Here is a 72089-nt window from a genome sequence, read left to right as displayed (position 1 = left end):
ATAATAGAATTTCAATTCCCATCTAGATTAATATATAAAGAAAATGAAGACCACCCACAAGTTCTCTCTCTCTCTAATTCAGGAATACATGCAATTTACATTACTAACCTAATTTATGTGATCTACATATTACATAACCATGCATTTATTTAGATAAAAATTTATATTTTCTGTACTTATCATCATGTGAAATTTATGGTTCGGGCCCAGGAAAAGGCCGTTATCGTCGCTTAGCCTCTCATGACTCTGACGTGGATCACAGGCTCGAATCCACTTCTATTCCTGCTGAACACGTTCATAATCCCAGGGTCCTCTTCTTCATTGTGAGAACTCTAACGACGTTGAAATATTTTGCGTCACTCAAGAACACAATTTTTCAAAACTGTAACACAGTTCTCGCGGTCACGTTACTTAAATACTTCCAATACTATCACTTGGACAAGGTTTCTCACACCGCGTATTTGCAAAATGTATATTATCACTCGCAAATACAGGTAACGTCTGAACACCAGCGAACCGTGGGTCCGCCTTCAATCTTTCGCGTCAAGTGGATATTGTGTCATCATGGCTGCCCCTTTTATAACATTACCCCTACACACACAACAGACGGCGGTCAGTCCCCACCATATTTTTTAAATTAGTGGTTGTACATGTTGTATGACATCGGTAATGCGCTCAAATATGTGACTCAGACTCTTAAGTACTCTTGTTATGTGCGGAACACGCATCGATCGGCAGTTTATTTAAAATTTATTATCAAAATGATGCCTCTACGGGGATTCCCCGTGAGGAGTCTGCATACTTAGTTGGCGTGGGTACGCTACTAGTGGTTATATAATCAGCTGGTAGCGCATTTTTCCACATGTTAACATATTATAAACAACTCAAATTTTGGCAGAGGTCTATTATTAAAACATATGACATGCCGAGGTTTCCCTTACTAATTGTTATGCATATCTCGAAATCTTACCATACAAATCAAGCTTGGACGTTGGCATTGCCGTGTTTCGGCCATTTTTAGTGGGCGGAGTTATTAGTATTGGTTTTTTCTTGTAATTTTTCGTAGCTCTCTATCTGGGAATTCCTCCAGCTATGATGGACTCGTGTTTACCAAGTTAGAGGCATTGAGCAAACAGGTACAAACTAATGCAACTTTCTGTAATATGGACAAGGGAGCTTAAGAAATGTTTTCACCGCCTCACATAATTATTAAACAAATATGTACATGACGATACGGTCACAATACGAATAAGAGTAGAAAATCTCCAGGACGAGAAAATTATACAGAAGTACATGGATATGATTAGTGAGAAGTTTTGAACAGTGGACAGTAAGCAGGTTCAGTATATAGAAAGAGAATAGGTAGCACACAGGGATGCTGAAGTAGAAACAGCAAGGGAATGCCTAGGAACGACTGTGTGCAAAGGTGGGAAAAGGGGAACATATTGGTGGAATGATCAAGTGAGAGCAGCTTATAAACGTATAAAGAAGGCTTATCAGAAATGGTCCCAAAGAAGAGCCGATGCAGACAGGGAATTTTACATAGATGTATGAAACAGAGCGAAACATACAGTTGCTGAATCCAAAAAGAAGTCGTGGGAAGATTTTGGTAATAACCTGGAAAGGCTACGTCAAGCAGCAGGGAAACTTTTCTGGACAATAATAAAGAATCTTAGGAAGGGAAGGAGAAAGGAAATGAACAGTGTTTTAAGTAATTCAGGTGAACTCATAATAGGTCCCAGGGAATGACTGGACAGGTGGAGGGAATATTTTGAAAATCTTCTCAACATAAAAGGAAAATCTTCCTGGTGGTGGCACGAACAACCAAACTCATGGGCAGGAAGGAAATGATATTGGTGAAATTACGCTTGAGGAAGTGTAAAGGATGGTAAATAAACTCCATTGTCATAAAGCAGCAGGAATAAATGAAATTTGACCTGAAATGGTAAAATATAGTGGGAAGGCAGGGACGAAATGGCTTCATACAATAGTAAAATTAGAATGGAGTGTTGGTAAGGTACCTCCAGGCTGGACAAAAGCAGAAATTGCACCTATATGCAGAAGCAAGGGAACAGGAAGAAATGCAACAACTATGGAGGCATCACATTCATTTCTACACCAGGCAAAGTTTTCACTGGCATCTAGGAAGGGTGTTTGAGAGGTAGTTGGATGAAAACCAGTGTGGTTACAGACCACAGAGGGGCTGTCAGGAACCGACTTTCAGTATGCGCCAGTTAATGTAAAAAGTTACAAGATTAACAGACAGTTGTGTTTAAGGTTCGTCGATCTAGTGAAAGCATATGGCAGGGTACCGAGGGAAAAGATGTTCACCATGCTGGTGGGCTACAGAATAAAAGGTAGATTATTAAAATCAATCAAAGGCATTTATGATGACAATTGGTCTGCAGTGAGAATTGATGGTAGAATGAGTTCTTGGTGCAGGATACCTACAGGAGTTAGACAAAGGCTGTAATCTTTCACCCTTGCTCTTCGTAATTTACGGGGATCAACTGCTGAATGGTATAAATTGGCAGGGAGTGATTCAGGCAGGTGGAAATGCAGTAAGCAGTCTGGCCTCTGCTGACGATTTCGTCTTAATGGCACATTGTGCCGAAAGCCTGCCGTCTAATATCTTGGAACTTCAAAATAGGTGCAATGAGTATGGTATGACAATTAGCCTCTCCAAGAATAAATTGATATTAGTAGATAAGAAATTCAACAGAACTGAATGTCATGTTGGTGATACAAAGCTAGAACAGGTCGATAATTTCAAGTATTTATGTTTTGTATTCTCCGAGGATGGTAGGCCTAATATAACAAGTGAAATTGAATCAAGGTACAGTAAAGCTAATGCAGTGAGCTCGCAGTTGAGATCAACAGTGCATTCGGTGTTCGGCTGTTGTGCAGTGAACACGTCTCTCTCCGGTCACTGGTGCAGCGGCTTTTTCACGTCTGTAGATAAGTAGAGTGTTTTGTGTTTGTATCCTAGTAATTCTTCTCTTGTAGTTGTATAGGTGCTTGTATAGTATAATCACCTTTCGGAGTACTATGTCTGTAGATAGTGGCGGTGGCCCTTTAGGAAGACCTCCTGATATTGGCAATGATGCCATGAGTGTGGACTTACACATGGACGCTAGTAATACTGATACCCAACGAGACAGTTCTCAAGATACAATACGTGACATGGATCAGCGCCAGCATGTTCCTGTATCTACATATTCTAACACTCATCTTGGCCCCTACATTGTATATGTAGAATCGACCGAATCTCAAAATAAAATAGGACATATTCACCCTATGACTCTGGGTCGGATTTTCTATCAGAGGCAAATTGGTGAAGTCAAGGCCATCCATAGAAAGGGAAGAAATAGGATCCAAATTACTTTCATGTCTAGTAAGGCTGCAAGCGCCTTTCTTTCTCATCCCATTCTTAAGGAAAAGAAATTGAAAGCTTTTATTCCGTCCTTGAATATTCATCGAGTAGGGGTAGTACGGGGAGTAGACACTACTATTTCCGAATCCCACATTCTCACCTATTTAGAATCGCCATATCCTGTAGTGAAAGTAAAACGTCTAAATAGACGATCATCCAAAGAGGGAAAAACTGAATATATCCCTGCAGGTACTGTGAAGGTTGTATTTGAAAGTCAACAACTTCTGAAAAGTGTGTCCGTTTTTAAGGTCATTTTAGAGATTCAGGCCTTTATATTCTCTCCTTAATTATGCAAACGATGTCAGCGGTATGGACATACCTATACTAATTGTCGTTCAAGGGAGCCGAGATGTGGAAAATGTTCCCTTAATCACTCTACCGAATATTGCACTCACCAACTAGTTAAATGCGCTAATTGTGCAGAAAATCATCCTGCGGGGGCTGAACGTTGTGAAATCCATAAACAACAGAAAGAAATCAAACGTATTATGAGTGTTGAAAACAAATCATATTTAGAAGTAAAAAACTATTTTGCTCCATTAGAGTCCATATCCAACCCCCTTATGATGCCACAACATTTCCCTCCTTTACCCAGCAGACCTTCCCAATCAGAAGAAACTCTCCCTCGAAAGCGTAAATTTACTATGGTGGTTAGTAACCCTCCCCGCCTACCCGTTAAACCAGGTTATGACAGGGCATCATATCTGAATTTGATAAGTAATCCGAAGACGGTTCCAGAACATTCTGGCACTCCAGTAGTGCGTTTGATACCTGCTACTCCTAACGAGCCTGCTTCTACATCATGGAAGTCAAGTCACCAAGGGCAACCTTCGGATCCCCACGCACATATATCAGCATCTCCCTCTGTCATGGCTTTACATTGTAATTCGAATGTTAATTCTAATGAAAAATGTCGAAACGTCTCTAAAAAATTTGAAGATTTAATGGAACACATGGGACAAAGCGTCCAATGGAGGCATCTGTTAAAGTCATTACATGATGATGTTCTTCTTTTATTCAGACATTCCACTACTTCCAAGTAAAGCATGCGGTTATTGCAATGGAATTGTAGTAGCATACTAAATAAGAAACATGAATTAGTCAGTTTGTTAAATTCTCTTGATCCTGCGGTAATATTATTGAGCGAAACTTGGTTGAAATCTCATTTTCATTTTCGTATGAAAGGTTTTACGGTCCTACGGCATGATGCACCCATCTCTGGAGGTACATGCATTTTACTCAAACAAGACATCTACTTTCAGGAAGCCCCATTAAACTATATTATACTGGGAACTCAAGCCCTTGAAGTAAAAATTCAAGATTGGTACGTGGTTTCAATATACTGCCCGCCGTGGATAAAAGGTAACTATGCCCAATGGGACAACTTTTTATCACAATTCTCACAAAAAACACTCTCATAGGTAGTGATTTTAATGCCCACAATCCTCTTTGGGGGAGCATATCTAGCTGCCCCAAAGGGAGGAATATTGAAAAAATCACCGTAAAACAGGAACTGGTTATCCTCAACGACGGTTCTCCTACTCGTCTAACAGCTCCTAACATTAATAAAAGTGCAGTAGATCTCACTATTTGCACAGTTGATTTGGCACACAAAACAAATTGGAGTGTAATTTATGATACCCATCAAAGCGACCATTTCCCCATTCTAATAGATATAGGGCCACAAGTTCACAGGAATGTCTCTCACTTTACTGCATCCCGTAATCTCCGCTCGTTTGATTCTACACTATTCACGACCTTTCTCGCAGATAAAATACGCTCTACAATTCCAGATCCACATATTCTTGACTATGATCTACTATTATCCTTTATTAATTCTTATTTAGATACCTATCACCCCATTGAACACAAGCAGCATTTTAAAATGCAGAGCAATTCTATTCGTTGGTGGGGTTCCGAATGTGCTTCTTTAGTTCGTCGAAGACAAGCTTCCTTAAAAGCTGATAGAACATATGGCACCTATGATCATTATATCCAACAAAAAAATAGTCGCTTCTATACAGACTATTTTTAATGAAAAACGACGAACAGCGTGAAAGGTATTTGTCACATCTATCAATCGACAAACTCCTATCAAAGATATATGGGCAGCCATCAAACATTTAAGTAAGGCTCACACAAATTTTGTTTCTCAATCGCACCCTAACGGAATTGCCCAATTTTACCACCAACTAACACGAGATTACGTGGAACCTTCTTATGAATATAGTTTAATACCTGCCTCCGCAAAATTTTCTAGTCTATTACAGAATATCTCCCTCTATGAACTAGACATGGCAATCGAACATCGAAAAGATACTAGTCCGGGCAGAGATTCTATAACTTATAAAATGTTGAAATATCTACCGTCCCACGCTAAGCAAACGCTGCTAAATACATTTAACGCCATACTCGATAGCCATGCAATTCCTGTCGATTGAAACGATTTTCAAATTATACCACTATTAAAAACGGTAAACATCCTCAAGACGCAAACGGCTATAGAGGGATCGCTTTGGGTTCCTGCCTTCGTAAAACTTTTCAACGAATCCTCTTGCACCGTCTTCTATGGTGTTCAGAATATTATAATATACTTCCAGTGTATCAGTTTGGGTTTTTGAAAGACCGAAGTACGGCAGACGCTCTTAATATATTTTTTACAGACTTATTACTCGCTCGAAGTCGAGGTGACGTTTTGACGGCTATATTTCTCGATATAAAAGGAGCATATGATAATGTGGACATCGGAGTACTTCTTGCCAAATTATATAAGTGGCAATTTCCTCTTCCGTTTATTAATATCATACGGCAATTATTCACTAATCGTCACATTTTTATAAAGAACAATGGCCAGAGTCTCGATTCTAGGTACACTTCCAAAGTCCTCCCACAAGGTGACATTTTGAGCCCTATCTTATATCTGTTATATACACCTTTGACTTAGAGCGGGTGATTTCTCAACAGGCTAGAATCCTACAATATGCTGACGATATAGTTATTTATTCCATTAAAGAATCGGCAATTGAACTACCATTGAACGTACACTAACGATCCTCCATAGATGGCTTCTACATCATAATTTAGAAAGAGAATATCAAAAATCCTCTGCAATGATTTTTACGAGGAAACGAAATTATGATCATACGCCAATTACCTTTGGCTCCCATGAGATTAGTATCAAAACTTCGACCAAAGATTTAGGAACTAAAATTGATTTCAAATTTCTCTGGAAAGAACATATCGAATGTATTCTTTCCAAATTAGAAACTAAATATCATATCATTAAATCTCTCACTAAACGCACCTGGGGATCAGATCCATATGTCCTTCTTACGGTATATAAAAATATCATCCGGTCAGTATTCGAATATGGCTGTCACTTTTTTGATATAGCATCTACTAGCCACCTACGCAAACTTGATACCTTTCAGTTTAAAATACTCCGCTTAATCATGGGGGCTATGTCTTCCTCCCCAACGAACTCACTTTTAGCTGAAGCATCGGAACCGCCATTAAAGTTTCGAGGACGACTACTCGCCAGCAAATACCTTCTAAACAAATTAAATAAATATCGCCACCCAGTCCTCCCGAAACTACAGCTGTTACACGAATATTATCAAAACCGGAATGTTAATGAAGAACATCAACCGGCTCTATTATGGGCATTTAACCAATTCGGTCACTTTCGTACTAGCATGGTAAAAACTTTAAACCCCCCGAAATACTCTATACCTTTTCGAGCTAGTACATTTAAACCCGACATTCTTCACACTATCTTCGAAAATAGTCCTCCAATACTACGAGCAAATAGTCTTGTCACGAACAGTCTATTTCAATTTGCGTTAAGTAGGCATAACCACGAGCAATATATCACTTTCTACACTGATGGTTCAAAGAATCTATCCCCAACTGGTGTAGGTGCTGCATTTTACTCCCCCAACTGGCTGTGAACAAAAATTACTCTCTCCCACACCTAACTTCTTCTTTCACGGCCGAAATATTCGCAATACGCCAGGCTTTATTGTACATAAAATATTCCGGAATATTAAAAGCTCTAATTTTTACTGACTCCTTAAGTACTTTGATGGCTTTAGACAATCCCGAAAATACAAATAATTGGTACATTCAAAATTTACACAAATTAAGTTATGTCTTGTCCCTCCGTAATGTTAATGTATTATTCGCGTGGATTCCGGGCCATTCTGGAACACAAGGTAACATCACAGCAGATAACCTAGCTAGGGAGGCAGCCCAGGGTACCGGATTAGACTACTACATCGCAGTTCCACACACAGACTTATGGGAACACTGTGGTCACTTCATCCACGATCAGTGGAGTGCAGAATGGCGCCGAACTTCCCAGTTTAAAGGGAAGCACTTATTCACGCCTGTGCCTGACATTCCTAATAAACCGTGGTTCGCTTTTGGTAACTACACTCGGCGTCATATTACTACAATCATACGGCTCCGTCTAAATCATGTCTGTACGCCTGCACATCTCTATCGCCTTAATCTTATCGAAAGTAACTTATGTCCATGCGGACGAGCAGTCGGTACTGTAAATCACATCTTTCTTTCAGTGTCAGACATATGAATATCAACGTAGCGAATTCATAGCTAAGCTTCTTAACGCGGGTTACCAACTGCCGTTAAATGTTTCGTGTTTAGTGTTCCAACCGACTTTTCGCGTTGTAGACTTAATACTCAAAATTTTAGTTACCTGTATCATCCAGTTGTAACATTTTCCTTTCCTCTAGGTATGGACTTTCACATCCCAATCCCTATTTGTGGTCCGGTCTTGTTTGTTTGTAGTAAGACGTCGTGACAGACCACACAGACGTGAAGAATTAGAACCTTGTGTCCCAGTGTTTTTGTGTTATGCCCTGATAGTTTAGCCTAAATAAAATTGGTATTTTCCTAAGTTTCATCATTACCTGCTGTAATTAGCTTCATTACATAGCTAACCCTACTCTTTCGTAGTGTACTAGTTTCTTCTAACGTTGGCACCACACCCAGACATTAATTAACCCGCAAACCAGTGACTGGACGTAGCATCTTACGACGATGTCCAACAACTAACCAAGGAGAAGAAGAAGAGATCAACAGTGTTCTGTAGGAAGGAAGTCAGCTCGCCGACGTTAACTATCCTTACATCGGTGATTCAGTTTCTAATGATTCAAAGATGAGAGGTATATTTTAAAAATTATTGTAGTGTATTACAGTAACTTATTAGAAATTAGAGTGCTTATCCTATTATTTTGAGTAGTCTTGCGAATTTCAAACTTTAATTTCATTTCCTTTTCTGTTTGTGCTCAGTAATAACCTGTTGTAATTAGAATGTGTCCGAACGTAGTTTAACGTTATTGTAGTGTATTATAGTATGGTATCTTTTTTGAAAATAGTGTGTATATTCTATTACTGTGTAATATTTGTGTAGTGTATTATAGTATAGTATCTGTGGTATGTGTAGTAACTCTCTTACTGGAATTCTGTTGTAGTAATTATGGTAGACTTAACTGCGGTTTAGAATTGTGTAATTCTTGTGTATAATTCTATGTTTCCACTAATTAATAACAATTTTCAACCTGTTAGGTTGTTGTTGGAATAAAAGATAGTACAACTAAGTCATATTGTAGTGTAGTAGTAGCCTATATTAATTACATTATTGTTGTGTAATATTAAACAATATTTCCTTTCTTTCATATCTGTTCTGCACAGAATAAGTTATCTTATTTTTCTCTTTTCATTATTCTGTAATGAATGGCTAAGAAGTGCAAGTGTAGGAACTGTTGGTGTGGCCAGGCATTAGGGAGTATGAGGGTGGAGTTGGAGAGTTTGAGGGAGATAATTGATATTCTCTCAGAGGTCAGGAAGGAAAGTAGGCCTCCCTCAAGCAATGCACATGATACAGTAGGTGTAAAAGAGGGATTGGAAGGAAAGGGGAGAATTGTGGAAGACAGGTGGTCTAATGTTTTAAGGGGAAGGAGATTGCAGGCTAAGGGCTCCATACTGGATCAAAATTCAGGACAGGTGTTGGTGAGAAATCGGTACGAGTCACTGCAGGTAGAACAACCGAAAGAAGATGAGGAACAGGGAACTGTTGCTAAGAAGTTTGGAAGTAGTAGAAAGGGAAGAGGTAGGAAAGGGAAATGTGGAGTAGTGGATAGGAAAAGACAGGTGGGACAGGGTCATGGGATGGAGAAAAGGGGGGAGGAAGTAGCTTCTGCAGCTGTCAGGAAAGATAGGACTGACCAGGAGGGGAAGGGATCAAATGAGGTGGGTAGGGTTGAGGCTCTGGTCATGGGGGATTCTATAATTGAAGGTGGTAGTGTTTCACGTTGGTACTAGCAACGTAAGACAAGCAGGTATAAGTACCAACATAGTTGGGGTTGTGTGGGATCTGGTAAATGCAGCACAAGTGAATTTTAAGGAAGCGGAGATTGTTATCAGTGGAATGCTGTGTAGGAGGGATGCTGATTGGAAGGGGATTTGGGACTATGGAGTAAGTATGTAGGAAACTGGGAGTGAAATTTCTAGATCCTAATGGGCGGGTATGAGATAGGGATCTGCGCTCAGATGGCCTTCACTTAAACTGCAGTAGTACATATAAGTTAGGAAATTTGTTTAGAAAGGTTATAGGGAGGTACATTCAGGGAAACAGGGTGGCACTGGCAGTGGTAATAAGTGAACAGGGAACTGGAAATCAAGTAGGGATGACATAAAATTGTTAGTGCTCAACTGTAGAAGTATTGTAAAGAAAGGAATAGAATTAAATAATTATATATATATATATATATATATATATATATATATATATACTTACCAGATATTGTAATAGGAGTTGAATCATGGCTGAGAAATGTTATAATGGATGCAGACATTTTCTCATGGAACTGGAGGGTGTATTGTACGGATAGGATAGGAATGGTAGGAGGGGGAGTATTCATTCTGGTGAAAGAAGAATTTGTAAGCTACAAAAATGTTAAAGATGAGACACATGAAATTCTAGGTGTAAGGCTCATTTTCAAAGATAATAGGCAACCTGATGACTTTGGAGTGTACAGACCAGGAAAGGGTAGCGCAGATGCTGATTCAGAATTATTTGATAAGATAATCAGCTATGTGGGAAACGATAAGGAAAGGATCGTGATCATAGCGGGTGATCTCAATTTACCAAATGTCAATTGGGAAGGTAATGCGAATGACAGGAAGCATGATCAACAAATGGCAAATAAGTTAATATGGGAAGGGCACCTGATTCATTAAGTGATGGAACCAACGAGCAGGAAGAATAATCTGGATGTGGTGCTGGTAAAACCAGATGAACTCTATAGAGAAACCGAAGTAATAGATGGTATTAGTGATCACGAAGCTGTTTTTGTGGTAATTAAAAAATAAATGTGAAAGATAGGAAGAGATTAAAATCAGGACTGTTAGGCAGTACCATATGGCTGATAAAACAGGCATGATGGAGTTTTTAATAAGTGACTATGATCAGTGGAAAATGGTTAATAAAAATGTAAACAGACTCTGGGATGGGTTTAAAGCAATTGTTGAGGAATGTGAAAATAGGTTTGTACCTTTAAAGGTGGTAAGGAATGGTAAGGATCTGCTATATTATAACAGGGAAGTAAAGAGTCTAAGAAGGAGGTGCAGGTTGGAAAGAAATAGAGTTAGAAATGGCTGTGGAAGTAAGGAGAAATTGAAGGAACTTATTAGGAAATCAAATCTAGCAAAGAAGTCAGCTAAGGATAACATGATGGCAAGCTTAATTGGTGGCCATACTAATTTTAGTGAAAAATGGAAGAGTATGTAGAGGTACTTTAAGGCAGAAACAGGTTCCAAGAAGGATATTCCAGGAATCATTAATGAACAAGGGGAGTGTATATGCGAGGATCTTCAAAAGGCAGAAGTATTCAGTCAGCAGTATGTAAAGATTGTTGGTTACAAGGATAATGTCCAAATAGAGGAGGTGACTATTACTAAAGAAGTATGAAAATTTACCTATGACAGCAATGACATTTACAGTAAGATACAAAATTTGAAAACTAGAAAAGCAACTGGAATGGATAAGGTTTCAGGGGATATCCTAAAGACAATAGGTTGGGATATAGTACCATATCTGAAGTACTTGTTTGATTGTTGTTTGCATGAAGGAACTTTACCAAATGAATGGAGAGTTGCTACAGTAGCCCCTGTATATAAAGACAAGTTTGCAAAATTAATAACTTGTTTGATAGAAGGCAGTTTGGTTTTAGGAAAGGTTATTCCACTGAAGCTCAACTTGTAGGATTCCAGCAAGATATAGCAGATATCCTGGATTCAGGAGATCAATTGGAGAGTATTGCGATTGACCTGTCTAAGGCATTTGATAGGGTAGATCATGGGAGACTACTGGCAAAAATGAGTGCAATTGGACTTGACAAACGAGTGACTGAATCGGTGGCTCTGTTTCTAGAAAATAGAACTCAGAGAATTAGGGTAGCTGAAGCTTTATTTGTCCCTGTAAAAATTAAGAGGGGAATTCCTCAATGCAGTATTATTGGACCTTTCTGTTTTTTTATATATATCCATGTAAAGAAGTGGAATCAGAGATAAGGCTTTTCACAGATGAAGTTATTCTGTACAGAGTAATAAATAAGTTACAAGATTGTGAGCAACTGCAACGTGACCTCGATAACGTTGTGAGATGGACGGTAGGCGATGGTATGATGATAAACGGGGATAAAAGTCAGGTTGTGAGTTTCACAAATAGGAAAAGTCCTCTGAGTTTTAATTACTGTGTCGATGGGGTGAAAGTTCCCTTTGCGGATCATTGTAAATACCTAGGTATTGTTATAAGGAAAGATCTTCATTGGGGTAATCACATAAATATGATTGTAAATAAGGGGTACAGATCACTGCACATGGTTATGAGAGTATTTAGGGGCTGTAGTAAGGATGTAAAGGAGAGAGCTTATTTGTCTCTGGTGAGACCCCAACCAGAGTATGGTTCCAGTGTATGGGGCCCTTATCAGGATTACTTGATTGAGGAACTGGAAAAAATCCAAAGAAAAGCAGCTCGATTTATTCTGAGCAATTTTCGACAAAAGAGTAGCGTTACAAAAATGTTGCAAAGTTTGGGCTGGGAAGACTTGGGAGAAAGGAGATGAGCTGCTCGACTAAGTGGTATGTTCCGAGCTGTCAGTGGAGAGATGACGTGGGAGGACATCATTCGACGAATAAGTATGGATGGTGTCTTTAAAAGTAGGAAAGATCACAATATGAAGATAAAGTTGGAATTCAAGAGGACAAATTTGGGCAAATATTCGTTTATAAGAAGGAGAGTTAGGGCTTGGAATAACTTACCAAGGGAGATGTTCAATAAATTTCCAATTTCTTTGCAATCATTTAAGAAAAGGCTAGGAAAACAACAGTAGGGAATCTGCCACCTAGGCAACTGCCCTAAATGCAGATCAGTAGTGATTGATTGACCTTTATATTTCCTTATATATATCAATGATATGTATGAAGAAGTGGAATAAGAGATAGGGCTTTTGCAGGTGATGTTATTCTGTACAGAGTAATAAATAAGTTACAAGATTGTGAGCAACTGCAAAATGACCTCAATTATGTTGTGTGATGGAGAGTAGGCAATGGTATGATGATAAATAGGGTAAAAAGTCATTTGTGAGTTTAAAAAATAGGGAAATTCCTCTAAGTTTTAATTACTGTGTTGATGGGGTAAAAGTTCCCTTTGAGGATCATTGTCTAGGTCTTATTATAAAGAAATATATTCATTGGGGTAATCACATAAATATGATTGTAAATAAAGGGTACAGATCTCTGCACATGGTTATGAGGGTATTTAGGAGTTGTAGTAAGGATGTATAGGAGAGGGCACATAAGTCTCTGGTAAGACCCCAACTAAAGTATGGCTCCAGTGTATGGTCTCTTCATCAGGATTACTTGATTCAAGAACCGGAAAAAGTTAAAAGAAAAGCAGCTAAATTTGTTCTGCATTATTTCCAACAAAAGAGTAGTGTTACAAAAATGTTGCATGGTTTAGGCTGGGAAGACTTGGGAGAAAGAAGACGCGCTGCTCAACTATGTGGTATGTTCTGGGCTGTCAGTGGAGAGATGGCATGGAATGGCATCAGTAGATGAATAAGTTTGAGTGGTGTCTTTAAAAGTGTAGGAAAGATCACAATATGATGATAAAGTTGGAATTCAAGAGGACAAAATGGGGCAAATATTCGTTTATAGGAAGGGGATTTAGGAATTGGAGTAACTTGCCAAAGGAGATGTTCAACAAATTTTCAATTTCTTTGCGATCATTTAAGAAAATCGTAGGAAAACAACAGATGGGGAATCTGCCACTTGGGCGACTGCCCTAAATGCAGATCAGTAGTGATTGAACTAAACGAGGCCACGACACTAGTTGCAAATTGATGATTGTGGCGACGTTTAGTAAATTCACACACGCTTGCAGACTGAACGCTGAAAGGCATAACGGACGATAACGATAATGCATGTACAATTTTATGTCCGTTAGTAAACGTAGAATTGGATCGTAAAGTTCAGTCAGTTGATCGCTCCTTCCATGCCTGTCTACATACGTTACGACTTACGGACCTGCTGTCGTATTCTTCCTTCCCGTGAAGCAACTGGCGTCGAATTTGTGTTTTCCTTCCTGTTTATACCCGGAGAGTTTCGTTCTCTCTTATAGGGCCTATATCCTTTTTGAGCCAGGCATACCGGACAGCCTACGCAGTGTTTTCAATAAGTGTAGTACACTGGTAGTACATCCTTTCGTAAATTCAGCCTGTTCTACTGACTAATACAAATCAAATTTGATCTTCTTCAAGAGTTTGTTTTAAGTGATTAAACTACTTTTAATTATCCGATTTTGTTTCGAAGTGTCAAGTATGTTGTTATATAAGACGCGTATTAGCCAGTTGTACAGTTTATTCCCTTAATTGTGTTACGGATTTCCTTCATTGAGGAATTATGATTTCAGTCATTTTACACCGTGTCCACAACTTCCAAATATTGTCGGTATTGTTCAATTTCAATAATTTCCTTTTGTGAAGCTTATAGATCTCAATTGAGGACAGTAAGAGGTAAATACTAATCTTTCTCAGTTTCAGCATCTACATATTTTTAATATTTAATGTTTTTAATTTTCAGAAATTTTATTTTTTATTAAGCATAAAAGATATATATGCATATAGCTTTATTTTCTTCTTGAAAAATTCCTAGCCTTTGCGTTGCAAGTGCCGGCAACTTGTGGGTAGCAGTACTATAATAACAAGCGTCTCGGTATAACACTGCGATAATACGACCTGGCCAATCACAACGCATTCTCGCCTCGCCGTGTCTGTGGCCACTTACATCCCATAATTCCCTTGCTTTGGTGATGGCGACTATAGTAGTTTGTTTACGTTGATCAGCTGATGAGGGCATCAGTGATCGAATCCAGCCTATTTGTGCCACTATATATGTTTGTCTGATAACCTAAAACAGAAGATTGAATTTATCCAAGTAATAATTAAAACTCGAATACGAAAGGATACGATTGATTCTCTTTGCGTTTTACTGCTCACAGTATTTGTACAGTACAGTCCATGTTAATTATGGAATGATTTCAGGTTGTTACACAGAAATCCGAGTGTACTCTTATTTGTCCATGTTTAAAATTACGTAACCGTTAGTTTTGCATTAGGGGTTCGACATTTCAAGCTATGTTATCAGAAAAAACGAGAATTAGGGGTGTTCTGTATACATTATAATATAACTGATGAATTATGAAGGATTCTATGTAATCAATCATCATTGAACTACATTTAGGACTGTCTATACTTCGACGAATTCATGTCAGTGCTTTCATTATTCACATTTAGAAATGCATAACCTGTAGTTTTGTACGAGTTTTTAGACTTTTCAAGCTTGGTTAGCACAAATAATGAGGATTCGGGGTATTTTTTTACGTGTTATAATATAATTGAATAATGGATTCTGTTAAGCTTGTGATCATTGATCTGCATTTAGATCTGTAGCCCAGTTGGCAGATTCTCTATCGTTTTACCTAAGTCTTTTCTTCAATGATTTCAAACAACTTGGAAATCTGTCAGACATTTCACACGATAAACTGATCCAATCCCTAACCCTTCTTCTTATAAATAAATATTTGCCCTAATTTGTCCTCTTGAATTCCAACTTTATCCTCATGTTGTGGTCTATCCTTCCTTTAAAAGCTCCACTCCAAGCTTATTTGTCTACTAATGTCATTTACACTCCAGTTGTGGATCAACTTATGGGGACGGGGCTTACCATTTCAAAATTATGATAGAACATAATGAATGTGTTTTTGTGTGTGCAGCGCATGCATGCTTGAGTGTAATCATAAAGACATTGATACAAATAATAATTTTGTGTGTAAGGCAGACCCTCCGAGGAGGGTGGGTGGCATCTGCCATGTAACTGCGTGTTATTGTGGTGGAGGTTAGTGTTATGTGTAGTGTGGTGTGTGAGTTGCAACGATGTTGGGGACAAGACAAACACCCAGCCCCCGGGCCAATGGATTTAACCAATGAAGGTTAAAATACCCAACCCGGCCGGGAATCGAACCTAGGACCCTCTGAACCAAAGGCCAGTACACTCCGCCGTCAGCCAACAAGTCGGGCATTAACACAAATGAATTACCTATGTTAATATTCAGATAGCAGTACACTATAGAATCTTACATTAAAAACAGAAATAGGTACAATACGATCAAACTCAGCAGTTTCACAGTGAATGGTATATTCAGTTTGCAATCTAAAATCCAACTTTCAAGACTTCTTACAAGACACATTCAAGAGATCTGTCAGTTTTACAATTTTGTCTCTGTGAATGTTCTAAAAAGCCAACCCACTGAGTCGACTTTCTCTTGTTTTTTGTCACTTTCTGTTTATTTTTTAAAATTTCCATGGGAGGCAGGGGTGGTGTTTCCACCAGAAGAAATTATGCTGCTTTCTTTCGGATCTTCTCCAGTTCTTGTATAAAGTAATCCTGGTGGGAGTCTCACACACTGAAACCATCCTCTGATTTGGGGTCTTACCCTTTGATTTACCTCCTTACTACAACTCCTAAATACCCTCAAAACCATATGAAGATATGTGTAACCTTTATGTACTCCCCTCCCTCATTAATGAATGATGTACCATCACCTGATCAACAGAGTAATTAAATATGAGAGAATTTTTCCTCTTTGTGAAAATTACAACCACTTTTCATCCCATTTACCATCATACCATTGTCTCCTGTCCATCTCACAACATTGTCGATCTCTTTTTGTAGTCGTTTACAAACCTGCAACTTATTTAATATATGCAATATGACATCACCAGCAAAAAAGCCTTATGTATCATTCCAGATAACTAATTCAGGATCAGATAAGGGTTTCAGCTACTTTAATTCTATGAGTTCTTTTTAGAAATTTAGCCACCCATTCAAGCACTCTTTTGTCCACTAGGCATCATTTTCGTCAAGTCTCTAATTATCTACCATGACAAAATCCTTGAATCGATACCTCCTGTGGGTGGGGGCAGTAGAATACACCCGGTACCCCCTGCCTGCCATAAGAGGCAACTGAAAGGAGTCCAGGAACTCTCAACTTGCAAGCACAGGTTGGCAACCATGGGGACTTTGGCTGAGTCTTGGCATTGCTTCCCTTTACTTGCACACCAGGTTCTTCACTTTCATTTATCCTATCTTATCTCCCTTGGTCATTTGTTGTTCTTCTTGTTGCCATAAGACATATATGTGTTGGTGCGACGTAAAGCAACTAGCAAAAAAAAAAAAAAGGTTCTTCTCTGACCCTCTTTTTGAGGTCTAGCGAGACTTTCATTTTACCAGTCTTCATGGCCCTCACCTTCCTTTGGCCGCTACCTTCTTTTTTCAAAGTGTTGGATCACTTCACTCTGATTAGTGTTAATAGAGGATGGTTGCCTAGTTCCTCCTAAAACAATAATCACCACCACATCCACCTAGCATCGATACTGTCCATTTGTCTTGTATCTAAATTATCTGCTATATCATGTTGGAATCGTACAAGTTGAGCCTCACTGGAATAAATTTTCCTAAACGTGAACAGCCTTAAATCAAACCAGAGCTTATATGCAACACACATTTAAGCTGACTGACCTGTAATTATCTGCTTTATGTTAATCACCCTTTCCTACATTGAGGCTGGAGCTCCTTCTTACAAACAGTAAACAGATAAATATTTCAGATATTCCAACTGATTACCCTGAATTCTTAAAAAAAAAGCCAGCTGCTTGCGTAGCTTTTACCTTTTTTTAATATCTTTTTTGTAAATGTCTTTATTGCCAGTATCATAGGTAATTCCATTATTTTGTCTGTGTTAGTCACCTCCTCAACCTGGAAATTAATCTTACATCCAAGTATCTTTGCAGATTGCTAACTGAATTCTTATGCTTTCTGGAAGTCCTCACATATACACTCTCCTAGTTTATTAATGTTACCTGGAATGTCCATCCTGGAACTTGTGTCTACCTTAAAGTACCTATACATACCAGTCCATTACTCCCTAAAATTCATATGGCTCTCAATTATGCTTGCCATGTTATCCTTAGCTTACTTTCTTGCTAAATTAAATTTCCTAGTAAGTTCTTTCAGTCTCTCCTTACTTCCTCATCTATTCCTATTTATTTCCAACCTGGACCTCTGTTATAATACAATGGATCTTTAACATTCCTTACCACTTTATAAAAACACCATACCTGTTTTCAAACTCCCCAACAATTTCATTAAAACCCATCCCATAGTCTGTTTATATTTTCATTCACCATTTTTAACTAATCATAATTAATTTTTTTGAACTCCCCTATCAACCTTATGATATTGCCAAATAGTCTTACAGCATTCTTTTCTCTCATATTTATTTCAAATACAACAGCAAAGATCTTCATGATCACTTCAATTTTTCTATAGTTCTCATCTGGTGTTATTAGCACCATGTCTAGAATATTTTTCCATCCATATTGTTTGTCCAACCACTTTCTGATTCAGCTGTCCTTCCCAGATTAACTTATTCACCATTTGTCGGTCATGTTTTCTGTCATTCGCATCAGTCACCACTGCTCTGCATTTATGGCAGTTGCCCATGTGGCAGATAGCCTATCTGTTGTTTACTCATCTTCTCTTCAAGAATTACAAAGAATTTTAAAATTTGTTAAACATCTCCTATGGTAAATTATTCCAGTCACTAACTCCTCTTCTTATAAAAGAATATTTGTCACAGTTTTTCCTCTTTAATTCCAACTTTATCTTCATATTTTGATGTCAAACTTATTCGATTACCAATATCATTCCACAACATCTCTCCACTGACAGCTCAGAATGTACCACTCAGTCTCCTGACACCCAAGGTTTCCCAGCCCAAATTCCGCAACATTTTTGGTAACGCTTCTGTTCTGTCAGAAAACACCCAGAAGAAATTGAGCTGCTCTTCTTTGGATTTCTTGCAGTTCTCGAGTTGAGTAATCCTGGTGAAGGTCCCATACACTAGAAACTTACTCTTAATTGGGGGTATTACCAGAGACTTATATGCCCTCTCCTTTATATCCTTACTGCAACCCATAAATACCCTCACAACCATGTGCTGAAATCAGTACCCTTTATTTACAATCACATTTATGTGGTTAGCCCATTGAAGATCTTTCCTTATATTAACAAGCAGGTACTTACAATGATCCCCATGAGGAGCTTTTACCCTATCAATACAGTAATGAAAACTGAGTGGACTTTTCCTATTAGTGAAACTCACAACCTGACTTTTAACACCATTTATCATCATATCATTGCCTGCTGTCCATCTCACAACATTGTCAAAGTATTTTTGCAGTTGCTCACAATCTTGCAACTTATTTATTACTCTATACAGTACGACGTCATCCGCAAAAAAGCCTCACCTCGGATCACAGTTCTTTACTCATATTATTTCAGGTACAATATTACTGCCTTGAGGAATTCCCCACTTAATGATTGCTGGATCATTACCATCAGCATTGAAACACCAACTTCATTTTACAGTAATATGTAGGAATTATTTTCAATAAATATCAACTCATTATTTTTATGTACATTCATTTATTAAAATAGTAATACAATAGTACATGAGAAAACATGTCAAAACGAAACACTCCTCATCTTGCAGCCATTAAGAACTGATTGGTACTGTTTTATATAAAAGCTAAGCAGGGTATTCTGGAAGGCAAAGAAAAGTACACTGCTATTAAATAATTATGTAGAAGACACATTAAAAATGAAAAATAAATGCCAGTGACAAATTTGTACATTCCAAACATAAATGCATGGCAGCTTGTACTGAAATAATGAAACTGGAAGGAAGGTAGCAAAGGAGCCTGTAGCCATTGTGCCAAACATACTGAATGATCCATTTGAAAATAATGTAAAAGAACATGTCTAAACTGGAAAATAATCTTGACTTACTCAAGGAGAATGAAGATACATTGAAACTACCATGAAGAAGTGAAATAAAATATACGTGGCATGAAGTTGCACCTAGGGAAAATTTTCAAAACAGTTAAAGAACTCAGGAACTCCAGGACAGATGAGTACAATGGGCACTCCTCAAAACCAAATGAATATGTTTGCATATTGTAGAATGCAAAGAATAGTCACAGCATGTACATGGATACTCATGAATACATATGTTATATTCAGAGCAAATCAATGGGCAGCAGAATGACCTGTTACACATTCTTTCCTGATGCTATAAAAGTCATCTGTCCTCCTGCTTTTAACCTTACATGAAGTGGAACTTTCCACTGTCATATCAATATACATTTCTAGACTGTGTCTCTGCCTTATATGTTGCACAGCTTTGCTAAGTTTTTCTTTATTTACTTTTACCAACCTATCAAACACTTTGTGTTTTACCACCGACACGACAGTATTTATGTTTTTATCCATCCTACTGACTTGGTGACCTGTTGAAGGCTTCTAAAGGCATTTTGGTATAGGTGCATTCCTAATCAGTAACAATAGGCCCACTGATCACACCTACTAGCATATTCTTTTTTGAAGTACACACCAAACTATTTTCAGAAGCATCTAGGAAGTTGTTGAGCTCATTGTGGAATTCAACTACATCTTCACACTGCAACAATATCTTTAGGTGTTTGTACACAGTTGCTTTGAAGTCCTGGCTACCATGAATTTTAGAGGAAATGTTCTTTCAACAAGCCCTATCCACATGTCACATGCATAGAAGTTTATTTAAAGGGGCACATGGGCACTCATACGACAGTTTGTAGGGAAGGGAAGATGAATGGAGACTTGTATTCCACGGTAGAATAACACCCACAGTATCCCCTGACTGGAGGGGTGGTACTACCACTTCTACATAATACTGACTTTTAAATCATTTTCTTGAAATAAAAACACCTGACTAAATCCCATGACTTCCACCCATGCATTAGAGAATGAAGCCTAATTATCAGTTATCAATATCTGTAAAGAAAAATCAACTGCAGATATTGATTGTTTGACACCATTAAAAACACATTTCACACATTGCAGTCTGTTCGATTAGAGTAACAGAATGCAACAGAGAATCTCTCATTGTATTCACCTAACATCAATAATGTTGTGAGAAGTCATAAGCATTTGTCCCATGAGTACTGTCCATAAAAAATATTTTTTTCCCAAACTCCACAAGCATTTCTTTCTGCACATCAGTCATGATTATTAATACAAAATCATTCTCTGTCAATCCATATTGTGGGTTGGAAATCCCTTGTAATTTATCAAACCGGACATACTCATTACCTTGTCTTTTAACCTATGTATCAAAATGCACACACTTCTTTCTGACTCTGTTTATCACTAGCTAATCTGAAATCATGAACAATATTACTCAGGTCATGTCTTTGCAGAAGGTGTAGCCTGATAGTCTGCTTAGTATCTAAATTGTCTCTGATATTTTTCAGAACAGTGTCAAAGGAAACATTCTGAGCCAACCAGCCAGCAGTTTACTCCCTCTCTTCTTTTGACAGCAGGATATGCCCAACTTCTTTGCGATATCCAAAATTTACATTATTGTAAATAACACACACACACACTTGATTTATTTATTTATTTTACATTAACCCTGAATTTTCATACGCTGTATTCCCTTTCCTCTTCCTTTGACCAATCCACTGCGATGACAGAAATAAGTAAATACAGTTGTCGATGTCCTCTTATGTCTTGGTGGACGAGTTAGAATATATCTGGATCTTCCTTTGATTTCCAAACATTAAATTCTTGAAAAGAATGGAAAAACTGAATTACTAGTTATTTACATTAAGATAATAATAAACTCATTGCACAGCTCAACTTGTGTTATGATAAAACTCACAAACTACGACAACAAATTAGACATTTACTTTTTTTTAAAAACTTGTATGTAGAGTACTCGTGCGCGCCTGGTGGCAATAATTATTAAGGCAATGAAGTCTACACAGTCTGACACCGTGGTTAGCTGGTTCGAGTCCCGTTGATCGAAAACATTTTAGCCACCAGGGTAGGGAAAGCTTGGATTAAATTTCAAACCTCTCCACAGTGCTCATATGGAATGAGGGTATATGACGCTGTTGATTCGTCTGTTTTATGGGGACGTTAAGCCTTGAGCAGACCCCTTGGTGCTATTCGACAGGAGTAGGCTATGTGCCGGCACCTGGTTTCACCCTCTCCCTTCCTACTATCATATATCGCATCATTAATTTCATCTTATTAACTCCTCTGATGAGGCTGACGCCAGGAAGGGCATCCGGTTATAAAAACCTGCCATGACTGATTCATATCAAAGCATTCCCGACCCCGTAGATAAAATGGGACAAGGTTTGGACAAACAAAAATTTAAAAAAACATTGTTTGTAAAGTACTGTTTTGGTGATCTAATGTTTATTGTTGTTTGTCCAACCCTTGTCCCGTTTCTCTATGGGGTTGGGTATGAGGTGAGGTGAGATGAATCTTTCGTGACGGGTGTTTACGACTGGATTACTTCCTGACATCAACCTCATCAGAGGAGTTAATGAGATGAAATGAAAGATGTAATATACGATAATAGGAAAGGAGAGGGTGAAACCCAGTGCCGGCACGTAGCCTACTCCTGTCGAATAGCACCAGGGGGTCTGCTCAACACTTAACATCGCCATCTGATGGACGAATCACCATCAACAGCGTCATATGCCTTAACTCCATATGAGCACTACGGAGATGTTTGGAATTCAGTCCAGACTTTTGGCACGCAATCTAGTGGTTATAAATTGTATACCACCACCTCCCTTACACTGCCGGCCTACATTCTGATAGTGACTTTTTTTTCGACCAATGGGACTCGAACTGGCTAACCTCCATGTCAGATCGTTTAGACTTCAATGCCTTAACGATCATGGCCACCAGGCAGGCTGATCTAATGTTTATTGTTATTGTTTAAAAATGACTATCTCAACATAAAAATGTGATTTCCTTGCATACTTCTATAAATAAAGTTTGAACTTGAGAATTTTAAGTGAGCTTCAGATAATTTTGGTAAATACCTCCGACTATGGTCTGTCTGTTAAGTTGGATACTCAAAAAGCACCATTAAATTCAAGTACCACTGGACTGGGCTAGGATCGAACATACCAACTTGAGCTCTGAATTACTCAGAAAAATATTACTGGAAATTACTCCCGAGTATGAATATCCACAGCCTCTTTCCAGTCATTCAACCGGTCAGGAATGGATCACATGAAGCCCCATCTAGTGGTGAGGATAGGAACTGTGCCAGCTGTCAAAGCCTGTTGCACTCCTCTGGGGCAATGATTAATAACTGACAGATGAAATGATACTGGAGAGTGTTGCTGGAATAAAAGATGACAGGGGAAACCGGAGTACCTGGAGAAAAACCTCTCCTGCCTCCTTTATGTCCAGCACAAATCTCCCATGGAGTGACTGGGACTTGAAATATGGAACCCAGTGGTGAGAGGCTGGCGTGCTGCCGTCTAAGCCATGGAGGCTGGAAATCACTCTTCAAGTGCTTGATTCATTAATATATAAGCAGAGGCTACAGTACTTTACAATACTATTGACTCAATTAATCACTCACCAAGACTTGTGTAACTTGATCCAACAAGAGGTTTATTTCTTTGGAAAAGAGCTATTTGGAAGTAAGTAGTGGTTATAAATTACTTTTTGGAAAACTATACTTCTATTCTTCAAAATGCAATTCTTTACATCTGGAATAAACCATTCATTATTTAATTTCCTTTTGCAGAGTTTCAAGTAGGCTTACTGAATGACAAAATAATATTTCCTTAGCAGTTACCTCAAAAGATATTAACGTACATATTTTTTTCAGAGAAAGTTGATGAATTACATGAGGATATAACAAATATTAGTTCATAATTTTATGTAAATACCTGGAAGATTTTGGCAAAGAAATGAGCACTTTTCTTGCCACTTCAGAAAGACAAAGATCATATAATGGCATTGGTGGAGCTGTCAATGATTTCTTTGAATCTAAAAGTTGATAAAACAGATATTTAACTCCCACATGAACTATATTTGTGGACAAAATAGATTGTAGAAGATTTATCCTAAACATCCAGTTTGTCATGAACTGTGGAACGGAGCAAATAAGGACAGATTATAGACAAGACTAAAGAAAGTATGGTGCGTGAACCTTTTCTTGAGCCCTAGTTCCCATTCAGCACTATGGAGTTCAGGGCTCAAGAAAAGGTTCGCGTACTATAGGTATTCAATCTTTCTATGCAAACATTCCCATCTCTAAATTATTCCTGAAAGTTAAAATAATTATTTTATCTGAGAATGAAAATAATGATAAAATATTGCATAAAATGCAGGTTTACGCTAGATCAATCGGTGAATACAGCACTGGTGTGATAACACACTGACTCCCTATGCTAATTCTAAAAATGGAAATCAGAATTCACTCTGGCCACTTCAGCCTTGCAACAATTATATTTCACAGGGGAAAGTAATCATCCTATATTCAAAACAGACATATAATTTAAAATATAGGGTTACATCATGGACTAATATGTTGGGAATTTTGTGCACATTCTTTCCATGGATATAATGCTGTAAATGCTAGAACTTAACAGAATTTCTTAAAATAATACTTTAATGAATTTAGCAAGAACCATAGGCACTCTTCTTGAGATTTCAAAGAATGATAAAATGTAGTTAGTACCAGTATAACAATTTTAGATGACACATTAATGAAATCTGAAAGTTCACCCTAAGGGAATCTTCTTTTCATGCAAATAATTTATTTCAAATAAATACTGAAAATATTCTGGTGTTGAGTACATTTCGAGCATCATTAGGCCTAATGTTGCTATTAATAGCAAAGCAAAGTCATCTCCGTACAGGCCACGAAGGCCCTTGGAGGGATGGAATGTAAAGGCTTCCACCATCCGTAACCTCGGCACGTAATGGGGTAGAGTGGTTAGCTCTATGCCCGGCCGCCTTTGCTCCCCAGGCTGAGTGAACCTCGGGGCCATATTCACCTCTGGAAGTGGAAATATCGTTTCTTAAATTTTTCGACTTCCTGACGGGGATTCAAACCCACGTCCTTCCGGGTGAACCGAGCACTTCTTAACCGCCTCGGCCAGGCAGCCCCTTAGCTATTAATAGGAACAGAAAATTATACTGATTAAAAGAATATTGGTATTTAATGAACATGTGAGGAAAAAGTCATAACATTTTGTGAAGAGCTTGTAGTAGGTTGTGATATTTCATGGAATACCCTTAATAAACTTTAATGAATATTTAAAGAACATTTATGCATTCAACTATCTTCATATGGATTGTCTAACTAGGTACAGTGAACAAAAATATGAATATGAACATCTGTTGCATAACTATTATGATACAATGGTTGAACATTCTTCCTACTTTTCATGTTACCGAAAGACATTTCTGTGATACGACATCCTTCGAGAATTAATTCACTGTGGTCATGCAACACATGTTGACTCAACTCTTGGTGGTTCACAGTGATATACTGACAATTTACCACTGAAATGAAAAAGACAGGCTTTTAAGTAAGAACATATCAGTCTATTACCTCTAACCGTTTCAACTCGTAATATGGAAATCATCAGCACTTACCAGGACGGTCTATGTAAGTTTTGCATCTTCTGACAATGTATGATGCTTATATGTCCCCGCAACTCTCGTTCGTTGAATGTGTCTCAGCTACAAAATTTACAAGTAAATCCAGTTCCATTGGACCGCCCACGCTTTAGTAATTCAGATGACAACTTTTGTATTTATAATTTATGTCTCTTTACCAGATATCTCGTGGTAAAAGACATATTGTAGATTTCTCAAGTGTTCATGATTCCTAAATATAATTTTGCATCGTGTAGATAGCAGAAATTATCCAAATGAACGTATTGACCACAGGAACTTACTGACCATATGTTGACGCAGTTCAAACAAATATTAAAAATTATTCACACAAACATATTGACCACATGTAAACACAATTCAAACAACAATTTTTCCCTCCACTTACGCAGAAACAATTGCTAATCAATTGTCATATTTACTACGAATCATACCAGATGGCAGCACTTTCGTAAAAAGCTGAGGCCATCAGCCGCCATACTTTTCAAGAATGCATTCTGATTGGCCAGGTCGTATTATCACAGTGTTATACCGAGACGCTTCTGTAGTAATATATATCGTATATCTAAATTTAGTGGAATGAGGATGTTTTTCTTAACAGCTACACCGGTGAATAAATGCGGATTGTAGCTTCAGAAAAAAATTACAATATGTAGTTTTTAATTTTAATTGTTGTGTTGCTGTGTTATTTACCTCTGTGAACAATTTAATAGTGACTCAATGAATGTTGAGTTGTTCTTTACACTATAGGCTGCGACGTATGGTAGGGCCTTGTAGGGTTTGAAATTTTGAGAAGTTTCCGTTTAGGATATACGTAAAATAATCGTATGTATGGTACAATTCTTGTCATAGCTAACAGAGTTGTTATGGAGTTTCTTCTGTATCACATCATTACCCTACAGCAGGTATATCCTTTATTTACTCGTGAAGATTTAGGTAACGGTAGGATGCTTCTCTTTCATAAGATATATCTTGATTTACTGGTGTGTAAAAGATCTTCAGGGGCGAGTGGTGGTGAGTTTCCATGGGTTCGAATCCCAGGATCGGCAACCCTGAAAATCGTTTTCGTGGTTTCCCCACTTTATCACTAATTAACCTTAATTCATGCTACTGCATATGTAATCCTATCCCTTTCCCTTGGACTTGTTGGTGCATCATTAAACTACTAGCAGGAATGAAAGAACAATCTTCAGGAATAAATTCTGGCTGTGGAAACTGTAAACGGTAGTTACTTGAAAGTAAAACCAATAATATATTAATAGAATAATCTGTGATGGCCAGAACAAGTAAACACGGCACACTTCAGTGTTATCCCCTATGGTGAAATATACAAAATACAATTGATCATAGTTTCCTGAATAGATATATGTTTACATCTGTTCCCTGGTAATGCATAAGAATAGACTCAATTGGCCACAGGAACAAAGCTTGTATTACCTTTAGGAGAAATTGTAGTATTCATTGTTAGTGCAGTATGTTTACTTTTAAAGTAAAATATCACAAAGTGACTAACGAACACTGTTATTTGACAGAATGAATTCCGTGATGCACTACTCGAGGTATTCAACACAGACAAGTTCTGTACCACCTGGGGAACAATAAAAATACAAAACATTTAAACCATTTGTTTGTCACGGAACTCTGTTGCATCATTAGACATGACATGCACAGGAAAATAAAGAAAGGGTACTTAAGTAAAGGTTGCTGGCATTGTTTGATGAGATGAGGCGATAGCAATATTGTATAAATTTTGGTCTTCATTTCAACAGAGTCTTCTTCATCTTTCGTTTCCAGGCTTCTGGGTCAAAATGTGAATCAAGAACCTCCTCAGTTTTTTCTCTCTGCACCAAACCCTTTCCTTCCTCGAATATTTTTTCTACTTTTACTCTTCTCTTCTCTCACCAATTCCTGGGCATTCCCTGATGTCTTCTTCCACTTCCATTCTCATCTTATGTCCATACCATTTCAGCTTACTGGTCTCTATCTTGCCTTCCAATTTAGGGAATCCAGTTCTATCCCTGATTTCTATGTTTCTGATTTTATCCCTTCATGCCTTCCCTATTATTCCTTTAAGGAATTTCATCTCGGCTTCTTGGATTTGCTTTCATCATGTTTTGGTGTTGTCTATGTGCCTGCTGCATGTGTCAAAATTTGTGTGTAATACATTGGGTGCAAATTTTTTTTGCATTCAATTGGAAGATCCCCGTTACAGACTATACATCTCACACATTGGTGAAACCCATTGGCTTGTTCAATTCTCTTTCAAATTTCTTAATTTATTTTCCCACCTTTCTGCAATTATTCTCCCTGAATACTTTAAGCTTTCCACAACTTCTAATGGTCTAACATTTCCTTCAATATTCCCATTTCTTACTCTATCACCTCTTATCACCACTACTATCATACACTTTTCCACAGTTATTTTCATTCCATATTCCTTTATCTCCTGATTCCATAGAGTATCTTGTTCTTGTACTTCATTTTCATCTTCTCCCCATATTACTGTGTCATCTGCAAAGAGTGAGGCCTCTGCCTCCTTGGTTCCCATTCTTTGTTGTATACTCTTGTGGATTTCATCGATAAGTGTAATGAGGATTGGAGGGGATAAAACACATCCTTTTTGAAGTCCCATATCTACTTTGAACCTGTTTTGTTTGTCCTGTCTTAATATTCATACTACTTACTCACTTTTTGTTTATGGCCTTTATAAGAGCTCCATTTCCTCTCCCTGCCTATTTTTTATTAATATATCCGAAACCACTTTCAATGGTACACTGACATATGCCTTCTCAGTATAAATAAATGTCATCACTAAATTCTGCCTAAATTCCCATCTGTTCCCCATCATGTTCTTAAGGTTCAGCAGATTGAAAAATTTAAAAATTATGTTTACACTGATTTGGAGTACAACCCTGTATGTAAGTGAAACATAGATAATAACTGGTGCCGAGAAAGACAGAGTTCAAGCCTTTGAAATGCTGTGTTATCAGAAGTTGTTGAAGATCAGATGGATAGAATGTCTGAAATAAAGAGGTAGTGAATCAGCTTGATGAGAGAGGAGAAGGGTTTGAGAAAATTTCCTCATAACAAGGAAAATTTTGATAGAACAAATCTGAAGGCACTGTGAACTTGTTCAGTTAGTTTTGAAGTGCAGTACAGAGGATAAAAATAGTAGGAAGATTTCAAGACATGGACCCGGGTGATGAAAGTGATATGCAAATGGGCTAGTCACTGAATTTTCAAAGAGTTTTGTGCATTTTGATCACAATCAATGTACAATGGATTTTCAACAAGAAAGGTCATCTTGCTGTAGTTTCAGTTCCATATAAAACTGTATGTCATATAGTTATGAATATGATATAATGTGTCATGTAAAGCTAGGGGTCCTTTGACTTTGATACTGGCATATATGTTAAATTATATTTCCTATGGAAGTGATCACTGTTTTAGAAGTCATGTAAAACGAGAGGTCCTTAGCTTTCATCATAGTATTGAAGATCATGTAAAATTATAAGCTTGTTGCTTAGTCTCCTGACAAATAACGTAAGTAGCAATGAGAGCTATAAGGTAATATATCTTTCTGGCTTATGTTTCAGTGTAAGGTCATTGGAAGTAATCAACTGTCCCAGAAACTTCAAACTTCTTCAGTTGCAGTGTGAAATGGACATGGATGTGGAGATCAAAAAGGAACCATCCTGGCTTGAAGGAACAACAAATGAATCACTTGTAAGTCTCATTACAGATAACTTTGTAGAGGTCAGAATATAACCCTTAGTAGCTGAATAAGTTTGACAGGGGCGTAATTTACTATGTACTTCCTCAATGTTAACACCAGCAGTCACCATTTGCTGCATGAGCATCTAGGCATAGTTTCTTTTTCTGGGAATATGCCACAGCGCGCTCCACAAAGCTGCCAACTCTTAGGAACTACAAACCGCAGTATTGATGTATATCTATGGGTCAAACTAGTGGATAGTTGGCCTCTAGCACTTATTAGGGAGATGGCAGTACATTCTATGTTTGATAGTGGCATAAAGATGATTCAGTGTTGTGGCTTGATATTGAAGGAGCCTTAGTTAAGTCCAGCTAGTGACAAAGTTGTGATTAGCAGTGTCTCAAGATTGAGGCTTCAGGGCATTTCATGTGTTAAGTACCCATTGACTGACTGTCTGTTATTAATTGATTACCTCTTTTGATATTTGAAATGGATTTCTGGAGGGTGAGTTATGTATTTATTCTGCATGGTTTGGTAATGGAATTTTTGTGGGATTGACATAATTTCCTATCATATCAGCCAATGGCATTGCTAGTAGTTGCTGAAGTGATGGAAAATGTTGGGTGCTAGATTGAATTAGGTTTTGACCAGAAGGTCTCTGGCTCTCATGTAGAACATATTTTTCCTCCAAAAGGAATTCCAGGTCAGATTTGTATGATTTAAACTTCTTTACAATGACACTAATCTTGGGTGAGCATGTAGTAAAATTCTGACTTGGAAATTTGCGGTGAGTATAACTCGTCAAAAGAAAACACCCTGATGAAGGCGAAGATGCAGTGAAAAATTTTGGAGACGATGTAAGGTATTTTCGTCACCTTTCCTTGCTTTGTCTGTTGCTGCTCGAATCACAGTCTGTTGCAATCTTATGGTTGTGTGGCTTTTAGTTCAGTGGCTCTTCATCTGATAGCTCAGAGGGTAAGTAGTTGACATGCTAATTTCATGTCGGCGAGTGAGATTCGGGTTTGTTCTAGAGGTATTTGAAGAAGCTGAATTATCCCAGAATATGTCTGTTATTTTGCTGGTATGAAAGTGCATCCCTACACATCATTCTGGTACCTCAGGGTCTTTGAAAATCTTGACAGTTTGAAGAGAGATGCTCAATGAATAACTGTGACTTGACAGTAATAATCTATTGCAAGAACTGTGAACTGCTAATTTACTGTTCAGATATTGCCCAATAGTTGCTTAAAGCTAAAATTCTGCAATTAATGGACACTATTCTCAGAAAAAATGTGTGCTTCTTGAGTTCTGAGTTACTTGCAGTACAGAACACTAATGAACATATCCAAGATCTGACTTTACTGCTGTGAAAGATCTCCACCTTTGATATTCCTTGTTATGTTCTGTGTCAGACTTGATCCTGGCACATGAGTGCACTCCTGATCAAGAATTCTAGGTTTAATACTTCTTATAATGCTACGGCATCAAACTTGTACAGATATGTAAATTATGTTAAAGAAATGTGTGCCAATATAGGCAACTCTTAGCAAGTGTAACCAAAATGTGGCATCCGATTGAGATAGCTAAAATTAAAATTCAGGAAACTCAATCGTCAAAAATTACCAGTGTTTCGCTCAGAGTGCGGCATGGGCTCATCAGTTGGATACCGCACCTTTTCCAAGACACTGGCTGGCTAGCACGTTGGTAGCGACACCACTGCAAGCCATACATGTGATAAGCACAATGCAGTGCCCACGTACTAGGGGATAATTGCATCTCCACTTGCTATATTGCCCTCTTGGGCTAGCATGACCAAAACATAGCTTCCGATTGAGATAGATAAAATTAAAATTCAGGAAACTCAATCGTAAAAAGTTACCAGTGTTTCGCCAGAGTGCGGCATGGGCTCATCAGTTGGATACCGCACCTTTTCCAAGACACTGGCTGGCTACCACGTTGGTAGCAACACCACTGCAAGCCATACATGTGATAAGCACAATTCAGTGCCGACGTACTAGGGGAGAATTGCATCTCCACTTGCTATATTGCCCTCTTGGGCTAGCATGACCAAAATATGGCTTCCGATTGAGATATCTAAAATTAAAATTCAGGAAACTCAATGTTAAAAATTACCAGTGTTTCGCCAGAGTGCGGCATGGGCTCATCAGTTGGATACCGCACCTTTTCCAAGACACTGGCTGGCTACCACGTTGGTAGCAACACCACTGCAAGCCATACATGTGATAAGCACAATTCAGTGCCGACGTACTAGGGGAGAATTGCATCTCCACTTGCTATATTGCCCTCTTGGGCTAGCATGACCAAAACATAGCTTCCGATTGAGATAGATAAAATTAAAATTCAGGAAACTCAATCGTAAAAAGTTACCAGTGTTTCGCCAGAGTGCGGCATGGGCTCATCAGTTGGATACCGCACCTTTTCCAAGACACTGGCTGGCTACCACGTTGGTAGCAACACCACTGCAAGCCATACATGTGATAAGCACAATTCAGTGCCGACGTACTAGGGGAGAATTGCATCTCCACTTGCTATATTGCCCTCCAGGGCTAGCATGACCAAAATATGGCTTCCGATTGAGATAGCTAAAATTAAAATTCAGGAAACTCATTTGGTGATGCTAGCCCGAGAGGGCAATATAGCAAGTGGAGATGCAATTCTCCCCTAGTACGTCGGCACTGCATTGTGCTTATCACATGTATGGCTTGCAGTGGTGTCGCTACCGGCGTGCTAGCCGGCCAGTGTCTTGGAAAAGGTGCCGTATCCAACTGATGAGCCCATGCTGCACTCTGGGCAAAACACTGGTAATTTTTGACGATTGAGTTTCCTGAATTTTAATTCTTAGCAAGTGTGTTTAGGTTGGGGTTGGTTTAGTCTTACTTTTTAATGTGAGTATTAAAATTACTTTGGTTTAGGGTTTGCACCTCTTTTGTTTTCCCCCTCTGATTTTAATAGAGGATGGATGGCCCATTGTTCTTTTTTAAAACCAATATCTTCCAACACTACTGCACCGCCATTAGCATCCCATGTTAAAAATTAATACTCCTACCATAATTAGTGTAGAAGAAGTTACATTACAAATCTTTCATTGATGTTTTGGTGACTGGATACACCAGTTTGCTAAACAAAATATCAACCCAGGTGTGATTACTCTGAGTTACCTCACATCCACAATGTGCTGGAAGGTATGTGTGTTAAGGAAAGAGCAGATTTACATATGGCAGTCAAGAGATAAAATAGCTCAAAATCTGAATGTACGTTCTTTCAAAATGTATATTTTGCTCAGACATTGAATTCATTTAGAATGGCGGAATAGTGATTAGCTCATTTTATTCCTCAAACACAGGTCAGGCTCTTGAATGCATGATATCTGAGAAAATTTTCTTTAATATGCCCCTTGTTAGTGGGTTCTGACACTTTGAGGACTTAGGCACATTAAACAATTTTTTTTCTTTCCTCCTTGTCATTATTCCCCTCTCCTTTTTGTTCATCCTTTTCACCTAGTCCTTAATTTGGCTACTGTTCTGTTTCTTCAGTATTGAATGGGTTAATTCTGTATATTCTAGAACTTTATACTTTAACCCTCTTAGTGCCAGGCCGGGTGCTCGCAGTATGCCAAGAGTTCCAGACAGATTTAGAGAATTTTGCAGGTTCTCACTCTTTGGACTAAATAGTTCACAAATGTTATAACTGTGACTCGAAATTTTTATTGAATGTTAACAAGAATACATTCTTACTGCTGAACTAAATTAAAACACTAAAATGCCCTTGGGTATTTTGAAAAAAAATATTTTCCAAACAATTTTTAATTACCAAAATTTAAAAATCAAAATCAAATTAGAAAAAGCAACAAATTTAACTCAATGATATATATTGATGACTTCTTTGCAATGTCCTATTTTAGATGAATAAACATGTAAAGTGTTACATTTTTATCTTGGGTATTTTTAGAGTTATGCACAATTGTATCGTAATATATAATTGGTATGGCCAGCAATGGGATCGAAACTGGCACATGGGTTGTAGTCAGGGTGACCAGATGGTGATAGATTATAATTGTTCACAAGATGAAAGAATCTCAAGATCAATTGGAATCTGTTTCTTGAGAACATATTTCCAAACCATTTTACCCAATAAGAAAATAAGTTTGGCCTTCTAGCTATACCCATTTCCAACAAAACAGCAATGAAAGCCTTCATTTCAATCAATGTAACCGGGCGCCATTGCTGTGCTCTGGCATGTGGTGACAAGACATGATTTCTCATACCTGTTTGTCTTTGTAGTTATGAGGTTCCATAACTGAGCCGTGAAAAATAAAATAAAAATACGCTATAGGTTTGCGTCTGACGAAGGGGCGTGTCTCGGGCCAGGAGTATCATAATAATGACGTGAGGGTTGGTATTTTGCATCTTGACCTAATTGAATTTCATGGAAAACATGAAATTTTTGCTTTTGGGTATTGTTACAGCTGTCATCATCAGTACTGTCACTCAGACGGTCATTACCACTTTCAATATGTCGGACATTGAGCACATGGTTGAGTGTTTACAGAAAACTCGCCGTTATCACTCCAAAAAACACTTTCACTTTCCCCTTCCTCACTTGTTGGAGGAGTGAATTCCTTATCTGAGTCTTCATCATCTCCTTCTTTACTAAAAATTTTAAAGATATACTGCCAGTTCATCATCGTTAACAAAATAACTTTTCCCGCTAGTCGCCATTTTTCTCACGTGGCATGGAGATCATACGTCGTAGATGAGCATGGATTTTAGAAATTCAATGCATGATAACGAATGAATTTACGCACTGTCTAGCGATGTGAATAAATCTAATGACAATTCTCTATGGACTGGACACATAAAATGTTTCAATCTGGCGGCCCAAGTTGTACAAACTCGTATAGAATTGCGCGCTATCCAAACAACGATATATCGTGGTTGGCACTTTACGCGTATATACGAAACAACGATATATCGTTGTCTGGCTCTCTACGGGTTAATTCACTTTTATTAGTAAGTTAACTTATAGTAGAACACTAGCAAATGTACCCCTGCTTCACCAAGGTATTCTACATTGTATACAGATATCAAAGTAAATTACTGTACATGCAGTGAATGGGATGTTTAAATTTACATGCCACTTAGCATTATCCAGAAACAGCACGGGGAGGTTCTCATACATTGTTTCCAACATAAAGTGTGAGTTGCGGAGTTGTGATGATACTGGCAGTCTCACTTGCCTAATGTGATTCACAATCAAGCAGGGATGTTTTCATTATAATGGGAGGCCCCATTACCTACTGTGTGGTCACAGTCGATTTAGGGAGTTTTCGTTACAATGGCAGGTGCCCTTTCCTACTTCCAGTCAGATTGCAATTGAGATTTTATTATAATAGGAAGCACCTTCCATACTGCCAGTCGAAATTGAGTTGTACTATAATCATTATAATGACAGGCCCTTTTGACAGTCACACCGAGTTGGTGACTTTCCATTATAATAGCAAGAACACAATGCTTAATGCAGTCACATTTTAAATGGGTACATTTGTTTATAATGGCAGGCACACTGTGTACTCCCAAACACAATCGTTTAGGGGGAGTTTTGAACAAAATTGCATGCTCCCTTGATTTCTGTCAAGTCAAATCGAGAAGGGAATTATTCATTACAATGATAGTCCCATCTTAATAATGCTAGTTACAAAGGAGTTGGATAACGATCCCATACCCACTGCCAGTCAAAGTCGATGTGGAGAGTAATGATTACAATAGCAGAGGCTGTCCTGCTCAGAGTCACTATCGATGAGAAGTATTAATTATAATGGGAAACACCCTTTCTACATCACTTAAAACCGAGCTCGATAGCTTCAGTCGCTTAAGTATGGCCAGTATCCAGTATTTGGGAGATAGTGGGTTCGAACCCCACTGTCGGCAGCCCTGAAGATGTTTTTCCGTGGTTTCCCATTTCCACACCAGGCAAATGCTGGGGCTGTACCTTAATTAAGGCCATGGCCGCTTCTTTCGCACTCCCCTAGCCCTTTCCTGTCCCATCATCACTATAAGACATATCTGTGTTGGTGCGACGTAAAGCAACTTGTAAAAAAAAAAAAAAAAAAAAAAAAAAAAAAATCACTAAAAACAGACTTCAGTGAATATATATAGATCGGCATACAAAGTATGTACATGTTTACAATATTGCAAACCTTCATTTACAGATTAATTGCTGCTAAACGATACATCATATCGGCAAATGGATTGACTGTAAGATGCCTCATTTAGCGGTGTAAATGGCTGGTCTTAAGATATTTTCTCCTGTCTCATCTATTTAAGGGGGAAATTGAGTTAGAAACATTAAATAGGATGGAATTTGGGTAAGGTTTTCTCACAGTGCATTACTTTTGGGTACTAATATGATAGATGCAAACATAGAATTTGACTCACATATGGCTCAGGCTCATGTAGAATTAGATAATTCTACATTTCCTATAAGTGATTCGCACTACGAATTGTATGTGTACAAAGAGCAAAATGTAGGTAAAATCGAGAAAAAGAGACAAATGTAACATATGAGGAATAGAGATATGACGAAACATCATAATACCAAAGATGTAGATCACTCCAAAATGAACTCAGATTATGCCATCCGTTCTGTGATACGACTTACGGTTTAGCTGCGATACACCTTGAAACTAAGGTCTGCACCGTCATTAAAATTGCATCAATATTTCAATATTTTTCAGCAGTAAAAAATGAAGTATATAAAGATCTTGGAAGCTTTCCGTTGATTACCGGTTAAGACATATAACTTTGCCAAATTTCAATTTTCCAGCTCATCTGGCAGATTGTGCCTCAGTTGTGATTGGTGGGGTTAAAATGAAGACTATCAGGAAACTATAGCTAACACATATGCAGATTGTCATTATTCCTTCTGAAACAGATAGCTGTATGAAAATTTAGCCAGAAAGGTCAATGTACAGACACACGGTCGTTATGAATTTATTTATATAGGTAAGGAAACTCCTAATGTGTAAAACACATTTTGGGTTATGTCTGCTGGACTTAAGCTCTAAAACAGACCGTTCATGATATCTCCATTATTATACCTCCTACCGAAGAAAATGTACATGAGAAAAAATTAGAGAAATGGATTTCCATCAAGGTTTGTTGATTTCCAGTGAGATTGGTCTTGTATATAATGTGGGAAAGTAAAATCACTATTTTGTTTCCCTATAAACCCCTAGTCCATTCCAGGAACTTGACATGGTATGGATCTAAAAACTTAATTTTGAGAGGTGGAAGCTAAATATGAAGTTTAGTTGCAATATCTACAGTAGTTTTCAAGTTATAAGAAATATGTTTTACACACACCTGTTCTTGAGTTAAGTCTGGTGGGACTTGTACCGAAAACCGGTCCGTTAATGATATCTCCCTTATTAATCCTCATATTGAAATGAAACACATGAGAAAGAAGGTTAAGAAATGGATTTCCATTAAGGCAGGTAGATTTTCGTTATGTTTGGTTGTGTATATTCTGTGCGAGTGCAAAATCATGTTATCGGTTTTGTATAAACCCCTAGTCAGTTCAGGGATTTAGGAACAATATTGGGCTTAAAACCTGCCTAAGGACAGGTGGATTCTAAATATGAATTTCGGTAGAAATATAGCCAGTAGTTTTCAAGTTATGGACAAACAGACAGACCCCAAAGCAAAAAAGAATGCAGATGGTCATTATTACACCTGGAACGGATAACTGTAAGGAAATTTCGCCAAAATAGTCAATGTACAGACACAGAATCCTTACAATTTTAATTATAAAGATATGCTTTTGATCACAGACCCTCCCCTCCCTCTTTAGTGCTGACAAGGTTTTATGATTCCAGGTGGGAAATTTAACACCTTCAAACCTGAATTATTTTTTGCAATGGAAAAAAATATTTTAATACAATTTTTTGTTCATTATACTCAACTATGTAACATGATTTACCTAATTTCTCTGGGTGCAATTTTGAAATTGCTGAATTTTGAGGTGCTTAATTGTACACAATTCCACCCAAATGTTGCAAATTCATGGTGAACTGCTGCTCTTTGATCAATAATACGAACTGATCTGTTAGTTGTGGAATGTTTGTTTATAGGTTACAGTAGCTTATATACAGCACATTAGAAACAATGAAACACTAAATATATTACGTGTAATAAAAGAATACAATCCTGTTATACATCACAGCAGTCTTTCGAAACTAACAAGTCACTTTACTGTGTCACTGTAATTCTGCCAGGATGATGGAAGTCAACAAAACAATTTCTGTCCTTCTTAATATATAAGTGAACCATATGTTTGTCGCAATAGAAGTGTGTTTTCTGATTGCAAAGTTGATTTTTGCACCATTTATCTTCCTTGTTTCAATCTAAATTTGGCATGTGGTCAACAAGTTCTTGTTGAACTTCTGGAATAGGATGCTATTCCTCTTTCCAGCACTTGGGATTGCTTTCAGGTTGATTTTCTCCACAACTTGGTCTAGCCCGTTTCTTTGATTGGGGTTTTCCTGCCTTTACAAGTGTTTCTGCAATAAGCATTCTAAAATGCAGAACATCAAGAACGTTTTTCACTGGTACTCCAACTGCAGCACTGTCGCGCTTATATTCCAACCAACTGCAAACAATAGCAAAGTCGATAATATGGAAAAGAAGCCTCAAAATCCACTTCCTTGAGAGAATATAATTATGATACAGAGCAATCAATCAGCTGATCCAGTAGATCGACACCACCCATTGCATGATTGTACAGTCTCACAATCTCTGGTCGTGAAACTTTTACATAGGTTTTCAGTACTCTGTCCCATCTTTCAACTAGGTCTAACTCACCAGACCCAACAAAATTGGAAGCAAGTGATACTGACCAATTCTCCATCTATTTAACCACTACTGCATCACCATCAGCACTAACAACTTCATCAACACTTCCTTGCCCCTTTTTCTTCAAGTCCTTATCACCTAGGAGAGGAGGGCTAGTAAACCTGCTGAGCCTTACAGTACCTCCAGCACATATCTAGCTGCTTTTTAATAGCTGAAGAAGATTGTATGATGAGAAGAAATCGTCATAAAATAGTTTGTGACATTTTCCATCTATTCGTTTTGCTAGATGTAGAACAACAGAAGCTCCCAATCCAAATTCTTGAGGGTATCCTGATCAAGCTCAGTTGTTGAGCCTTGATACACCAGCAAGTCATAGACCTGACCTTATTTCCTACACAATGCAAACATCTTTACTCCCCATGGAGTGGGCTTTCCTTTAACGTACTGCTTAAATGACAAATTGCCTCGAAAGGGTACTATTTGTTTGTGAATACAAGGGTTTTCTTCCAAACTTAACGGAAGACATCATTCCTTAACAGAATTTTGCAAAGGTCTGACTTTCAACATTTTATCTTGACATGATTCAGGTCTGTCAAGATTGTTGACAATGTGTAGGTTTATGCATATTTTGAAAAACCTGTCTCCATACCTAGAATCTAAGAACAAATTGACTCCAACAAATTGATCCCAAAACAGTCTAACCCTTGGAAGCTTCAAAGTGCCTGTTGCAATGTGGAGGCCAATTAGAGTCTGAATTTCGAGCATATCTGTAGGGTTAAAATTCAATGCATTATTCTGTAGGGCATGAATGCGTGTAAAATTTGCCATTTGTTCAAAAATACTGTCAAGAAGATACAATATGAAATAATTGATAGGATTCATGTGCACTAAATCAGTTTCATGTTCACACTTGGGCCAAGGATTGTGAAGTTTCTTGAAGGAACACCTTCTCCATTTTATATTTTGCTGTTTAGTCATCTCTAAATTAGCATTACTTGCATTACTTGCACTATCCACATTGTCACTAGCAAAATCCCTAAACAGTTATTTACTGCACCATTTTCTTGCACTATATATTCAGGCAGAACTCTATCACCTCCTTCATGAATAAGTGATTTATTGGCCTGTACATGAGATTCCACATTATCATCTTCATCACTGAGATCCAAATCCGATAGGTTTCCAGATTCTACGAGCTGTAATATTTTGTCTACATCATCTGCACCGAACACCTCTGAAAAACCCCTCTGTAAAACAGTTCTAATTACACTTTTACAAAATTCATACTGATTTCAAAGGCAGTGTCAGCTGAATAAAGGTAGTTAGTATCTCAAAAACAATTAAGGGATTAATTAGGAATTAAAAGATAGCAAAATGGTAGGAAATATGATGATTTCACTACATAATAATATAAAAGAAGTCAAATTAGGCTAGCATGACACCATTATTACAAGTAAAAATTTACCTAAACAATACAACCTTCCAGCCTGGGTGGTCATTATAATGCACATCATTTTCAAGACAAGAAACTGGAGTATCACATGGCTCAAATGAAGTATATTATAATGTACAACTATCTCAATAACTCTCTTCTGTAACATTCATTACAGATATTGCAGTCGGATTATATTATATAAAAGCAAAAATATGTGAGCTTACCTTTGGCACAGGCCAGAGTAAAGTGTAGCTTCCACCGAAGTCCCAGTCAACATCCATGGCTGTGACAATATGGAAGTTGCTGGGGTATGGGTAGTGCTGACTAATGACATTGAGCATGACTAGTGCATCTGAGTGTTATGAAAGGTGCTGCTCATAGGGTCAGTCACGCTGCAATAGTACATTCTGACCCAGAGAGGAAAGCAATGGCAAACTACCTCACTCCTCATCTTGCCTAGTACACTTCATTTTGGTGCTGCCATTGGTTTTTTTTTGGGTTTCCTTATAACCGCATAACCTTTGGTGGTGCTATTTGAGGATCCAACCAGCCTTTGGGCTGATGACCTAACAGACACACACCTTGGTCAGGAGAGTAGCAGTCAGCCATGCTCTCTTCAGTTTGACTTAATCCCATGTTTTCCACACAAGAAGCACCACTGTTGTTATGAGTCTCAGCTGATGTCCAGATTTGTGAACAAATATTCTGAACATTAGTAAGAATAATATGTTTCCTTTTAAGAAGCTTTAAAACTGATGTGCATAATTATTCACTGTATGTCTGAAGGGGTTTAAGGTCTCGTAGTAGATCATAAAAGAGCTTCTGAAACTTCAGTTGTACACTCCAACACTGCTGACTCTCCACTGACAGTGTTCTCATCCCCACAGTTCTTCACAGAACACTACATAACATCCTTGTAGTAGTAAAACATTTCATTTTTAGTTGCTTTGAGTTTGAGCTACATCACATCTTTCGCTGGTATATGACTGTGATAAGCCTGCTTCTTTCATGTTAATTTTTTTTATTTTACAATTGGAAGCTTTGAAATTTGCTGTTTGAAACAGAACTGTCTTAATGGTTTCTGTAGCTCCTGTGAGCTCGGCAAAACCAGAGTTGAGAATGTGATTCCAATAATTCAAGGTATTTTAGTCTGTCTGCAAACAAACTTTATACTGAGAACAGAAAATGATTAGAACAGTTGTAACCCTTGTAATTGCTTCAAACAACTTTTAAGATTTGATTGATATGATTGTACATGTGAAAACAGTTCATACAATTTAGTGTTTATGTCTATTATTATTATTATTATTATTATTATTATTATTATTATTTTACACTAATTATAGGTACAATTTAGGGATGGTGAATGTAGAAAGGGCTTAGCCCCACATACACGGAAGTGCCTCCGTCACCACTTAAGATTACAATATTCAGAAATATACATCTACATTCTACACACAGTAGTGTGCTTATATACTTACCATATTTACATAGGCATATTTACATAATACTCAGAAGACCTGTTCAACATTCAAGTAATTCAACATTCTCTCGCTCTAGAATCCTCACATAAACTTTAGCTAGGCTGCCTCATTCATACCCACATACAGTCTCACTCACTCGGGATCCCATAAACTTTCATCCGTCCTCCCACTCATACTGAACGTTCACACAGTAGAAAAATTATTTTATGTACAGAAGGCTTCATTATATATATATCTCCTTTTTGCCTCTTTACAAAAATTTTCTGCAGGCAGTTCTTTTATCTGTGGTGGGAGTTCATTCCACAGCCAAACAGAACGATTAAAGAAGCCACGTAGATATGATGCTGTTCTTGCAAATCGAGGGAAAAGGGACACACTTCGATCTCTTTGAGTGAAATGATAGTGGTTGAAAGGGTTTATGTGAATGTTACCTGCTAGGAATTTTCTCAGGAAATCAATATCTATTTGTTTACAGAGAGTTGTTTTGTGGGGACAGTGACCTGGCTGTATTTAAATGACTGTGTTGAGTAATTAGTCATTCTATGGCTGCTTCCTTCCAAATTCTGTGCAAGTTGGCCCCTATTCCATCCCTGCTAGGATATCTTCTGATATGGCTAGAAAGTGTTTGTCATTTGAAATTTGGTTCTCGGTCTCATCCTTTCTCTGACATAAGGAGTGGGCAAGAATATTGACACCATTCTCAGTACAGCTTTTGGTTATAACAATCCTCTGCTGGTAGAAATCTTCCTTAAACATTAGTGAAATTTTGGATATAACTGTAATACTGGCAATTAATGAATTAACTTGCTCATTTGTTGGTGACTATATTTGTAGATGTGTGTTATGAGCATACCTAACATGTCTTATTTTCCACAGGAAAATATTGAACTTGTATCAGAAGTGATAGCTCTGAAAGAAGAAGTTAAATCAGAGTTAACAGAGCCAGGGTCAACCCAGGAAGACTCTCTTGAGGTAATGTACATAATTTGATAAGCCAGTTTGGTTGTCTATATTTTGAAGGAGTGAAAAATCACAGTTTCAGTTTTGTATAACCCCATTTAGTTCAGAGATTTAGAAACAATATTGGCCCCAATGCCTACCGAAGGACAGGTGGATTCTGAATATGAAGTTTGATAAAAATATATTCAGTAGTTTTCAAGTTATAAGTACTCAGACAAACAGACACCAAAGCTAAAAATGTGTACATGGTCATTATTGCACCTAATACGGAAAAGTGAGTGAAAATTTCTCCAAAATAGGCAACGTACAGAGACACGGTAATTACGATTTTAGCCTAGGCCATTTATGACAGCTGTTGGCAGATCTGGAGAGGATCAAACCAGCCTTCGGGCTGAATACCCAACATACATACATACAGTTTAAACATTAGGCCTTCCCCTAAGGTACCATTTCCCTTAGCATGAATAACATTATTTATAACCTGGATTCTTCTGCAGCTGGCACAATTCCCATCCTCGCTCCTAGATGGGGCCTTTATTCAATCCATTCCTGACCCAGAAGATTGACTGGAAACAGGCTGTGGATTTTCATAGCCTGGATTGTAGTGCCTCAATCCCCATCTTAACATACCGATTGTCATTCAATTTTCTTCAATCATCACTCTCTCTTATTCTTCAAGAGATCATTCCTTTACGATTCTTTTTTTTTAAATCATCTTCATAGTTTTCCTTGTCAATAAGGACCGATGACCATGCCGTTTTTACACCTTAAAACAATCATGCCGAAAACCATTGCAATTGAACACGACTGCACGATATTTCCATGTTAGCAATGCTCTGTATGGATATGGACTAAGCAACAGAAGTCTAAATTCATGAATTATATTATCATAGTCGGTACGGTAAAACTGTGTAAGACATAAATGATCGGAAATTGTTTTCCCGGTTTGTTATGTAGTACAGTACTTCTCGACAGGCATGTCATCTCCTTCCCAGAGAGTAGGTAGAGTAAGTCGTATGTGTACCAAGTTTGCTTTGAGAGCTATGCTTGATCATACATGCATACATTCATATTCTTTATCAGGTTGGACATTACGTGTTATAAATGTCATTATTGGTCTGTATTGAAATGTACATTGGTTTAAAAATATTACAGAAGTTTATTAAGATCAACCTATTTAATACAGTTGGGTTCTTAAAATTAAGATTTACATCTTGTTATACTAATTTGACAAGACATGTTTTACCCATTATATGGGCATCATCTGCTGTACTCTAATGCTTAAAAGATAAAGATCAGAATTGTGATTGCTTTATTCGAAATGTTACACAGAGAAATGTGAGTATTTTAAAAATATGTGAAATTGTTACAAGTTCTTAAATGTCAATTTACACAATTAAAACTTGTTTAAAAACGTTTGCGAGATAAACAAATAATGTTGGTGTGCTTTTACACTGATGATTTTAAATATTTTATAACAATAGTCAACTAGTCCATATTTCCATAAATGATTAGAAAGTCTATGTCTAAAGTTGAGATCTTGGGTTACAGTATCAAAGTGAGAGTGGAATCTAGTTAAAGGGAACTCAATTTCAAGTTGTAGAAAAGGTTAAAATGAACCTTAAGTAGCTTAATTATTTAAGATGACATTGAAACATTCTTGTTGGAAGCTTGTAGTGTTAACATGTCGTATGATGCTGTGTGTGTGATAGAGTTGTTGGAACCGTTATACTCGGCATTAATGAAGCGAGTCCACAGTCTTCTTATTTTCGTTGAAGAAGTAATGAGAGGTTCACAAATGAGTGTTGCTGTGTAAGTCTCTGCTAGTTAAAGTGATTATTTTCTCTTGTACTGATAGTCAAATGGGAACGATCTTGCTTGTTGTTGGCCGTAGCTTGAAATGTAGAAATAATTGAAGGAAGGAAGTTTGGTGAAGAATCCTCTTGATTTTTGTGGTGTGAACTGGTTGCCTTTGTGGTGCCAGAACAAACTCGCATGGTCCTCAGAGAACGCCAACAAAGCTTGATTTCAGACTGATTATACCTATATATGGCTTTAAATTGTCGTCACTGCAGTCGCTTAAGTGCGGTCAGTATCCAGTAATCGGGAGATTGTGGGTTCGAGCCCCACTGTCGGCAGCCCTGAAGATGGTTTTCCGTGGTTTCCCATTTTCACACCAGGCAAATGCCGGGGTTGTACCTTAATTAAGGCCACGGCCGCTTCCTTCCACTTCCTAGGCCTTTCCCATCGTCGCCATAAGACCTATCTGTGTCGGTGCGACGTAAAGCAAATAGCAAAAAAAAAAAAAAAAAAAATTGTCGTCAGTAGTTGGCAGTAGCTTACTGTACCTGTCATTCATGCATGCGTAACCCAACAAAGAAATTATATAGGGAAGAAATTCATGTCGGGCATTGCACGACATAGGATCTATGCAGGATATTCTCGTTGTAAAAAGTTTCAAACAAATTAATTAAAAACCACCATTCCAATACTTTACAGTATTTAAGTTTAAGATACAAATGTTACATAGATGTTGAAATGGGACATGTTTCGCTTAAGCTTTTGGAGCATCTTCAGCCACACTTAATCTAAAGCTAAGTCAGGGCCCTGAGTATAATACATGCTTTAATACAAGATAAAACAGTCATTAAAATCTAGTCTGTGGAGAGAGCGATGCTTAAGTGTAACTAAAATTAAATAATAAACTTGTCATAGTATTATATGTACATGGAGTGAATACTAGTGTTTGTCTAAGAAAGTACAAGTTGATTATTTGTAGAATGCGACATACAATTGGATTGTACAAATTAGTTGACATTAATGAAGTGTGGATTAATTGAAATATTGAAAAATAAATCTTTAAATGTTGTAGAATGAGAATCAGGTACATAGAATTACAGTAGAGTTATTGACTCCAAGTAGTTGCATAATAAGTTCAAAAGGTGCTTGAAGCATCAGTGTAGAAGTGTTGTGTCTCTTTCATGGAATAATCTTTGTAATAGATTGTAGTTGTGAGCATTGCTTCAACAAGTAGGGTGTTCAGTAAAGCCTTAGATGTGGGAAAATTCGTAATGTGGCATGTGTTGAAACCCTATTGTTGACAGAGAGGTGACTAGCCTTTGAGACAGTCTCAAACAACCAACAATCTCACTGTTCATAAATACGAGCTATCATCCCCTTCTGTCACTTAACAAGGCTAGACTATTTCAATACATCACTATCCGCCTTCTTAAATAGAGCATCTTTGGTCATTAAAGCCTTTTATTAAAACTCAATCATTTACATCCATGTTCATTACTTTTAACATCAGTTATTTTTATATCATAAGTTTAGTCCCTAATGTACATGAATAATATCTAGGTAACAATTTATACCTCATTGATGAAATTATGCAAGATGAAGTGTCATATTCTATTAAAAAAATCACAAAAGAATGCATCATATCCATCCCAGTTAATCTTTTAGGTTCAAAGTTAAACAAATTGGTCAATGATTTTTAACACTTGATTGTTAATGCACTGTGCTGTTAATGAAATTCATATAATTGAAGGCTTACAATATCAACACATTTCAACTGATAGAAGTACACTCATATTCATAAAAACAGAACACGTTGAAAGACTAGAGATAGGAAGTTCATATTCACAGGAATGTTCATTAGTATGTTCTGCAAACATGATTAGCATTTCAGTCACCCAGGTTCGGCATGTGCCCCGTTGCCTAGTAGGTACTGTGTCCTCCATGGGCACTGATAACTTGTTCCATGTGTGATGGCATCAACACATATAAGGCGTGAAGGGCGTCATGGGATATAGCCATACATGCTGCATTCACGTGGTTGCACAGTTCATCTTTGGTGGTTGGCATTGGGTCACAGTGCTGCACCCATCCTTTCACTATGTCCCAGACATTTTCGATTAGCAACAAGTCCGGTGATCAGGTGGGCCAGGGCAACAGTCTGACATCCTTTGACAACATGAAGGTACGTGTTCGTACAGCGACATGTGATCACGCATTGTCATGTTTAAATATGTCGTCTGGGGTGTCGTGCAGAAAGGGTATGGCTACGGGTCGCAGGATATCATTCACGTAGGTCAAACTGGTAACAGTGACCTGGACATGCACCAACTGTGATTTGTGGATGTACCCATTAGCACCCCATACCATACAGCCTTGAGTTGGCACTGTATGTTTGCTGCGAAATGTAGTCAGTGTGATGCCCCTCCCCTGTCTGCGGCGAACCAAAATGCGGCCATTGTTTTCAAGCAAACAGAACCTGGTTTTGTCCGAAAACACTATCTGCTGCCAGTGCTGTCCCTAGTGACGTTGTTCCATACACCATTGCAGTCGCATTTTTATGCACGTTAGTCAAAGGTAGGTGGAGAAGTGGACGACGCGCCAGTAACCAGATAGTAATAAACAGGGATGGACTGTCATTCCTGATAGGGTACGGTGTGCTACACTGTTTTCACTGTAACACAGAATTTAACCCCAAATTTTTTGAAAAGCGTCACGAAACAACGTTTTGTTCCTCCCCATCAACAGGATGTTCAGGTTAGGACAAACAAACTTTGGTTAGAAAATGAACTAAAATTTCTCTATAAGAAAAAGTCGTTTTTAAATCATCGCTTATATGAAACTCACTTAGAGGCAGCCACTTTACTCTCAAATGCTCAGTGGAATCTTTTTCAAGACGAAGTCCAAATCAAGTTGTTCAATATTTTGTCCAAAAAACAGATAACACTAGAGAAAAAACTTGAAGCACTTAAAAATAAGGTAAAACACAGCAACTCCCCTCCAAAACCTAACAGCAAGCCTAACCTCGCTAATGACACTCTACAACAATTCCACCCACCAGTAATTAATCTTTCCACCACCAACTTAGATGAGGACGATATAAGAATTCTTTCGAAAGGTCCAAAGCACAACTGGCCTTGTTTCAACTCGGCCCTTACAGCCTCCACACTCGTAGTTGAATCAGAAGTTGCTATCAGCAAAATGCCATATGAACTACAAGACGAACTCAGAATGGACGTAAAAAAACAATTACACAAAAGTTTTTTTCTCAAAAAATCGCACTGCGACCCCTATCACCAAAATCAACAAAGATTCCCTTACTGAAAGAAAACAAATTCTCAATCTTAAAAAGAAAGTCAAAGACAACCACCTCATCATTACAAAGGCCGACAAAGGCAACACAACAGTCATTATGGATAAAACAGATTACATTCAAAAAACCAAAACTTTCTTAGATAATGACTCCTTTTCGATAGTTAAGAAGGACCCAACACAATCAATTCAAAGGCAATTGAAACAAATTCTAAAGAGCACATCTTTTCTCCTTACTGAGCAAGAAAAACAAAAGTTAATTACTATGAACCCAGGCCTTCCAACAGCTAAAGCACTACCCAAAATCCACAAAACCGGTGTCCCTATTCGACCCATAATAAACTACAGACCAAGCCCCTTATATAAATTATCTCAATTTATCCAACAATTTCTTAATAAACATTATAAATTCTCATCAAATAAATACATCAGGAACACTGTAGAATTAGTGCACAAACTAAACAGTTTCATGCTTCAACCATATCATTCAATGCACTCCTTTGATATAGTCAACATGTATCCCAGTATAAAAACCAACTCATTATTCCCGATCATCGAAAAGAACTTACTTGCTAACAATCAACTAAGTAAACTAGAAGTTCAAGACTTTATGACCATATTAAGATTACTAATTAACAATAACTACTTCACATTCGATAAGATCATTTACAAACAAGATGGTTTGGCTATGGGTTCACCAGCCTCCGGAATTTTAGCAGAGATCTACCTTGATTTCCTAGAGCACACCTCCATCGACAATAACATCAAATTTGCTAATATCCAATTCTGGGCTAGGTACGTACCTTAATAACATTGATCATGACATTAAATTTACCTTAGAATCAGAGACAAACAACTCCATCAACTTCCTAGACCTAACAATCAATAGGCACCCCTCTTCGTTCACATATAGTATCTATAGAAAGCCCACTCAAAAGGCCACTACTATAAGAAATGACTCGCTACACCCCCAAACACACAAAGTGGCTACATATAATAGCTTAGTACACCGAGCATTCAAAATTCCGATGTCAAGAAAAAACTTAAATAAAGAATTGAACACCATTCGCTCTATAGCAAAATTCAATGGATATAATGAATCCTTTATTGAAAGAATAATCAATAAATTCAGACACCGCCCAAAAACCACCCTAATAAAAGACAATACTAGCACTGCCACGTTTTCCACATTTACCTTCAATAAAGAAATTTACAACGTCACTAACGTTCTTAAAAAACACAACGTTAAAATAGCCTTTCGTACTAACAATAGAAGCACAGAGATCCTACACAACTCTTCATCAATAAATAAAAGTAGTCCTTTTTCTAAATTAGGTGTATATAGGTTTTCTTGCCAAGACTGCAAAAGTTCTTACCTAGGGCAAACAGGACGCAGCTTTAAAATCAGATATGCAGAACATGTCAATGCCATAAAACACAACCGTTTTTCCACGGTCGGCCTACATATAAAAGAATTTAAGCACAACTTTACTGAAATAAATCAAGATCTTGAGGTATTAGATATTCTAAACAAAGGTTCTTTCCTAGACGTCACTGAAAACCCTCTATATTCATTTAGACCAATATTTCAATCCCAACCTAAACTTAAATGATATCTCAGAGAAACCAAAGATCCTATTTGACTTTCTCATTGAATTTTTCAAAAACATGAATATCCCGAAAAACAGATCTGTCCTTCAGATTATGCATAATACTTTGTGATGCCACACACTTTCACCACATCACCCTCCATACTTCTCCTCCTTCCACTCCTGCTCCCCTACCGCTCCTCCCCTCTCCCCTCCTAACCCAACAATGGCCGCTCCCCAGACCTAAACTATCCAACACGCTCTGTTCCTCTTCATCTCGCGCCATAACTTTACCGCCTCATGTCCCGCAATAAACATCATAGAAACGTGCCCCCATCCTACACGTAACGCTGCAACAATACACCACAAATACTGGCACAGTCAACCTCCAAACTCTCAAAAACGTATTCCTTAATACCAATTTTATACTCTTGTCAAGCTGAATACCGGACTTGTGAAGATTACAAGATTATTTTGTGCATCTACAGAATGGTGTGTTAATGAAGCTATGTAATATAGAGAGAGACTTTCAAAGGTGGTTAAATGAAGAAGTTATATCATGTTCATGATCATGCTTTCACATCTCTGCACAGTATTTAAAATATAATTTACCGTTTGTCTTTTATAGCTTTTGTTGAGAGTGAAGGAGAATTTCCTGTTGTGTATGTTTATCAGGAACTCAAGGGAGACTTCATTAGTTAGTCGGAACATAGAAAGAATGATGAACTCTTCTCAGAAGAACTCTTAAGGTTTCACCTTACTTTTTCCTGCCTGTTGGCTCTTTAGAAGTGTGTGCGCGTGCGTTTTGTATTCAGGAATCATTCAAGGCAAATATTTTCGCACTGCAAGTTGTGTGGTTAAGCTTATTTTTAATATGTATAACTTTTGCTTTCTCAACGATGCATGTGCTTCTACATTCGTCCCTGTTTTTATCTCCTCATAAGATGTGTATAATTTAATGTAACACCTTGTGTAAAAAATTGGGTTAAATGAAGGAGTTATATCATGTTCAAGATCATGCTTTCACGCCTCTGCACACTATTTAAAATGAAATTTACCGTTGGTCTTTATAGCTATTGTTGAGAGTGAAGGAGAATTTCCTGTTGTGTATGTTTATCAGGAACTCAGGGAGACTTCATTATTTAGTCGGAACATAGAAAAAAGATGAACTCTTCTCAGAAGAACTCTTAAGGTTTCACTTTACTTTGTCCTGCCTGCTGGCTCTTCAGAAATGTGCGCGCGTGTGTTTTATATTCAGGAATCATTCAAGAAGAGTATTTTCGCACTGCAAGATGTGTGGTTAAGGTTATTTTTAATATGTATAACTTTTGCTTTCTCAACGATTCATTTGTTTCTATATTCGTCCCTGTTTTTATCTCCTTGTAAGATGTGTATTGTTTAATGTAACACCTTGTGTAATATAAATGCCTACATGCTGGCCTATTTCCCACATTTTGGCTGATGACGCCAAACAGCGTCGAAACTAGTTCCAAGTGCAAATACATGTTATAAATAAACTATACCATTTTTGTATTGAAAAGGTGGACCCTTTTAAGTTTTCCTATCTTCCAGAGCCAAGGAGGGCGTGAATCTGTGCTGCAATGCCATTCGAATGAGGTGTCGATCATCTTGGGTTGTGGCGGTGGGTGTTCTGGGTGGTGTGGTCAGACCCATCTCGTCGTATTCCATCGCCTTCTGTGAATGTTTTCTACACACCCATTGCACTGCCGACACAATTCTTCGCACATAAGCAGCAATTTCCCAGATGCATGCGTCACGTTCTCTCATGCCAATAATGCGGCCACTTTCAAACTCACTCATTTGACAGTTCTTTTCTTGCATACATCTGCGAGGCATCCTGCACATCTGCTCAAGTCACACTGATCCATTACCTTCAGTTTATAGCGACAACAAGAGCCGCAGGCACAATTTACCAGTTGGTGGTGGTGCGCAGAGATATCATTGTGGATCTTGAACCTGAGAGTCGACATGGTTCAAATGCTAACCATTTCTTCAGAACATACTAGTGCACATGTCGTGTGAATAAGAACATCCTATCTCTAGTCTTTCAAAGTGTTCTAGGTTTTATGGACATTAGTGTATTTCAATCATTCATAAAGTTCACCAACACCAATAAGTAGATCATAAGCGATAAGAATCTCTAACAACACAAAGTAATGGAAAATATTATTTGAAGAATGAAGTCCTTCTGAAAAGGAAATTAATATTTAAAAAGGCTACTTAAATTTTTATGATGGAAGTTGATTCATTCCTAGCTGGTAACGTCTCACGATTGTTCCATTTAGTACCTTTTTGGGGTGTGGTGGGATCTCCCCTTTTAGTAGCACATTCCAGAAGGAATATCCCTTGCAAGGTGCACCGTGATGAATGTAGAGATTCCTCTTACAAGCAGCATGATGATTCACCTGGTTCCTTGTCTTGCAGGCTTCTTGTAACACTAGGCTTCATCACACACACACACACACACACACACACACACACACACACATTGAAACTAAAATGGCACATTATGTGCTCCAACCATGCCTATTTAAATGTCAGTCGACACTTACAGTAAGTTGCACGTTCAGATGATTTATGCGTACCACATGTGTTCTGGAATTAATATTGTAGTGGTTATGTCTTGCAGAAGACGCAAAAAGTGTTCTCTTTGTAAGACATAACGGCTAATAAACGTCTCTTGGCATAGAATATATTGTAGATTTGTAGTATGAAAGCGAAATGAAGTTGTGCTCTGAAGTAGAGCTGTATGAAAGCAGTAGAGTAAGAGTTGAGTAAGTTGATCGTTGATTACACACTGCTTTAACAGTTTTCAGCCTAGAAGGTGTGATTAGTTAGAAACTAATCATAAATTTTCTTCACATCTTCTTAAAATATCGTGGTCCGAAACTGGTCTTGTGAAGAGTTCTGAAAACTTGCCGGGCAGTGCTAGCCTTGAAAAATGTTAGCTATTCATATCTGTCATCTGTCGCATGCTAAGCTCCTGACCAATAAGAGAAAAGTAACAGATTCCCACGTGGTCATGCAGCTATGAGCTTAAAGGCGACTTGCTCCAAGGTTATCAGATCCTGGCCTTCACCACAGCTGTTATGAATGACCCACTGACCAAATTAAACTAGGCTTTTGCAGCAATCTCAATTCTAACTCCAGTTATGCCAAAATATAGAAGTAGATGTTGTAGATAGGAGGATTTCTTTCAGCAGTATATACTACTGTATAAATGATACAGAAGTATTAAAAATGTAATATTTATATATATTGATGTGTTGTTCAATTAGTAAAATTGGTTTGTAGAAATCCTGTATGTGGTGTGAAAATCTCATTTTCAGTATAAATTGTTGTGTAGAACTTTAAAGTGAAACTGTCTATAGACTTGTACAGTGCTTATGCAGTGTCATCCTACATTATTAATTTCTGAGAATCCCAGCTATCTTTGAGCTGTTAATTTTAATACTATAATTTGTTTTACAGTAAGATAATAATAATCATTAAATTTACTATCTGTTATTTGATAATTAACCCAAGTATCATTGAGATGTGTTTGACCCAATCCAATCTCTTCCCTTTGGAAATAAAAGATAAATTGACCCATAAGCTTTTCTGTATGCCCAGATACCTTAATACATGATTCCCTTTTACAGCATATACCCTGCAATTTACTAGTGTTTTCTTACATTTTTCTGACTATTAGTTTCAAAATATTCCACGGGATAATTCTGGATGTTACTTTATCTTCAAACAAGTGTACACTTTGTATCTTAATATAGATAGATCTGTGTTGACATAGTGCAATCGAAGTTCATAGAATTATTGTTATAAACTTTTTTCTGGATTGTTGTTTCTTTTCTCTGTCCCTCAGTGGGAGAATTTTTTTTGTTTTATCATGATGTACCAAATGTACACATTGTCAACAAATGGTAGTTGAAGTGAATTATTTGTAAGTGTTTTACACCAACTAAAGTTCTGTTAGAATCAACTTGCGTTAGCTTGATCACCTCAAGAATCATGTCTTTGGCAGATTTTCTGAGTAGGGTGCTTTCGTGGGTTACTTCCGACTGTGTTGCAAGAATACAAGCCTAAACTTTGAAGCATGGTCTATCGTAATTACAATGCCGATATGCTTGATAAATCTCTTAAAAGGATTCTTGGTGAAAGACATACGGAGAAGCTGCGAAAAAGTAAGGGCTACCTCAATCCTAGAGCCGAAGAGTGTAGGTAGGCAGCCCATTTTGATTTCAAGGGAGGAAAGCATGGTCTGCATGGAATTTTGAAATATGTGCATTTGAGGTTCTATTTTACTCTTTACTTTTCCAAAGTAACACCATGTATCATAGAATTATGGATATGTATATGAAGACTTAATCCAAAGATGCATGTAAATCTGGGGAACTGTGAACACAAAATTTTTAAAATAAAAACGCTCTTCTTAACGTATTGTTTGAAATTACATATTAAGATACTCTCACAATAAGTATTGGAAGAGGAGGAATTGAAGCAATTGTAGTACTGAACAACAGGTCGTGTAGCTATCGGCCTGCATTTGGGAGATGCTGGGTTCAAACCCACTGTTGACATCTCTGAAGTGCATGTTTTCCATGGTTTCACATTTTTGCACCATGCAAATGGTGTGGCTGTACCTTAATTAGGCCACAGTTGCTTCCTTTCCACTCCTAGCCATTTTCTAGCTCATCATCACCATACAACCTGTCTGTGTTGGTGTGATGTAAAACATTAGTAAAAAACTGTTCTTTGATGAAACAGAAATCTCAGAAATCATCAAACAACCAATATGCCATACTGTAGTTTGTGTTTATTTAACTTTTGTTAGTAAGGCTTAAACTTGTGAATTCAAGTGGCCACTGTTTTTGACTGATAATTATATTCAAATTTTTTGCCCTTTTTGTCCCATTAATAAACCATGAAAACTAAATGTTATGTACATAGTCAATGAAAATTTACAGGCCCATAAGTGCCATAGATTCATAGATTAAGAATATTTGTTGTTTCACTTAAACTATTGTAAGTAGGATACATCTAAATGTGGCTCATAATAATTGTAGTGTAGTTATTTTATTAGTAAATATTTTGGTTGCTTTATTATTACATAATCTTTTCATTTTAGGGGGATATCTCCCTAGAAATTTAGTTCTCACTAAAATTCTATTGTTTCAATTAACCTCTTGTAATTAGGATAATGTAAGTCCAGTTTAGAATTGAAGAGTGGCTGTGTTAATTAGATAGTAAGTTGCTTGCTTTGAAAAGCCCAGAAATATCATGATATCAGAGATGTCTATGAACTTATCTACCAGATTACATCCAGCAGGAATGTTGTTGACTTCATTATGTGCGCAAGCCTGCAAGTTTGAGTTGCTGAGGTTCAGCACTATTCAGACAGCTATATGTCAGTTACACTCGACATTGCATCCTTTCAAACTTGTGTTTTCTCTGTCACAATGTGGCTGTGATGACCTAGATAAAGAACAGCAATGGCAGGAGCTACGAGATCATGTTCCAGCGTATCCTGAAGATGAGTTCCCACCACTGATCTCTATACATGGATCGCTGATGGCAGGTCTCCGCTGCAGGAGAAAGTACGCCAAGTTGAGTGCGCGGTTCGCCATGTTGGCGTACCCAACCTAGAGCTCTCCTTATGGGGAAGCAATGATAATATAGCCAATTTTAAGTCGCAATTAATGGCGCATTGGAATAATTAAAAATATAGAGACATGTTCACTCAAAGCATAAGGACATTGGGATCACTGACACGTCATTCCGAGGTCACTAAATCTCCGGGATAGCAATAAACGTGAGTGTATAATAACGGCCGACAAATATTAACTTAGGTGCTGAATACGTGCAATTAGCAATCGGTAACACAATACGAGTGAAAACAATTTTCTGGAAACATTGCTGTAAATTGTATATATGTATGCCACGAAATTATGCATTCTTAAAATTATGTACCTATAAACGTAGCTCACAATACAGGTCTAGATTCGACATATCGTAATCGGTGCTTGATAATGAATTTCTGTTTCCTATTTCCATGAAATAACGTGCATATTATCAAATTTAAATATCATTGAAACAAATGTACACATTTATAAAACCAGCAAATATTCAAAACTTGTCAATATATCACATTACCTGCAGCTTAATTTACTATTACAGACCTCTAATTAAATTCAGCTAGCAAAGCGATATTGATAGTCATCATCATAAATATGTAACAGCAGTTAAAAGAGTCCCAAATACCAGGAATAGTATAGTGGGATAGCCCCAAACACCCACCACACTTTCCCTTCTCCCACCACTCCAGTGTCTGAAACCCATAATTATTACTGATGTAAATAAGGTCTAGAATTCCTCCAGACTTTATTTTCTAAGCTTGTTATAAGGTCACGTCAATTATTTCATCGAAACCGTCAGTTTAATTATGAGGGAAAAAAAAGTAAATCTTTACTTGCAGTTAATGTTCAGTAAAATTGAAAACACTTGTCTGTACATCACTTCTAAGGTGTACAGTTTGTCCATTTCTATCAAAATAGTCTTCCTCTAAGTGATCCGAGCAGAGAACAGCTGTTTTAGAAGGCTCCCATTTCTCCCGACTGATACTCCTAATCGATGATCTTAGATGTTCGGGTCTCGAGAAAGGAAACCTACAAAAATTAATTGCCATTTTGCTCCCGGAATATGCAAAATAAGATACAATAAACCTAAAACTCTAAACACTACCCTAGGAAGATTCTTATGTACAGTATAAAACTCCCCGATGAAATGATTTCTCCTTCTGCTGATCGGTTGTGTTTCTACATACATAAGCTGAACACTAAGGTATATTAATACCCCGTAGAATGTTTCTTCATTCATATTTCAGATAAACACATATTTAAATTGAATCTTGTAATCCACAAGTATACTACAAGGCAACGAACCTAAATTCGTAAAATACACTACTATTTGCTTTGCAATAACAAAGCACAGAACACTCGTGGAACTATAATCAAGAGGCCTGGCATCACTGAACCAAATACAGTAGAGACAATACACGACACTGAGCGAGATATCGAGGGACAGCTATTGGAGCTCACTCTAGCGGATAGACCTGAATAGTACTGATTCTGTCATAAGAACACGTGTATTTTTGTGTGAAGTTTTTGGTGTTATTTATGCGTTTTCAGTGAGTTGACATAATTAAATAGTAGCGTGTGTCATTCCTTGATATCTCCTCTCAACATGAGGGGAAAGGTATGTGCTGTGTTTGGCTGCAGTAATTACGAAGTAGAGAAAAATGCGCGGTCGTTCTTCAGGTTCCCTCGTGACAAGAACATGTAAGTAATATTGTGTTTGCATATATATTCTTCCAGTGACAGAGATTTTTATAGTACTTCATAATCTTCTGACCTGCTCGACCCATGTTTTAACGGGCTTAAAATATAATACGCATATTTTATTGTATAGTGCAGCAGTTAACCTTCAATACCGATGTGTTGTTGTAGGTGTGATCTGTGGGTTTTGAAATGTCACACAAGCGATTTGGATAAAGTGTACAAGAAAGAAGGGATGTTACGCTTGTATAAGAATTATAAGATCTGTTCAGATCATTTCCAGGCCAGCGACTTTAAAAAATCCTCGACTATACAGCCAAGGGTACCATATGTTACATTTTTACTCTAATTGTACGTAAATATTCCTCAAAGCATCACTATCGACAACATTTTCAAACTTTTCTTTCTTTTATCCCTCTTATTCAGATTAAAGCCGGGATTTTATAGATTTTCTTTCTGTTAGTAGGCTTCATGTTAAGAGGAAAATTGTCCAGCTATTAAATGTTAATCCATTGCATCATATGTGTAAGGAATGTGCCGATATTTTTATTGACAAATGTGTTAATGTGATGATACATTGTTTTTAAATGAGGAAAAAAGACAAATCCAACCGTAAGATTTCAGGCAGGTATGCTAAAGCTAAAAAAGTAACGCATAAATGAAAGATCAAGCCATTTCACAGCAGTCCATTTCACACCTTGTTTATATGTCTAATTTCAGTCTTTGAATAATAATTATTTAATAATTCTTCATTCATTTATCCAGAATTGCTTTAGCAACTTCGAAGTTAATATCTCAATACCACTGTGTTTCTAGACGTAATTTATTTATCCATTTCCGTATATACATTTCCATTGATATTTGAATTTAGCGCGATTTGTTCAGGTCAAGTCACTAGGAGCGCCACCGTCGAATTGTCTCCCATTTTAGCAAGGCGAAATCCGTAAGTGTCGTGTATTGTCTCTACTGTATTTGACTGAACTAAGCATAAACAAAGCAAGCGCGCTCCGCGTGGTCTATTGCACCATGCGCCCGCTGCCATCTTACTACGCAGTCATCTTCTATTCGGCTTACTGCTACCCAAGCTACCAGCCATCCAGGTATAGAGATCAGTGGTTCCCACTTGTCTCTGGTGATCTTAATGCACAGGTTGGACACACTAAGAATTGTTATAGTTGCCATTGTGTTAATATGTACGGTATTTGATATGATGATGGAACTGATATTGTAGATTTCACCAAGGCAAATGACTTGGTTTCTGATAATACGTTCTTCAAAAGTGCATCAATCACGTCATCACCTATACTTGTGGTGACTGCAGCAACCAAATTGACTTTATCGTTGTTCGGCACCTCGATCTCCGCCTAAGAATGGATGTGTATGTCATGTCATCTGTGTACCTCCTCAGCATAATAGAGTCATAGCAGATTTAATGCATTGTAGAAGTGAGGGAAGATCAAGTGGTGGAAGCATAAATATGAGAAGGAGACCCTAGCAGACAACATACATTTTCCTCTCATTTTCCTGAATGCAATCCAACATGTGGACACAATCTATAGATCTTTGACTACAAATGTCACAGTAAACTTGGGTACAATATAACCTAGTTCCTATTGTATTGAAAATCAAGCTTTTTTATGGATGATTCCAGTCCAAGATGAGGTGTAGGAGAAGGCAAAGACATACTGTATATAAACTGGGTTTCACAAAAGACTGCATAACACAGGGAAATAATTGTCATTGCCAAATGTGTGGCTAAGAAATCTGTCGCTGAATCGAGGTGCACTTACTGTAATGACTTGTGTAGAAGGTGTTCATAACCATACTGACAAAGAAATCTGACATGCTCTTCATGTGATATTGAGAATGATCATGTAGTCAGATTCCCGGGCAAATGTTTCTGTTTGAGGGAATGAAGTGATCTTGTTACTTCCAGGCGTGCAGTTCAAATTGACGAACTTGCTGTATTTGCTATATCAGAGAGTCAGCCGCTGTGCATCAGAAGAGGGAAAGGGGGAAGTGAAATTGGGAGGCAGAGGTAATGCTCAATGCGAATTCACAAGTTTCTCGTTCATTTCGCATAGTCGCTTCCGAGCTCCATTAGGCAGTGTACAGTTTGTTCTAAACAAACTGACTATTATGTGAACCCCACAGAAAGAGAAGACATACTTGTACCAAGAATACAGGCAGCTTTCCAAGCTGTTCGCCACACTACACATCCTGAACAGAGTCCAAAGTCACTCACTACTGACCATTGGGAGGGGGCCATATTGGACGTCTACTGTAATCAAACCATTGGGCGTGTTGATTCCTTCGTATAGTATTTAATTGAATTTACAATGTTGTGAGTGAACCAAAATAAGGCCAGGACCAGATAACCTTCCAGCAGATTTGTGGAGGTTGTGGCAATATAAGGAACACATTATCAGTGGGCGGACAAGCTTGTTCAGTGCCATGACTCTGGCTCTGTTCCAAGTCATTGGGTTACAAACATCCTTGTGCCTATTTTTAAGCAAAATGACAATCCAGCAGACTGGTGCAAATTACCGCCCAATTTTCCCCCAATAGTACATGAGAAGATCTTTGAGAGTATCCTTCATTATTGACTGGGTGAAATCGTCAGCATTATTACTAATCAGTGCATCTTCATTAAGGGTGCCAGAACAACTCATACAATTTTCATTGCCAAAATGCTAATTGAAAAGCACTGGGAGCATCATCAGGTGGTGTACATTGCCTTCCTTGATCTTGAAATGACTTTCAACCATGTCCCACAACGTGTGATCTGTTCTGCACTCGTGACCATGGATTTACCAGAAATGGTTATAATTTGGATCAAGATGCTATACGCGAACTCCAGAGGTTGTGCATGTTGCGTTGTCAACATCTCGGAGAGCTTCTCAGTGAATGTTAGTGTGTATACCAATGTACCACTCTGTCCCTGTTGTCCTTTGTCCCCACTTAGCATGGACACCACCACATGGGACCTGAAAAGGAGTGTTCCTAGGACTCTTATATGCAGATGGTGTTGCACTTGCAGATAGACCCAGAATGGGACTGCAGCATCAAGGTGAAGATTGGTATACCTTTTTTTCACAATACAAACTTAGAATGAATAAAAAGAAGAGTGAATACCTGGAGTCACCTGAACCATCTAATGGCTCCCTCCAGGTTGATTCAGGTATCTAGGATCTTGCCTACAGACTGATAGTGGGGTAGTTGTTGAAGTGCGAGGTATGACAAAGGCAGCTTGGATGAGATGAAGGGAGGTCACACTCTGTGACGGAATGATGTCACTACATCTGAAGTCCAGAATATACTGCATGGTACTACATCTTGTTGCTGTGTACGGTGTTGAATGTTGACAGACTGAGAATGGTATGGAGTAGAAATTATACAACATAGAAATGTGCATAATCCATTAGTTGATGGGCATCGCACTCCTGCATCACGTAAAAAAGACACCATTCACCAGCAAATGGGCATCGCACCCATCACTCGTGAGGCATAGGACGTATCACCAATGGTATGGTCATGTCCTATTGCAGTACCTGATGCAGTTGACAGTTTCATCCAATCTTTTGAAATTACGTTGCAGTGTCCACATGGACCTACAATAATGAATAGACATTGAAAATGAGATACAAAAATTCAAAACTAGAAATGCTGCTGGGATTGGTAAAATTTCTGGGCATGTACGAAAGTCAGTTTGTTGAGATATAAAACCAAATCTGTAATGGTTAACACTAGAATGGCCAAACTTTCGTCATACCTATAATGGCTGCAGGCGGTCGTTTTGACCGCTGACGCTTACTGACATATATCTAGCATCCAGAATCTGGGAAACTTGCAAATGTCAACAATTTATTTTAAAACAACATAGTTAACCATTGGGATGTATTGTATACAGATAAATCCATTGTTAAATATTAATAACTGATCATATTTTCTCACTTCTAATAGGTAAGAACGAAATATTTTGGCAGATTTGGTATTGAATGCCTTTGTGAAAACTTATGACAAAAATAACAGTCACTATTTGTTTACAAGCCTATTCAGGCACTTGACAAGCAATTTATGGAAGTTATTACCTTACACAAACATATTCCACAGACTACATTGTTGCACGATGAACACATGTCAGAGGTTTTGTTTTGTTTACAATTTGAGTTCACTTGACATTGTCGTCTCTTATGACTGGCACACTGTGGACTTGAGTCTGAGGCTCATGCTGAAGTGTAGGGAGTTCAATCAACCAGGATCTTGTCTTCACAAAGTTAGATCTTAGTTCTCTTATTACTTCAAGAATATAATCATGTCGAGGTATTCTCTGTCCCGTAACTTCCTTGTAGACTATCCACAAATTTATTGCTGCTAGTTCAAGTACATTTTAAAATACATATACAGGCCACCTTCAGCACCCTGCCCTAGTGGTGAATTTATGCACCATTTGATCAGCTACGTCCACACCATTCATAGTTCTGTTATAAAATTCAGTAGTACTAGCGAGCTTCTTGTTATCTTCACTGACATGAATGCTCGGGTTCAGAGTGCTTAGCAGAAGTACATTCTTGTTCACTTTTCCTTGATGTACTGTGAGAGTAATCTGATCTTCCTTCTGAAGTACAACAGTCTTGCACTGGTTCATATGTAGTGCTTTGATTGATTCCAGGATTTCCTTCCTCACTTGATTGATTGTTCCAACAATACTGGTTTTCTTCTCTTTCAGTCTCTCAGCCATCTTTACCGATATAAAGAAGTTATCAGGGGTCACGTTATGTCCTTACATGAGATACGGGTCCGTAAGTTTGATGACAACATTTTCAGACAGTGACTCATTGGGAGGTCGCATTTCATCTTTCCCAAGATAAGGAAACCCATTGCACACATACTTAGAATCAACGTCTACCAGTAGCCAGAATTTTATGCCGAATTTATCTGGCTCATTAGCCATGTACTGCGTGAACCTGCACCGAGCTTTGCTGGGGAAGTGTTGTTCATCAGCTGTGACATTCATTCCTGATTTACAGCATGCATAACAATTTTCAATAAATCTATTCCAAATAGCAGACGCCAAAGCAAATTTATCTGTTTGCAAACAACTGGATCTAGTTTCACGGAGATCAAAGCGCAAATACCTTTGTATTTCTGTGAACCTGTTTCTTGCCATAGTGTTAATGAAAACAGTGGGACCCCATAAAGAAGACCACATATGATCTACGGCTAGACTGGTAGGTTTATAAGCTCCACGGGCATGTAACTAAGTTATAAAAGCATCTAATTCTTCCAAAGAAATAGACCAATTATTATCCATTGCCTGTCCATGAGTTTCCTTCTCTGTGCACATCTTTATATGTTTCAATATGGATGCGCCAATGAACATACGCCAGGCACTAACCTTGCTATTAGTCTTTACATTATGCTTAACATGAGAAGTAGGCCCTGCTGCCTCTTTCAGTACATTCTAGGCAGTTATCCTTCCAGGCCAGTTCCCACTACTGTTGATAACAGTCCAAATAGGTGTCCCATCCTTACCACATAACTGACCGTCTGGTGCAAATTAAGGAGACTTTACCAGTTCATGACCTCTCTCACCTCGTCCCCTTCCTCTTCGAATAGGTTGCCCGCTGCTAAGAGATCGTCCTCTGCTGCAAGATTTATTACGGCTAGTTGAAGGAGTAACTGCGTCTATTGTAGGTATGAAGTCCACTGTATGCATATTTTCATTAGCTGAGTCACTATCACTATCCGACATATTACCACACTGTTGAGGTATAAAATCCTCATCATCACTCATTGCGTCTTTATCTGATAATGTATCTTCGTCACCTGATTCGTCTTCTCCTACCTTTCCAGGTTCTACTGATAATTGAACAGGAGTAAGTTTTTGCCGCCGAGCCATTATCACGCACTATACTACACAAGGGACAAGCTCTAACTCGTCCACTCGCGACCAGTGCTAGAGACATACTATTTAGCTACATCATACGCCCGTATAGTGCCCCTTGTAAATATATCGCAGGAAGCTAGCAGTGAGCAGAATAGAACTCTCCGTATCAAGGAAGTAAAGCGTTCAAAATGACCGCATGTGGCCTTCCTAGGTATAATGGACAATATCTGTGTTCCCTTATCATCTACGGATATCATTTTTGGCGTGAATGTACTTAACCCTAAAAGATTAAAACTCACGAAAGCATAGCCTCGTGTGTAAAAATGTACGAGCATGGAAACACCTTGAAATTGGCTAACTGTCAAATTCTAGTGTTAATTGATTATTCTAGTGTTAGCTGCCTCTGTGGATCAGCGGTAGAGTGTCGGCCTCCGGATCCCAAGATAGCGGGTTCAAACCCGGCAGAGGTAGTTGGATTTTTGAAGGGCGAAAAAAAGTCCATTCGACACTCCATGTCGTACGATGTCGGCATGTAAAAGATCTCTGGTGACACATTTGGTGTTTACCCGACAAAATTCATTAAATCTCAGCCATAGACGCCCAAGAGAGTTTCGGTTTACTCGGTCTGCCATCTAGTGGGGGCCTAGAGTAAAACGGAACGTCGAAATTGACGAGCAGACAGCCAGATGGCGTCAAATTGAAATGTCTGCACACGGTAGCTGAGGCCATACGATTATTATTATTATTATTATTATTATTATTATTATTATTCTAGTGTTAATTGATTAGCGTATGTATGTAGCAGCTATACCAGATGAATGAAGAATTAGTGTAGAAAATGTGATAAACATAAAGCCAACAATTACACACTAGTCATCTCGACTGGTGTTGCATGCAAGTCCTTGGAATGCATGCTTTCTAATTGTATTTTACACATTTACAAAATTACCAACTGGTTCGATAGAAGGTAGTTCAGGTTTAGGAAACATTATTCCACTGAAGCTCACATTGTAGATTCCAGCAAGATATAGCAGATATAGTAGATTCATGAGGTCAGATGTATCACAATTGACATATCTAAGGCTTTTGATAGGGTAGATCTTTGTAGACTACTGACAAAAATTAGTGCAATTGGGCTAGATAAAATAGTGGCTCAATGGTTGGTCATAATGCTGTGGCCACATTATTAGAGTAAACATTAACAAATTGACAATTGAACACATGGGATGTTACCAATTTTTAATTTATGACTTTAATACTTGGTATATATCCCCTGAACTTTAATGAGTCACTTGATTTGACTGGGCAGACCCTCAATGAGTATTTTATGCTGACTCTTTAAATCGTCATCATGAAACCAGATCTGAATGAGCTTCTCAATCAAGCCAATTTTTGTTGTTATATTTCTTTTTTGGATTTCTTCTTTGCTGTTGCCCAATGTTTTTCTATGAGGTTCATGTCTGTACTGTCTCCAGGCCAATCAAGCAATTTTGCATTGTTTCCCTTTAAAAAGTCCATTACTTTTTTTGCTTTGTGGCAAGGAGCACCATCTTTCTAAAAAATAAATTCACTTAGGCCAAACCACTCTTGCACCTGAGGTAGCAACGGGTTCCTAATACTATACTGTTCACGTCTCATAGTTCCTTCTACAATATATAATCGTCCACAGCCATACCAATAAAACACACTCCAGACCAGCACTGAAGTTGGATGTTTCACACTCTGCTTTACACAATCTGAATGGAATACTTCTCCTTCTTTTCTTCTGACATATTGACTTGTCTCTTCTTCAACAGTAAATACCAATTGGTCACTAAAACAAACCTGAAATAAAAGAAACAAATAAGCCTTACATTAAATGCAGTAAGCTGTACAGTTTCAAAGAAAAATTTCACACTTGTACTGAACTATAGGTTTACATCAGTTAGTTTGGGTTAAAAATGGAATACTGAGTGATGATTTAGGAATTACTGTTATTGTCATGGACTTGCCTTTTTCCAGTCATTAGATCACCAATTCTGGAGATTCTTCGCCCACTGGAACCTCTTTGCAGCCATAGCAGGAGTAATCTTTGCTTTTTTTTAAAGATCGTCTTGCTTTTATTCCAGCATTAAACAGCTCTCGTCTCACAGTCCTGGCTGATATGCTTGACCCATACTCTGCTAATTTCTTGCGTAAATCTGAACTAGTAACCTTGCGATTGTTTACTGACAATTGAATCAGTTTTCGCTTACTCCTCGGGGTTAGTTTCTTCTTTTCCACACAGTTTCCAACATATTGACATTTTGTCCTCTCTTGTCTTCACATTTTTAATTCTACTAACAGATTGCTGTGATATTTGCAATCCAGAAGCTATTTCTTGCTGCAAATAATGTTTGTCAACAAATAGCTTTCTGATAATGCCTAGCTTTCTTGGCGAAAGGTCCTTTCATCTCCCCATCACCTCTAAATTTGTCAGTTTTCTAGAACCACCCTTAAGAATTGTCAACTGAACTTGTGAATAGTATCAATAATGCATGTAATTTACAGAGTGCACAATCTTAATGATAGGTCACATTATTTACTTCCATATAGCAACAATATGCATATGTAGATGATAAACAACAGAACATGAGCACTAACAAAAATGACACAAAACCATCTCAATAATGTAATTACATTGTGGTTCTTACTGTAGCCACTATATGAAAAAAAGATATTACTGAGGACAGGGATATCCCAAGGGGTAACTTTACCACCAAACATGTTCAAGGATTAGGCTGTAAAGGCCGATAATTTACATAAAGGTAGAAATATATCTTTTACCCTAATAATTAGCCCACATCTGGTGTATTTCTAGAAAATAGGACTCAGAGCATTAGAGTAGGTGAAGTTATATTTGATGCTATAACAAGTTTGTGATTGGGTCCCACAGGGCAATATTATGAGACTTTTCTTATTTTATGGAATAGTTCCTCTCATGCACAGGCTGCCTCGCGACAAAGTATACTTTTACATTTAATTTTAGAAGAGAACTAGATATACTGTACTTGAGAAATGTTGAAGGTAACCTAATTGTAACAGTGATTTCTTAGAATTATCAGTGAGCCCCTTAAGGCTGTGATGGCAATCTCCTGTAACGTTATAAATGGCAGAGACATCTGTTTCCAGAAATTAGCGGCAAAAGCGGGAATCGTTCCCCTAGCTCCAATCATCAGACCTACTATGTCGATTTCCTCTATCTGGTATTTCTCCCTGTAGTAAGGAATTGTTGGTAAGTAAATATTCCTCTTCTTGAGGTTAACATCTCAGGGCTGCGACTTATGGCTCTCAAAGCGAATTGTGAGGTCGATGATGTAACCTCTCTTCTTATTCTTGAAAGCAAAGATGTCAATCCTTCTGTGGCTTCCGTTGTCCACTAAGCCATGAACCTCTTCAAATACCTGGAAACATGGTCTTTTAGCGTTGTCGCAATTATCGAGCGGATGTTATGATGACGCGTATTCCTTAAAAGTTCACCATGAGGACAAGATCCCAGAACATGCGCAAGTGTTTCAATCTCCTTGAGGGTGGAAAGTAAGGTTGCATGTTTCACAAATAGTGAATTAAACCTCTCTGGTTTAATTATTGTGTTGATGGCTTAAAAGTTCCTCTGTAAGTTGCTAGGTTTTCATAATAAGGGTTGATCTTCATTGGGGTAATCACATAACCAGGACTGAAAATAAAATTTACAGAACACATAATTATGAGGGTATTTAGGGGTTGTAAAGGAGAGGAGATATAAATGTCCACAAAGGCCACAATGATAGTATGAGACTGTCAGCAGTATTACTTGATTAGAGAACAGGAAATAATCCACAGAAACAGCTCTATTTCTTGTAGGTGATATCTGACAAAAGTGTTGTGTTACAAAGATATTGCAAAGTTTCAGCTGGGAAGACTTGGAGTAAGGACACAAGCTGTTCAATTAAGCAGTATATTCTGAGATGTCATTGGAGAGATGGCTTGGAATGACACTAGTTGATGAATACATTTAAGTCATATTCTTTATATGTAGGAAAAGTCACAACATGAAGATAAGTTGGAATCCAAGGGGACAAATTTTGGCAAATGTTCACTTATAAGATGATTTGGCGATTGGAAAATTTACCAAGGGAGTAGTTTCATACATTTCCACAATCTTTTTCTACATAAACAACCAACAGCCCTAAATTCCATTGATTGAATGATTGATTGATTGATAGATTTACACTGACTGACAGTGACAATGCAACACCAAGGAGGAGTGGTTCGAAAGGGATGAAAGTTGGGGAAAAACAGAGACGGCGCGGATGAATAATTGATGTTTATTTCAAACCGATATGCAGGTTACACAATGCGCACGGCATCGACTCAGTAGGATGTAGGACCACCGCGAGCGGCGATGCACGCAGAAACACGTCGAGGTACAGAGTCAATAAGAGTGCAGATGGTGTCCTGAGGGATGGTTCTCCATTCTCTGTCAACCATTTGCCACAGTTGGTCGTCCGTACGAGGCTGGGGCAGAGTTTGCAAACGGCGTCTAATGAGATCCCACACGTGTTCGATTGGTGAGAGATCCAGAGAGTACGCTGGCCACGGAAGCATCTGTACACCTCGTAGAGCCTGTTGGGAGATGCGAGCAGTGTGTGGGCGGGCATTATCCTGCTGAAACAGAGCATTGGGCAGCCCCTGAAGGTACGGCGGCCGCAGCACATGCTGCACGTAGCGGTGGGCATTTAACGTGCCTTGAATACGCACTAGAGGTGACGTGGAATCATACGCAATAGCGCCCCAAACCATGATGCCGCGTTGTCTAGCGGTAGGGCGCTCCACAGTTACTGCCGGATTTGACCTTTCTCCACGCCGACGCCACACTCGTCTGCGGTGACTATCACTGACAGAACAGAAGCGTGACTCATCGGAGAACACGACGTTCCGCCATTCCCTCATCCAAGTCGCTCTAGCCCGGCACCATGCCAGGCGTGCACGTCTATGCTGTGGAGTCAGTGGTAGTCTTCTGAGCGGACGCCGGGAGTGCAGGCCTCCTTCAACCAATCGACGGGAAATTGTTCTGGTCGATATTGGAACAGCCAGGGTGTCTTGCACATGCTGAAGAATGGCGGTTGACGTGGCGTGCGGGGCTGCCACCGCTTGGCGGCGGATGCGCCGATCCTCGCGTGCTGACGTCACTCGGGCTGCGCCTGGACCCTTCGCACGTGCCACATGTCCCTGCGCCAACCATCTGCACCGTGGACACATCCCTATGGGTATCGGCTGCGATTTGACGAAGCGACCAACCTGCCCTTCTCAGCCCGATCACCATACCCCTCGTAAAGTCGTCTGTCTGCTGGAAATGCCTCCGTTGACGGCGGCCTGGCATTCTTAGCTATACACGTGTCCTGTGGCACACGACAACACGTTCTACAATGACTGTCGGCTGAGAAATCACGGTACGAAGTGGGCCATTCGCCAACGCCGTGTCCCATTTATCATTCGCTACGTGCGCAGCACAGCGGCGCATTTCACATCATGAGCATACCTCAGTGACGTCAGTCTACCCTGCAATTGGCATAAAGTTCTGACCACTCCTTCTTGGTGTTGCATTTGCTCTGTCAGTCAGTGTATGTTTTTTCTCTTAATACGATGTAAGGAGAGGGATATTTCTATGGTAATTATTTAAGGCATTGTCCACTTTTTGGGATAATGATGGGAATAATGTGGGATTATTTGGTAATGTAGTGAAGTGTTTTGGGAAAGAAAGTATATAGGAACATGGAAATGAACAAACAGGTGACAATTCATATGTAGAAAGATGGGAACAGGGGAATGTGAATGTGAGAGGATAAGGAAATTAGCTAAACATTATGGAGATAGGGATCAACAGAAAGAGAAAGAAAAACAAGAAATGGTTTTGTGTAATGATTTGGAGATGGTATTTATTAAGATTTTTTTTCCTAAATTGTACATGTACACATACACAGATGTGTCTCCATCCCCACACAAATGTGTACATAAACTCTGCTGAATATTCACAAATATTTAGTCAATTTTAAAATTTCATGTTTACAAATGTTCCTCCTTCTCTCTTGCTACCTTGTCTACTGCTATCCTACAGTGTTTTATTTTTCAGTTCTTATCATTCTTATCAGTTGTCTGAAAATCAGTGGCAAAAGGGACTCGGGTTAGGACGCAGCAGGTCATTATGCAAGTTGGGTTCCAAAAAGGGTAAAAAAAATAAAATAAATGCAATGTAAATTTTAATCTAATAGCAGTTGTATAGTATTGTTTGAAGTAATTGCACATGTTTTATATGATTTGATTATGTTTCTAAATACAAAAGATATTATGAATAGAATTTTGTGAATATAATGTAAATTTAATAAGGGTGAGCTGTGTGTTTAATAAAGAAAATTAGTGTAAGTTGTACAATACTGCATTTTAGGAAATTGTCTTCTTCTCTGTTCATTTAACATTTAGTGCTTCATAATAATATATTTGTTTGTACCATTTGCACCAAGGTAGACACCTCTTTTGCATTTAGAGTGATTTTGATTTGATTGTACCTTTCCATTCTTATATTTTTAAAATGGGAGATTAATTATACTCTACTTGTGCAGCTATGAAATTTATTTTCTCAGCTGTTTCTTGTTTAGGCTTATATATTTTTATTCCCTTCTTTATTCTACTCCTCTTATTTCTTACTTATAGCCGTTCGAAGATATTAAGGAGGAGATATTGATAGAAGAACATACAGATGATCAGCTGTTGCAATACATCAAAGGAGAAACAAAGTATGTACACTACAAATTCTACACAGTAAGGAATATATTTTACCTATTCACAGTTGTGTTCTGTGGTGGTTGGTATATCTCCAAAAAGTTTTTTCATCAGTTTAATCCTTTCTTTACAAGGTTACATTTAAATATGAGTATCAAAATAATTATATTGGTTAAAATTATCTATAATATTCAGGAACATTAAGATCATATTTAATGTTCTGTCATGTAGTTTCATTGAATAAATATCTACAAAAAGAAACTCTGATAAAGCTAGATATTTAAGCAACAATGAAAAATGGACAAAGGGGTGACAAGTCAAGTCATGTATAGAAATATGGGAACAGGGGAATGTGAAGATAAGAGGATAAACAAAATAGCTAGTCATTGTGGAAATGTCACGGTCACTGCATCATTTGTTCATCACATTCTTATCATCTGCAATGTGGTCTGCAACTATTACCTCCAGATATTCTCAGTAATTTTGTACGTTCGCACCAACAGTGACACACAGAAAAAGTCATGTTTGTAGATTGTAAACTAAATCTAGAAACTCGATATTGTTAAGTTTTATATTTTTGCTAATTTTTCAGGATATAAGAAAAGTGTATAAAATAATTATGAATGATGGTATAAATAATTATTTCTGTCAGTACCTTAGTTATGACCTCCTTGATACATTCAGTCTGTACTGTAGCTACATTTTCAATTTTCTTGTCTTTTATAGCAATAAATTTATTTTGGATCCACCTGGTTCTTGCATAGAAAATATTTATTTCAAGTATCTCTGTGTTTTTACTTGCCAAAAACCATATTTTGCAAAACAAATGACAATATTTCAATTTGCAAACACTTCATAGTAATTATATTAAATAACACTAGAATGTGTATATTGTTCTCCTAGCTGTTCAATACAATACAATCTTCAAAGTTACGACTTTGTCCTTATCAAATATTAGCTTAAAATTAATACATTTCATGGTACATGTTTCGCCCATCCATTGTAGGCATCATCAGCCATATTTTATCTTATGAATAGATCACGTACCTGATTGGGAATGACTTATGAATACTGTTAAAAACTATATCTTGTAAAACGGATTGGAGAACATTAGATAACTAATACAAAATAAAGTGTGGTATACTATTACTTAACAATATTGTGTTAATATTGGAGTCTAAAAGGGTGGAATTCATTTGAAGATTACAACACTGATATTAAAAAATATTATATTAAAGAAAAAAATCAGAAAGCACATTACATTTGATTGTCAAAGGGCATGTTATTGAAAACTTGAAGAGAGTTGAGCATTGGTGGTGGTAGTTGGTACTTGAAGTTTCTATTTATATGCTTATAAATTTTGAAGAATTTACATATGGTCTGGTTCTTTTTAGGATGAGGATATTAGTTGAAATGCTGGTGCCGTAGGCTATATTGAAGTTTGTGAAGACGTCATTAGGCCATCTTCTTTAAAGTAGTGATATGTGTAGCTTTTATTGTTGAACAAGTTTGGGTGAGCATACTAGTCAAAAGGGAATGTTGTTGTCAGTAGCCAAGTGTGTGATGGAATTCTGTAATTAAGAAATTATTTGAATTTAATGAAATATCATATTTGGAATAAAGGGGCTGAATAGTGGAAGTTAAATGGAAAGTGTTAATACTCAGCCCTTTGACCGCTGAGATGTTAACTTATGTTGATGGCTTTAGAGCAACTGGCAATCGCCGAGCGTTTACTTCGCGTATTGTATTTGTGAAGTCTTGGTGGAGGGGGTTGAGGTTGAGAAGGCGTGGCTAAGGGCCTATGCGCTGCGTGCAAGGAGGAGTTGTCGGCAGCGGGAGAAGGGGCAGGGGGTGGTGTGTTTGTTGGATTGGTGGGAGTGTTTACTGATTTGGTGTTAAATATTTTATAAAAATTGCTATTCAGAAGGAATGGGTTTTTTAATAGAATTGGAATCTCTTCATAAAGAGGACTTTTGTTATCTATTACGTCATTTAAGTTTTTGTCTATGTTGAATTGTTGATCTAGGAAGATGTATAAGTTTTCATATTCTGTCATGAGTTTACATTTTTCAATTGTTTTTAAGATTTGTAGGTCCTGATCTATTGTTGTAAATTTGTGACCTGTTTCCCTCATGTGGTTACTCATCGCAGAGAAATTACGTTTTTGGGCGTTATAATGTTCTGCATATCTAGTTGAGAAACAGCGGCCAGTTTGACCGACATAATAAAAATTACATATTGAGCATCTGAGTCTATATATACCCGAGTTTGAATATTTGTTATTAGTTGAATTGACTGAGTTATTATTAAAAAATAAATTTCGATTTGTTTTTTGCATTGTGTAAGCGATTTTTAGGTCGTGTTTTTTTAAAGGTTTGGTAATTTGATGGATTTTTGGGTTGGTAAATGTGAACTTTGCGAATTTTGGTTTGTTGGCTTTAATTGGTGGAAGGTTTGTGGTTAATTTTAGTCTAACTTTATTAGTGATTTTGTTGATCACATCTGGATTGAACCCATTGAATTTGGCTGTTTCTTTTATGAAATCTAATTCATTTTTTAGATTATTCAGTGAAAGAGGGATTTTTAATGCCCTGTATACTAAACTGCAATAAGTGGCTTTTTTATTTTCCACTTACTTTTCATTTACTCCATTAACTATAAAAACGAATCCTTGCACCCAAATTCCCATCAATAGGAAGCAGCCATGGCCCTAATTAAGGTACAGCCCCAGCATTTGCTTGGCATGAAAATGGGAAATCATGGAAAACCATCCTCAGGGCTGCCGACAGTGGGGTTCGAACCCACTATCTTCCGAATATTGGATACTGGCCGCACTTAGGTGACTGCAGCTATTGAGCTCAGTGACATAGGCTTTAGGGGAGAGAATTTGAATATACTGAGTTGAATGTTAGGATATGTAAAATATCCATTGTATCCCATTTTTATAACAGAATATTCATCAGTCTGCTTCTTCTTATTTTGCTTGTTTGGTGTATACCTGCCTGGTGGCAGGGTCCGGTGTTATGATTCATTGTCTCCAGTTAGTTTTGCTCTTGGACCATGTCTGTATGTAGTCTCACAGCTTTCAGGTCGTTGTGCACTTTATCTGTCCTATGCTGTCTTGTCCGTCTCTTGCACCTCTTTAAACGAACATGCTGTGTATACGCTGATGGTGCAATGCCAAAATGTTTTCTAAAACTGTAACATCATTTGAAATGTTGTGCAGTCTTGTTGTGCCATGCTTCCACCTAAGCATCTTCGTATCCATGATGCTTTATTGGCGT

The sequence above is a fragment of the Anabrus simplex genome, chromosome X (assembly GCF_040414725.1).
Source record: "Anabrus simplex isolate iqAnaSimp1 chromosome X, ASM4041472v1, whole genome shotgun sequence".
NCBI lineage: Eukaryota > Metazoa > Arthropoda > Insecta > Orthoptera > Tettigoniidae > Anabrus > Anabrus simplex.
Note: the sequence above shows the minus strand (reverse complement) of the source record.